The sequence below is a fragment of the Dasypus novemcinctus genome (genome assembly GCF_030445035.2).
Source record: "Dasypus novemcinctus isolate mDasNov1 chromosome 8 unlocalized genomic scaffold, mDasNov1.1.hap2 SUPER_8_unloc_2, whole genome shotgun sequence".
NCBI lineage: Eukaryota > Metazoa > Chordata > Mammalia > Cingulata > Dasypodidae > Dasypus > Dasypus novemcinctus.
Genome location: NW_026688124.1, coordinates 1,753,089 through 1,825,177, shown reverse-complemented (window position 1 = coordinate 1,825,177; position 72,089 = coordinate 1,753,089). Strand labels below are relative to the sequence as shown.

The following is a 72,089-nucleotide window of genomic DNA, read 5'->3' as shown; positions in this document are numbered from 1 at the left end:
ATCTCTGCCTTCTTTCAGCTCCACTGCTTTCAGCAAGGCGTCCTTTCTCCTGGGTTCTATTGTTCTTAGCTTCTTGCTCTCATGGCTTTCTCTCAGCTTCTGTGGGTTCCTCTCAGTCTCTGTGGTCTTTTCCTCTGTATATTCATTCTATTTATAAAGAGCTCCAGTAAGAGAATTAAGACCCACCCTGGGCTATCCCAGGATCACCCTGGAATAGTCTAATCAAATGGCTCTTAACTGAATCTAATCTAATCAAATGTTCATGATCATTTCACATCCACAGGAATACCAATTTAAGTACTTAATTTTCTGGGGTCCACGAAGGTCTCAAACTACCATACACCCTGCCTGAGGTCATTGGTCTGAGGAAACAAAAAATGCAGTCCACCTCCATTCTGCAAACTTTGAACTTCACAAGGTAAGTACCCAAATCAGAAACAATACTCTAGAAAAGGAGGAGGAGGATAAATTAGTAGGGAAAGAACTTATTATACAATTGTTGATCACGGTATATAGAGAAGGAACACTTTTCTTGTAGCAGAACAATTTTACATTATACATTTTCCATTGTATTTTATAAACATGTTTTAATCCAAGGTCAAGCATTACTAATTCAAATAGCATTAAGTATGAAGAAAAGAAAGTGAGCACATAACAGTAGAAATTAGGGTAACATATAAATGCTAGGAATTGTAACTCTTTGATTAGAGGAAATAGATAATAAATTCCCAGATCATTATATATTGCAATTGAAAATATTTACTTTCAACGATTTGACATAAAAGTGCCATTAAAGTCCTAGGATTATGGATAATAGATACATGTCAAATATTTTACTAGTTTTGAAAAATTGGTTAGGCAATTATTATATTTAATGTAAAATAAATTGTATTGTTGTATTTATACTATTCCAAATAAGTCTTGTAAGGAATGGTATAAAACTTTATATAAATAATTCATTTTATCATTTTTCAGATTTTTGTATTTTTATCTATGAAACTTACATAGGTGACAGTTTCTTAAATTTTTTGTTAAGATGCATGTTTTATTTGATGTTTCAACTTCAATATTGCATTGTTTAAATTTAATTGTACTTTTTGCCTTGATATTTCACTTTTAGAGTATTTTAAATTATTGTACAGGACAGCATTTTGCAACTATTTGGAAAACAAATACCTTTTAAAAATGATACATTGTGTGTCAACATAGTAAAGATAAAGTTTTAGTTTTCAATATTTTGTGATAGCACTCGCCTCATTTGTCTTTTTTAAAAGATTTTTTACTGAGATAAAGTTCACATAGCATACCATAAAATTCAACTATTTTAGTATATAATTCAGGGATTTCTACACTGCATTCCCAATGTTGAGCAAACATCAGCATGATCTAGTTCCAGAACATTTTTCTCCCCCCAAAAAGAAATGCCACAATTTTTGTCTATGGAGTTCCTTATTCCACACAGTTCATATAAGTGGAATCATAGAATATGTGGCTTTTTGTATCTATTTTTTCAAGTTTTATTCCTTTTTCAAAAGTAGTACATTGTTCCTATTTATTGCTGATAACATTTCATTGTATGGATATACCATATTTTGTTTATCCATTCTTTAGTTGATGGACATTTTGTTTCCACTTTTGCATATTGTGAAAAAAGCTGGTATGAGCATTAGTGTATGAGTTTTTCTTTGAACACCTGTTTTCAGTTCTCTTGTGTATATACTTAGACTTGGAATTAATTGGTCATGGTGTATAATTCTTTTAATATGCTATTGGGTTCACTTTCCTAGCATTTTGTTGAGATTTTTATATGTATATTCATTCATGGTATTGGCCTGTAGTATAGTTTTCTTTCCTTGTGCTGTCTTTGCTGGGCTTTGGTATTGGTGATTTGGTCTTACAGAATGAATTAGAAATTATTCCCTTCTCCTCTATTTCATGGCAAGATATTGAGGATTGGTGTTTTTATACATTTTATGTAATACACAAGTGAAGCCATCTGGTCCTGGATTTTTTTTATGTTGGCTTTCTTTTTATTACTGATTCAATCTTTTTATTCACTCATTTAAATCTTCTTGAGTCAGTTTTTGGTAGTTTTTTATGTTTCTAGGGATTTCTCCATTTCCTTTGGTTATCTAATTTGTTAGTGTACAATCATTCATAGTATTCTTATAATCCTTTTTATTTCTCAAAAGTTAGTAATAATGTCCCCATTTCATTACTCATTATCATGGGCCTCTTTTATATTAAATTATATTGGTGATTAAAGGATTTGTGGTTGTTAGACCAAAATTCTTCCAGGTTAACAAAAAAAGGGAAATTATAGTATAAGTTGAAACATACCATAAGCTACAAGTTTAACACAAGAGACCACTAGTGAAAGAGATTGAGGAAGAAAAATAGAGTTAAGATGAATGAAAGCTCTATGCCGGGTTTTTTCCTCAACCTCAGTACTACTGACATTTGGGCAGGATATTTTTTGTGTTGTGGGGAAGCTGTACTGCAAGATACTTAGCAGCATTCCTGGTCTCTACCCACTTCATGCAAATAGCACAGCATCCCTCCCATTTTCCAAAAACCTGACAATATTTACCAACAATGCCAGATATCCTATGGGAGCAACATTGGCCCTAGATGAGGGCCAAAGATAAATCTCCTGGATTTGCAGGTCACATATGGCCTCTGTAACAAATTCTTTTTTTTTTTTAAACCCCTTAAAAATATAAAAACCACTTTTAGCTCTTCAAACATAAACACATCTTGGGCCACAGTTTGCCCACCTCTGATCAAAATGAAGGAAAGGTATCTCAACAGAAGACACATCCTAGAAAGTGCAACCATTTCCTAGAAATGGAAACCCATAGGTAAAAGTAATCTTTTTTTTTTTAATAGTGGTACCAGGGTTTGAACCCAGGACCTCGTACCTGGAAAGCAGGGGCTCAACCACTAAGCTGTATCTGCTCGGGATGAGAGTTGGTTTTTACATTTGTTTGTTTGTAGGAGGTACAGGCAATTGAACCTGGGACCTTGTACGTGGGAAGCATGCATTCATCCACTTGAGCTACATCTGCTCCTATCATTTAAAAAATAAACTTTACAGAAATTTTAGAATTGTTTCAGATTTACAGAAAAGCTGTAAATATAGTACTGAGAGTTCTTGTACATGTCTCATTGAATTTCCTCTGTTATTAACATTTTAATTTACTTTCATACAATTTGTCACAGATAAGAAACAAACAATGGCACATTATAATAAAGTAAACTCTAAGCTTTATTCAGATTTCAATAGTTTCCCCCTCTAATGTTTTCTGTTCCAGGATCCTCTTAAGGAGACCACTTTACATTTAGTTACCATGTAAACAGTTTCTTCAACTTTCCTTGTTTTTGATGATCTTGACAGAATTGGAGAGAACTGTTTGGGTATTTCATAAAATTTCCCTCGAATTGGATTAATCTGATGTATTTCCCATGGCTAAGGGATGTGAGTTTTGGGAGGTAGACCACAGAGTTGAAGTCCCATTCTCATGACATCCTGTCTGGAGTACACGATGTTAACATGGCTTAATTTATCACTGATGATGACAATCTTGATTACCTCATTGAGGTAGGGTTTACCAGATTATTTTCACTACAAAGTTACTATTTTCTCCCTCCTTTCCCATAGTGACCTCCTTGGAAGCAAGTCACTAAGTGAAGCTTTATGCTCCAGTGATCTGAATATTAAGTTTCAATTTCTAGAATGAAGGTACCTACATAAATTATTTGGAATTCTTCTGTTAGGGAGATTTTCCCATTTCTGGTATTTATTAATTCATTTATGTATATCAGTATCAATATTTATTTTATACTTTGGGTTATAATACAAGACTTCATTTTTTATTTTGTTCCTCAAATTGCTCAAATTTAAGCTTTGGCCAATGAATGCTCATTCAGGGGATCCCTAGATTTCTTTGACATGTTGTCATCCTTTGGTTTTATGAACATTTCTTATATAGGTAGCAAGTCTCATGAAGATGGAAGGAGCTGAATACAGGTTCCACTTATATGCATTGTTCTAAGAACTGAGGTGGCTAGGCCACTGTAAAGAGATGTAGCTTCAGGGACATTTTATAAGAGACATGTAAGAGGAAAGTTATATGTGACAGTTTGAAATTATTTTATGAACCCTAAAAAAAGAAAGATGATGTTTGTGGGTTGGTTCACTCCTGTGGGTGTGGGACCATTTTTCATTTAGACTTTCTGAGTGAGGTGTGACTCAGGTTGAGTCTCCACCTTCTTGCTGGGTCCAGTAAAAAATGGAGACATCCTGGAAGAGAGAGCCCTGCCATATTTGATGCTGCCGTATGAAAGAAAGGAGAGGCTCAAGGATATAAGCCATTTGCCTGAACGCTTGCTGCTGAAATTGGGGGGAAAAGTAGAGGTGCCAAGCCTGAGAGAAGAGACCTTTTAAGAGAGAAACCCTATGCCCGGTTGCCCACAGCTGATCTCCGGGAGATAGTACAGCCTGGAGGGGTAGGCAGAGACCAGGCTGAAATCACCTGCCATCTTGCTTCAACATGGCAGCTGACTTGGGTGAGAAAGCATGAATATCTCTCCCTCTCTCTCTGTCTGTTGAGGGATGAAACGGGGTCCCTGTTATGGGACGAGCGGGGTCCCTGTTGCGGGGACGAGTGGGGTCCTGTTGTGGGACGAGAGGGGTCCCTGGCGTGGGGAAGAAAGCCTCGTACAGCCGCTGAGGCTTCCCTCGGCTTCCCTCGGGGGCTCCGAAGGCGTGGAGGGTGCACGACCCAGGAAGGAGTCGAGGAGACAGGCTGATGGCACAAGTCTGGTTTATTCCGGAAGGGTACACACTTTTATAGGGCTTAGGGTGGCATAGAGGGTCTGATTGGCTTAAGCTAAAGGCGACTTGTGGTTGGTTGCCATAAGCAGTTACGGGGGCAGATATCAGGTTAGCTCTGCTATCTATAGGGACGGGGATTGGTTGGGGACTGCATGGAGAGATTTGATAGGTGCAGGCGGGTACTGCTTCCTGATAGGTGGTTGTAAGCAGTTGCTAGGCAGAGGGCAGGCGGAGAGGTTAGGAATTGGGGAGGGGAAAGGGGAAGTGAAAGCCGACCAGATGTTAGGCTAGGCGGGAGATAGTGGGAGGCGCCCGTTATTGATGTATCTTGCCCGGGTAGGCTGAGGGCGCTTCGCCCGTACCAGGCTGAGGGCGTGGTCGCCCGTTCCAGCCACCCTGAACTGCGGCTTCAGGCTGTGCACACGCCTGTTGCCTGGTCGGTTTAGCAACGGTGGCTCGCACTCCCACAGTCTGTCTTTCTCTTCATCCCCAGTAAGAGGATTAAGACCCATCCTGAAAGAGGTGGGTCACACCTTAACTGAAGTAACCTCCTCAAAAGGTCCTACTTACAATGGATCCACACCCACAGGAAGGGGCTAACTTTAGGAACATGATTTCTGGGTTACATACAGTTTCAAAACACTCCAGCAGCAGAGAAATTGATATCCTGGATATTAAGCAAGGAGAAACAAGTTACTACAGTAATATTAAAAGATAAGAAAGGGCCAGTTGAACAAGGTGGTGGTCTGAAATGCTCCAGGATTCTGTTCTTCCACCAGATTTTTGATTGACTATCAAAAACTGGCATAACCACCTCTCTCAGAACTTTGGAAAACAATTAAAGGGTTGCAGCAAATGAGCAAGTACAAAATCTATTAAAAGGCAATGTAAAAATGGTAGGAACAGCTCTTGGTACCCTTACAGAGCCCTCAACAAACCCTCCGGGCTCAGTTTAGAGACAGCCTGCTTTTTTAAGATGCATTTCTGGCCCAGTCCCAGAAAAAGCAGAGTAACCCATTTTAGCATAATGGAGTGCATGTATGACTGCCAATCTATCTTGAGGCAGCCTACAGGTGGAACCAGGACACTTATTTCTGACTCACCTTCACCAAAACATGCTTAGCATGAAGAAGCAGATTGCAGACAACTAAATCAGTGTAGAACAAATCAAACTGAAATAACCTAGGGCAAAAGATTTCCATCTTTAACATAAAATAGAGCACCCAGATGGGGAGGGGCATTCAGATCCCCATAAATGGGGGATCTCCTAAGGCCATGAGTGGATGCCCCGGAAAGATACATGCTCAGAAAAGACTGGAGAAGACCTAGTGCTTTCACCTTGGGTTAATCTTCAGTTTCACTGTTATAAAGACTAAGCTCTGATGGAGAGTACCAACTAACAGTGTGAATCAGCAAAGACTCTGAAATATGTATTTTGTTGACTTATTAGCTCCTGGCACCCAAGGAAATCTCTGTTGTATCACAAACAACAAACTTAAGGAACAGAAGCTCAGTGATTAATTCTAGAGTTAACACATTAAAATATTAAAATGTAGGGTGTGCACCAAAGGATTAGGAGACAAACAAATAGAAAATGATGATCCATCCAAAGGAATAAGATAAATCATCAGAACCATCCATACTTTGACATGCAGGGCAAAGACTTTTAAAAAGTTATCTTAAATATACTCAAGGAATTAAAGAAAAACATGGAAAAAGAACTAAAGTATTTCAGGAAAATAATACATGAACAAAATGAGAATCTCAGTAAAGAGACAGAAATTATAAAAAGGTAAGGAACAAATACTGGAGTTAAAGACCACAATAACTGAAATAAAAAGTCCTTAGCGAAGGGAACAGATACGGCTCAAAGTGGTTGAGCATCTGCTTCCCACAAGCAGTTGAGCACCTGCTTCCCAGTATGTTTGGTTCCCCGGTGCCTCCAAAAAAAACAAAAACAACACACAAACAGATGAAGAAACCAACGCAGGGGAACCAATGTGGTTCAGTAGTTCAGTACCAGGTTCCCACATATGAGGTCCCAGTTTCAATCCCCAGCTCTGGAACCTCAAAATTAAAAAAAAAAGTCCTTAGAGAGATTCAACAGCAGACTGGAGCTGGCAGAGGAAGGAATCCATGAAATCAAATATAAGACAATCATTTGGGGTGAGGAGCAGAATGGAAAAATGAAGAAAAGTGAACAGAGCCTAAGAGACCTGGGAGATACCATCAACTGTACTACTATATGCAATCAGGGAGTCACAGAGGGGAAAAAAGAGAGGCAGAGAATTTTCCAAAGTCTGCATCCAAGAACCCCAATGAATCTCAAATAGGATAAACTTAAACAGATCCATGCCCAGACACATAAGGAGAGAATACTGAAAGCTGCAAGAGAGAAGCACTAGGTCATATACAGTGAGCCCTAGTAGACAGGGGTAGAAGAAAATAGTTTGTGTATTCAACTGAATTTATTTGGTTAAATTAAATGAGATTGTTATAGATTCAGGTTGTTAATTTAAACTCCATGATAATGAAAAAAAATGTATCTGAAAAATATAAATAAACGGAAATGAAAAGAGACTCAAATTGGTTAACTACACAGAACTTAAATTCAAAGACACAAACTGGTATAAGGTGAAAGGATGGAAAAATATTCCATGCAAATTGTATCCAAAAGAGAGATGGTATAGCTATACTAATATCAGATAAAATGGACATTACGTCAAACACTGCTATAAGGGACAAAGAAGGAAACTGTATACTGAGAGGGGGTTCAATTTAAGAAGACATAATAATTATAAACATATATACACCTAAGTTCAGAACCCCAATATATGAAGTAAATATTGACAGATATGAAGGAAGAACTAGGTGGTTCTACATTAATAGTAGGAGATTTCAACATACCACTTCAAATATTGGATATAGTATCTAGACTGAAGATAAATATGGAAAGGGAAGACTTGAACAAAAGTATAAAACAACTAGACCTAACAGACAAATAGAGAATACACACACTGGCAGAAAACACATTTTTCTTCATAAATCATATGTTAGGTCATAAAACCAAGTTTCATAAGTTTAAAAATATTGAAATTATATAATTATAATCTCCAAGCCAATGGAATAAAGCTATAAATAAAAAGCAGTAAAAACTGGAAAATACACATATATGGAAATTAAACAATACCCTTGAAGACAACCAATAGGTCAAAGAAGAAATCACAGGGGAAATTAGGAAATATTTTGATGCAAATTAAGATGGAAACACTGTATACCAAAATGTATGGGATGCAGCAAAGGCAGTGCTGAAAGGGAAACATATAGGTCTAAATGCTTACCTTAAAAAAAAAAAAAAGTCCTCAAATTGATAACCTAAACTCACAGATGTAGAAAGTAGAAAAAGAAGAGCAAATTAAAATTCAAACTGAGAAACAGAAGGGAATTAAAAATTATTAGAGCTGAGAGAAACAAAATAGAGAATAGAAATGAAATAGAGAGCATCAACAAAAACAAAAGTTGGTTCTTTGAAAGGATCAATAAAATCAACAAATCTGTAGCTAGATTACAAAGAAAAAGAAAAGACAACTAAATCAGAAATGAAGGGGAGACAATACTACAGAACTTAAAGAAATAAAAAAGGATTGTACAGAAAAAGAGCTAAAGGATATTAGGAAAACAATATCAGAATCTTAGTAAAGACAAAAAATTTTAAAAAGGAACCAAACAGAAATGTTGGCGCTGAAGGCTACGAAAACTAGCCAAGAAGATTTCAAGAGGTGATTGGAGCTAGCAGAAAAAAGAATCAGTGAGCTCAAAGATGAGACCCTTCAAATGAGTCAGGCAGAGGAGCAGAAAGGAAAAAGAATTATAAAAAGTGAAAATAGCCTAAGACACCATCAAGCATACAAATATTTCATTATAGATGTCCCAGAAGGAGTAGGAGAGAAATAGGCAGAAGGAATATTCAAAGAAATAATGGCAGAGAGTGTCCCAAATTTATCATAAGATGTGCATATGCACATTCAAGAAACAAAATAAAATGAAGAAAAAGAAACCATGCCATTTATTTATTTATTTTTTTAAGATTTATTTTTATTTATTTAATTCCCCTCCCCTCCCCCGGTTGTCTGTTTTCTGTGTCTTTTTGCTGCGTCTTATTTCTTTGTCCACTTCTGTTGTCTTCAGCAGCACGGGAAGTGTGGGCGGTGCCATTCCTGGGCAGGCTGCACTTTCCTTCGCGCTGGGCGGCTCTCCTTACGGGTGCACTCCTTGCCTGTGGGGCTCCCCTACGCAGGGACACCCCTGTGTGGCTCAGCACTCCTTGCGCGCATCAGCACTGCACATGGGCCAGCTCCACACGGGTCAAGGAGGCCAGGGGTTGAGGGCGGGAGCTGGCGGGCCTCACTGCAGATAAGACCGACGCGAGTGATGCTCACGGAGACTGGCTGATGGCGCAGGTCTGCTTTATTGCGGAAGTACACACATTTTATAGGGCACAGGGTGACGTGTAAGCCGTTCATTGGCTCAACTAATAGAAGCCTCTGATTGGTTACCATAAGCAGTTGCTAGGGAAAGGTTTGAATTAGGGGGACGGTTTTTAATGGGCGGCTAGCAGGGTTGGTGAGCTGCGGAGAAGGGCAGAAGAAGGCTTGAGGGGAGGCGTTGGCCACCTCAAACCCTGACACCTTTCAAGGGAGACGTTTTTTCATCTCATACCTTGGACTCTGCCAAACTCGTCAGCCACACCTGTGCTTGCCGGGTAGTAAATGGTCCCTCAGTTTCCCCTCTTTTCTTATTTAAGGCAATGGTTGCAGCGGCTATAAGTTTTTGGTCACGCTTCACTATCGCTAAGGATTGGTAAACATGTTTAGCTATTAATACTACAATAAGGATTATGATGAAAAAGGAACCATAAACGATAAGGGAAGACGGAGACAACAATGAACTTATTTTGGATATGATGTTGTTCAATAGGTTGGATGATATGGTTGGGATATGGATATTTTCCAAGGTGTTGAGGTGATTTTGAATATTCGTGGTAAGGTTCCAAAATGAAGTATTATAAGAACTGACAATCCAGGATCGCAAGTTATATCTGGTATAATTCTTCACAGGAACAGGCGTGATGCAGAGAGAAGTAAAAGAATAGCGTCCATCACAAATTGTGCTGGAGACTTGCCATAGGGCGGTAACTTCTTCGGATAGGAGGTCGATTTGTTGTTGGAGGTTTAGAATGGCTTGATGGGTTATAGAGTTCAGTTGTTGTTGCTCCTTGACAAGGACAGAGATGGTGTTAGTGATGTTTTGTAGGGTTTCTACGGTGACCGCGTTTTGCGTAAGCACGAGGGCAGCTGCGGTAGCGCCTGCCATGCTGAGAATGAAAATGCTGATTATGGCTGTGGTGATTCCAAAATCTCGTTTGGTGCGCGTCAAACCGGATTCCTGTGAGGAATACTGGTGATAGACGGGGGCAACCCAAGAAGAAACGTTCATAGGGACCCATAGAAGTGTAGGCTGCTGTATAATGAAGGCGTAGGGATGCTCGGCTGTCCAGCAGTTGGAGATGTTGCAATGAGATGAATTATCACCTGTAAAGTTAACTGAGGGGCATGTAAAAAAGGCAAAAGGAGGTTTGACACAGGGAAAGCTGGGACTCCCAGGGAGGGAATGAGAGATATTGAGGTTGGTTATATTATGATTTGTGTTATTATATGTAAATGTGCCATTTGAAAGGGTGCAGTTGGGAAAGCAGAGGAAGGCTCGCAGATCCAGACAGGAGTAGTTGCCACAAAACTGGAGGGCAGCAAAAATGGTACGGGGCACTGGACTAGCGTGGGTATCAAGGATTGTGTCAGAGGGAGTAGGGTCTTTGTACGGATGGAAAGCAGGAGACACCCAGAGGTAACCGGTGGAGTGGGTGGCAGTTAGACATGTGTGCCAAGTGAATTCTGATTCTAGGTTTGTGGAAAAGTTGCCGAGATGGTCACAGAGTGCCAGGTCAGGTTTTTGAAACCTTATGGGCTGAGTATTATTAATAGCGGGGGTTGGCCAAGTGCCATTAAGTAAAAAGAAGGTGTTTTGTAGGACATTAAAGTCTCCCATAGACATGTTACAGAAAAGGATGGTGTTATTGTAAGGGTGGATGGAGGCATTATAGTTTGGATGGTAGGAGTACCCGATTGTCTGATTACCAAAGTTTATGGGACTCCTTTGTTGATGCAGGAGAAGTAACACATCAGAGGGGGGCCTCAACTGGCCGAGGGTGATATTAAAGCGTACAGAATGAACCTTGGTTTCAGGATCACAGGGCAAGGATAGATTGCATGATGTTATAAATGGTTTCGGGAAGTTAGGGCTTTCAGGGGTTAGAAATAGGAATCCGGGAGGGTGGCGAACTGCACCCCAGACTATTTCTGCATTGCCGGGGGTTAGCAGAGATAGGAGAAGAATGAGCAGGGCGTGTAGCATCGTAGGAGGAGAGTGATTTTGTCGAGCTTGCCAGTAAAGGGAGTGGAGCTCTGTCAGGAGCCGGTCATCGGACGGTGTTCTCGGCATCATGTTGGTGCTGAGTCGCCTCATCTGGTAGATCACTGTGCGCAGGCGACGTCTCTCGCGGCGCGATGACCGGCGTGCCGGTGTAGGGCTTGGTGTTTCTGCCCGGGACCCAGATAGGTTGCGCTGCATCATCTGGAAAAACACAAGCAATTCCTCTCCCTTGGGTTAACAGGGGACTAGGGCCTTTCCAATTATTATCTTGGGGATCCTTCCAGTGCACTAACGGTACAGGTGTGGGTATTATTGATGGACCCCAGTGTTTGTGTAAAGGGGACAGTCCATTTTTGTCAAAGGTTAAAAGGTTAAGTTGTATTAATGCCATGGTAACTAGCTCGCCAGGGCTTGCCTGAGGGTATAGGGAGTGCTCCTTTTCAATTAACTGTTTGAGCTGGTGATGCGTTTTTTCAATGATTGCTTGCCCTTGGATTATAGGGTATGCCAAAGTGATGGGTTATATTATACAGATGCAGGAATTGATGGAAGGATTCGCTGCAAAATGCAGGCCCATTATCTGTTTTTAGGTCCCAGGGCACACCCATAAAGAGGATGGCTTGTCGTAGGGCTTTTATGCAGTGTTTTGCCTTTTCTCCCGCGAGAGCGGTGGCATAAGTGAGACTGGAGTAAGTATCCTTGATGACATGGACGTATTTGAGCCTCCCAAAGGAAGGGATGTGGGTGACATCCATTTGCCACCGTGCATTAGGTTTTAACCCTCTAGGGTTCACGCCTTGGGGTTGTAGGGGTCCTAATGGCAAAAAAGGGGCACAGGTGCTGCAAGAGCGGACGAGATGCTTACAGATTTCTGCAGGTAGTTCTGGTAGCAGGTGTTGTAGCGACGCTGCTGAAAAGTGGAACCGCGTATGCAGGTTTTTTGCTTGGGTAACTAAGTCATTGGAGAGGACATTTATTAGCATGGTAGAGACTAGGGCATCGGCCATGGCATTTCCTGCAGCCAGCGGTCCGGGAAGGTTAGTGTGACTACGGATATGGGAGATATACCAAGGGTGTTCTCTATGTTGGAGTGTATTCCGTAGGGCTTCTAGGGCTTGATCAAGTGGAGACTCACTGGGCAGGAAAACACTAAATGCAATGACTTTACAGAGTTGAAAGGCATCTTGACTATCTGTGAAAATGTTGATAGCTTCTCTGGAATAGGTTTGTAAAGCTGCTATTATAGCTAAGATTTCCCCTCTTTGTACTGCGTTGAGCAGAGGAAAACGTTGTTGATCTGGTGTTTCTTGGTTTTGTGTGTAGGAAATAAATCCAAAGGCACTTTTGGAGGCATTGGTAAATACCATTCGAGCCTGAGGGATAGGTGTACTTGACGGGAAAGCATGCCCTGGATAATGGAAGGTTAATGTGCTGAGTGCTTGTAATAATTTGCTGGAAGGATAATGATTATCAAAGGTGCCTGTGAACGTGGAAAGAAGCGTTAGCAAGCCAATGTTGTTTTCCAATAGTGTAGTTATATGGTTTGTGGTAAGTGGCCAGATAATTACTGCTGGGTCGGTATTGTAAGTGTGTCTGCAGAGGAGGAGGAGATCATGAGCCAGCATTATAAATGCATTAACTAGTGGTGTAATCTTTGGAAGTCTGGACTTGGACAGATGGGTCCACAGAAGCGGACTGTCCTGCCATAACACTCCCATTGGCATTTTGGGTGTATTCAGTATCAATGCTAGTATGGGTTGTTGGGGGTCGTACCTTTGATGAGAGGCTTTCTCTAGAGCATTTGATACGTGTTCAATGGCTTGTTTGGCTTGGGTGGTGAGTTTGATTATGTTGTTAGGATAATCTGGGCTATTGGTGGGTTGCCTTAGCAATGTGAAGAGAGGCGCTAATTGAGTGGCAGAAATAGGTATACTTGACCTTAACCAGTTTATGTTTCCACATAGTTGTTGTAGCTGTGTTAACGTAACCTTATCAGAGATATGAAGTTTTGGTGAGATAGGTTTGATGTGATTAGAAATGTAGTAGCCGAGAAAAGAGTAAGGTGCGACCTTTTGTACCTTTTCTTGTTTTATGCTTAGTCCTATGATTGTGAGATTGTCTTGTAATTGTTTGAATCCTTGGCATAGTTGGCTCTCGTCTTTATGAGCTATGAGTATGTCATCCATATAGTAGATAATGAAGAATTGCTTTCTCAAAGGTTGTACTGCGGCATTTACATAATTTTGGCATATAGTGGGGCTATTTTTCATGCCTTGCGGGAGGACCTTCCATTGATATCTAGGATTGGCCCCTTGATTATTGGGAATGGGTACTGTGAAAGCAAACTTGTGTTTGTCTTTGGAATGCAGAGGGATGGAGAAGAAACAATCTTTGATGTCTATTATGAGGATATGATAGTCACGTGGGATGGCTGAGGGGTGGGGTAATCCCGGTTGTGGGGAACCCATAGGCAATATATGTTTGTTGATTTCTCTTAGGTCATGAAGGAGTCTGTATGTGTTTTGGTCCCTTTTATGGATGACGAAGACAGGAGCATTATATGGGCTTGTGGAGGGTTCTATATGTCCTTTTTGTAGTTGTTCTTGGACTAATAATTGTAAGGCATGTAGTTTACGGGACGTAAGTGGCCATTGCTCTACCCAGATAGGGTCCTCTGTGTCCCATAGCAGAGGAGTGGGTTGTGGTTTAACCACCGGAGCAATGGCCTGCATTATTGGGGGTGATCAGTAGATATTGTTGCTTAAGTTTGTTCTAATATGTTTCAGCCCCATAGTATAGTAGGAAGGGCTGGTATGAAGAGGGGTAAGAAAAGCCCTTTATGCCCTTCTTCATCTTCCCATGGAATAAGTTTTTTTGCTTGGCGAGATGGTGCTTCTCCAGTAGCCCCTTGTATTGGAGGTCCGGATACGGTCTCCCAAAGGTGTTCATAACAGGCAGGGAAGCATGAAACTTTTGCTCCTGAGTCTTCGGTTCCGTGGAACCATTGATTTCCAACTTTAAGGGCTAGCAAGGGTTTATTCTGCCGTATGGGAATAGTCCACATTATGGTTTTGGGCCCTTGGGCCTGGGGACCCCTTGGTCGTGGGGCTGGGGCTTGCCCCCTGTGGAGTTTAAAGGCTTGCCGTTTTTATCTGTTTTGGATCTACAATCCTTTGCCCAATGGTATCCCCTCTGGCACTTGGGGCATGGAGTGGGTGGTTTAGGTTTGCCAGTAATTCCCTTTCTTGGGCATTCTTTTGCAAAATGTCCTGATTCCTTGCAGTTAAAGCAAGTTCCCGTGTTATTTAGTACTAAAGCCTGCGCTAGGGTGTTTGCTAATGTGGTGGCTAATACTTGTGTACTTTGATCTAAATCTCTACATTGCAGGATCCATTCATGTATATCTGCTGATCGAATGGAGCTAATGGCCTGCTTGCATATGGTGTTAGCCCCTTCTAGAATAAGCTCATGAGCCAGGGCTTCTTGGGCCTGTGGATTGTCTACCTTGCGGGCACAGGCTTCCTGTACTCATGATACAAAGGCTGGAAAGTCTTCATTTTTCCCCTGTAGTAATTTTGTAAAGTTGTCAACCTTTATTGCTGAGCAGTTTTTAAAAGCCTTTAAGGCGCAACCCTTTACCTGGTCAAAGTATGCTGGAGGTGCTTGTGTATAAACAGCCGGATTACTATAAAGTCCGGTGCCTAAGAAGCACTCAAGGTTCAACAGAATTCCTCTCTGTCGGTTACTCTCCGCTTGTTGCTCACATTGGTCTTGAAAGTGAGCCTTCCAGTTAACATATTGCCCTGGATTTAGTATAGCTCGGGCTAGCTGGTTCCAATCTAGGGGAGTGTTGAGGTTGATGGCCATGTTGTCTAGTAATTGCTGGGCATATGGACTATTAAGTCCATCCTCCTTAACGGCCTGTCGGAGTCGCTTGATGTCTCCCTGGTCACGGGGGTACCAGGGGAGAGGCCGTTGCGGAGTACGATTTATGTTCACTGGATATATAGGCATAGTATTTTCTATTAAGGGAGGCCATAATGTTTCATTTGGATATGTAAGGGAGGTTTCGTTTCTCCATACATTTTGAGTGCTATCTCTGGCCTGACACATTGCTTGGAAATAGGTTTCCGTTTCAGGGTGTGCTGGCCAGCGATTAGAAGGCTGCCCGTAGAGAGCTAATAAAGGGCTAGCCTGTGGCGGAGGAGGAATGTTCTGTTTATCGGCCGGGGAGGTGGCTCCGAAACACCAAGATGGGGAAGGGGGAGTGGCCGCACCCTCAGAACCAGGAAATTTTGGATACAACGACTTCCTCTTTTCTGGCAGAGAAGAAGGCGGGAGTACGCCATCTTGGCTTGACTTCCTCTTTTCTGGCGGAGAAGAAGGCGGAGGTACGCCATCTTGTCTATGTTCTCTCTCCGCCCTGGAGGACGGGGGGTTATCTAGTTTTTCCCCTTGTTTTGTATCCTTTTTTCCGCCTTTTGAATTAACATTAATGAATTTGGGTTCTGGGGATTGTTCTAAGAGGTTGTTTAACTGGAGGACTAGTGAAGCACTCTCCGCAGTGGCAGCTTCGTCCTCATCTGAGGAATGATCCTGTTTGTCTACTGGGTAGGTACCAAGAGGCGGTGTAGCCCCCAGAAGACAGGATCTGATCGTAATTAGGGTAGGGATTAATCCTGGGGGGAAAGCCCTTTTTTCATGTTCCATGGAGGATGTGACTCGGTCAATCAACATACGGAATGTATCCGGGTCCCACAGGCTGGCGGTATTGAGCCACGGATTAAAGGGAAGTAATAGATCCCAATATTTCTGTAGTTGGCAGATAGAAACCTTACATTGGTGGCAATCTAAAAGCGCGGCAAGTGCCCGTACCTGCGGGGCTTGGCATTTAGAAAGTGCGGAGCCCATGATGGGGGCGGGGGGTCTTACCTGAGGTTTGCCGAGGGTCCCTGTTCGGGCGCCACTTGAGGGCGGGAGCTGGCGGGCCTCGCTGCAGATAAGACCGACGCGAGTGATGCTCACGGAGACTGGCTGATGGCGCAGGTCTGCTTTATTGCGGAAGTACACACATTTTATAGGGCACAGGGTGACGTGTAAGCCGTTCATTGGCTCAACTAATAGAAGCCTCTGATTGGTTACCATAAGCAGTTGCTAGGGAAAGGTTTGAATTAGGGGGACGGTTTTTAATGGGCGGCTAGCAGGGTTGGTGAGCTGCGGAGATGGGCAGAAGAAGGCTTGAGGGGAGGTGTTGGCCACCTCGAACCCTGACACCTTTCAAGGGAGACGTTTTTTCATCTCATACCTTGGACTCTGCCAAACTCGTCAGCCACACCTGTGCTTGCCGGGTAGTAAATGGTCCCTCACGGGGTTTATCAAATGAAAAGGTTAGAAGAAAGTTCTGAGACTTGCAAGAGAAAAGCACCATGTTATGTACAAGGGAGTCCCAGTTACACTGAATGCTAATTTCTCATCAGAAACCATGGGGGCAAATAAGACAGTGGGTTGAACCAAGTCCCATCCATCAGCCATATGGGATCAATGCCCCTTCTCAAGAGGTGGAGTAGGCATCACAATCCCAGAGTCCTCAGGATAGGGGAATAAAATATGGACTAGAGAGGACTTACTGGTATTCTACTATAGAATTATTGTGACTCTAAAATGGAAAAAAATATATCATTGATGTGGAGACAGTGGCCACTGGAATTGCTGAAGGCAGGGAGAGGGAAAAAGAGGTGTCCTTTGGGGGCATTTTTGGGACTTGCAGTTATTCTGTTATTGCAGGGACAGATACAGACCATTATATATCCTGCCATAACCTACAGAACTGAGTGGGAGAAAGTATAAACTACAATGTAAACTATAATCCATGCTGTGTAGGAGTGCTCCAAAATGTAGTCATCAAATGCAATGAATGTCCTATACTAATGAAAGAAGTTGTTGATGTGGGAAAAGTGGGGGGTGTGGGGAGTGGGGCATATGAGAATCTCCTATATATTTTTCTTAATGTAACATTTGTGTGATCTATGTATCTTTTAAAAATAAATAAAATATATATTTTTAAAAAGACAGTGGGTCGAAATATTTAAAATGCTAAAAGAAAACAACTACTAACCAACAATTTTATATCCAGTGAGCATTTCTTTCAAAAATGAGGAAAGAGTAAGACATTCCCAGACAAACAAAACCTGATGGAGTTCATCACTACTACACCTGCCCTATAATGCTAAAGGGAGTTCTTCAGATTGAAAGGAAAGGACACTAGACAGTGGTTCAAAGTGGCATAAAGATATAAAGACCTGCTTTAAAGGTAACTATTTGGTTAATTTTAAGTACCAGTATTATTGTAGTATATTGTTTGGTATGTAACTCTACTTTTTACTTCTGACACATGCTAAAATGCAAATGCATAAAAATTAGGGATAAATCTATGGTTTTGGATATATAATGTATCAAGATGTACATGATAACAAAGTACAAAAAATAAGGTGAGGGACAGAGGAGTATAGAAGTATATGTGTGTGCAATTAAAGTTAAGTTGGTATCAAATCAAATATGCTTGCTAAGAATTTAGGATGTGAAATTTTAACCTCTTGGATACACCAAAAAATATATAAAAAATATAACCAGATAGAAAAGAAGTCACTCAATATAGAGTAACATAAAAAAAACAAATAATTATAAAGTAGGCATTAACAGAAAAATTGGGAAACGGACTTGGCCCAGTGGTTAGGGCGTCCGTCTACCACATGGGAAGTCCGCGGTTCAAACCCCGGGCCTCCTTGACCCGTGTGGAGCTGGCCCATGCGCAGTGCTGATGCCCTCAGGGAGTGCCACGCCACGCAGGGGTGTCCCCCGCGTAGGAGAGCTCCACTCGCAAGGAGTGCGCCCGTAAGGAGAGCTGCCCAGCGTGAAAGAAAGTGCAGCCTGCCCAGGAATGGTGCCGCCCACACTTCCCATGCCGCTGACGACAACAGAAGTGGACAAAGAAACAAGACGCAGCAAAAAGACACAGAAAACAGACAACCGGGGGACGGGGGGAATTAAATAAATAAATAAATCTTAAAAAAAAAAAAACAGAAAAATTGAATTAGAAAAGGTATTAAGATATACAAAAGCTAAAATGGAAAACGGCAGAAGAAAGTCCTGTTAGAGTAATGGATTAACCACTTCAGGCAAAAGGAAGAATGGTAGAATGGTAGAATGGATATAAAAGCATCACCCAACTATATGCTGTCTGCAATAGACTCACCTTAAATTCAAAGATACAATTAGGTTGAAAGTGAAAGGATGAAAAAATATATCATGGCAGTAGTTGACAAGAGAAAGCTGGGTAGCTCTACTAATATCAGATAAAATAGACTTTAAGACAAAAAGAGTTAAGAGAGACAAAGTACTGATAAAGGGAACATTCAACAAGAAGAGGTACCAATTATAAATATATATGAACCTATCATCAGAGCCTCAAAATAAATGAAGTAAATACTGACAGATTTGAAGGGAGAAATTGATGGTTCTACATTAATAAGAGACTTTAATATACTACTTACAAAACTTGAATAGTACTCTAAACCAAACAGAACTCACAAACATATATAGAACACTTCATGAAAAAAAAAAGCAAAATACACATTCTACTTAAGTGCACATGGATCATTGTCCAGCATAGACCATAGGTCAGGTCACAAAAAAAGTCTCAATAAATGAAATAATATTGATGTCATACAATGTATATTCTCTGACCTCAAAAGAATATAGCTAGAAATCAATGACAGAGAGGAAATGGAAAATTCACAAATATGTCAAAATTAACTAATGTACTCTTTAAACAACTAATGGGTTAAAGAGGAAATCACAGGTGAAATTAGGAAATATCCTGAAGAGAATGAAAATGAAAATATACCATATCAACCCTTATGGGATGAGGCAAAGACAGTACTCAGATGGAAATTTAAAGCTCTAAATGCTTACATTGAAAAAGAAGACTTCAAATCAGAGACTTAATCTCAAATCTGGAAGAACTAAAATAATCAGAGTAAACTAAACCCAAGGTGAGCAGAAAGAAGGAAATAAGGATTAGAGTGGAGATAAATAAGATAGAAAACAACAAAACAATTGAGGGAATCAACTAAATCAAAAGACGTGGCATTAAAAAGATCAATAAAATCCACAAATCTTTAGCTAGACTGACAAAGAAAAGCACAAATAGAATACATATAGCAAAAATCAGAAATGAAAAGGGGGGGGATTAATACTGACTCTGATGAAATAAAAAGGACTAGAAGAGGATACTCTGAACAATATATGCCAATAAATTAGATAATCTAGATGAAATGGACAAATTCTTAGAAACATACACAACCTGCATTGACTCAAAAACTAGAATATCTCAACAAACACATTACTGGTAAAGGGATTGGATCAGTCATCAAAAAGATCCTACCAAAGCAAATCCCAGGACTAGATGGCTTAACAGATGAATTCCACCAATATCATAAAACCTAATTCCAATTCTGCTCAAAATTTTCCAAAAAAGTGAAGAGAAGGGAATACTCCATAATTCATTCTACGAGGCTCACATCAACCTCATAACAAAGATACCACTAGAAAAGAAAACTACAGACTGATATCTTTTATGAATATAGATGCAAAAATCCTCAACAAAAATCCAACAGCATATTAAAAGAATTATACACCATAATTAAGTGGGATTTATCCCAGGTATGCAAGGATGGTTCAAAATAATAAAATCAGTTAATGTAATATACCATATTAATAGGATGAAGGGGAAAAAAATCACGATCATCTCAATCGATGCAGAAAAGGCATTTAAAATGCAGTACCCCTACTTGATAAAAACATTTAGGAAACTGAGAATAGAAGGAAACTTCCTCAACACAATAAAGGGCATATATGGAAAGTCCATAGGTAACATCCTACCTTAATGGTGAATGACTAAAAGCTTTCCCTCTAAGATCAGGAATGAGACAAGGATGCCCACTGTCATCACTGTTATTCAAAATTGTACATGAAGTACTTGCCAGAACAATTAGGCAAGAAAAGGAAATAAAAGGCACACAATTAGAAAGGAAGTAGTACAACTTTCCTTATTTGCAAATGATATCCTGTATACAGAAAATCCTGAAAAGTCCCCCAACAAAGTTCCTAGAGTTAATAAACGTACCCTATGCTAAAGTGGCAAGGTACAAGATTAAAACCCCAAATTCAGCAATGGTTATATAAACAAGAAATGAACAATGGGAAGAAGAAATCAAGAAAAAATTCCATTCACAATTGCAAATAAAAAATTCAAATATCTAGGCATAAATCCAACCAAGAATGTAAAGGACTTGTTCACAGAAAACTACAAAACATTTTTAAAGGAAATTAAGGAATACATAAATAAATGGAAGGACATTTCAGGTTCATGGATTGAATGACTAAATATTAAGATGTCAGTCCTACTCAAAGCAATTTATAGATTCAATACAGTACCAATAAAAATTCCAACAACCTACTTTGCAGCAATGGAAAAGGTAAACATCAAATTTAAATGGAAGAGTAAAGAGCCCCATATAGCTAAAGTCATCTTGCAAAAGAAGAATGAAGTTGGATGACTCATACATTCCAATCTTAAAGCTTATTGCAAAGTCACAGTAATCAAAACAGCTTTGAACTGGCACAAGGACAGATATACAGACCAATAGAACTGAGAGCTCAGGAAAAAAGTTCACATTTTTGGTCACCTGATTTTCAACAAGGCATCAAAGACCACTCAATTGGGAAAAAATAGTCTTCAACAAATGGTATTGGAATAACCGGATCTCTATTTGCAAAAAAAAAAGCAGGAGCCCTACTTCACACCTTATACAAAATATCAACCTAAAATGGATCCAAGGCCAAATATAAGAGCCAAAACTATCAAACTTTTAGAAGAAAATGTCGGGAAGCATGTTCAGGACCTTTTGTCAGGCAATGGTTTCTTGGACTTTACACCCAAAAGCATAACCAACAAAAGAAGAAATAAATAAATGGGACTTAATTAAAATTAAATACATTTGTGCCTCAAAAACTTTTTTAATCTGAAAGAATATTGGTCAAATAACCACAACAATCCCTTTTTAGCACCAATATAACTTAATAGTAAAGAAGAAATTGAGACAAGTTTTATCACACAAATTTTAAAGGTCATAGGTCTTTTCACCTTTATTATATTCACAATGTATTCTTGTAATAGTCTTATAATGCCCTTTAAGATGATTGTTTTTCAAATAGTTTCAAAACCTTGTCCCACAATAATCTAAAATATGCATCAATTATATCAAGGCAAGATAAAGAGTAGAATTAAATTTAAACACTTCAATATTGAAAATAAAGTATGCTTGTTTAACAAAACCTTAGGGATCTAAAATGATAACCTGAAAATGGTAAGACAAACCCCATAACTGTGTATAACATCCATCACAGAACTTTTTTAGGCATAGCAGAGATTCAAAAATATAATTTACTTTTACATTAAATATAATAAGTGCATGACCAATATTTTCAAAACAAACTGGTAAAATATCTCACATATATCAATCATCCATAATCCTATGACTTTAATGGTACTTTCATCAGTTTGCTGAAAGCGAATATTTTCAACTGCAAAATAAAACCCTTCTGTTAATTATCTATGGACAATCAAAGTGCCATTATTCCTATTGATATCTTATACCTGTAACCCAACTTCTACTGTTTTGTGTTCATTTTCTTCTTTTTTGGTATTTAGTCTTATCTGAGTCAGTAATATCTCACTTTTGAATTAAAGCATGTTTACAAAATATAATTGTGACTATGTAAGATAAAATTATCCTACTACACAGGAAAATAGTCTTTCTCTCTATATATCCTGATCAACCACAATATAATTGGTTCCCTCACTACTAATTTTCTCCACCTCTTTTTCTAGAGTATGGTTTGTTTCTGAGTTTTGTGAAGGTCAAAGTTTGCAGAAAGGAGGAGACTTTCAGCTTTTGGTTTCCTCAGGCCAGTGTCCTCGGGTCTTCTGTTGTCTTTGGGAGTTCTAGGGAATGAGGGTGCGATCACGTCTCCATACCCAGTGCTCTGGATCATAAGCTTGGATCTGGAAAGAAAAATGTCCAACAGCTAAGAACCCTTCAGAATGATACAGTCTTTCCAATCTTTGTGTTTTTTTGTTTTTTTTTTAAAAAGATTTATTTATTTCTCTCCCCTTCCCCCCACCCCAGTTGTCTGCTGTGTCCATTCGCTGTGTTCTTCTGTGACCGCTTCTATCCTATCAGCGGCACTGAGAATCTGTGTTTCTTTTTGTTGCATCATCTTGTTGTGTCAGCTCTCCGTGTGTGCAGCGCCATTCTTGGGCAGGCTGCACTTTATTTTGTGCTGGGCGGCTCTCCTTACGGGGCGCACTCCTTGCACATGGGGCTCCCCTACACAGGGGACACCCCTGCGTGGCACGGCACTCCTTGCATGCATCAGCACTGCGTGTGAGCCAGCTCCACACGGGTCAAGGAGGCCCAGGGTTTGAACCCTGGACCCCCCATATGGTAGGCAGATGCCCTATCCACTGGGCCAAGTCCACTTCCCCCAATCTTTGTTAAGCTCTAATCCCTTCTAGTCCTCAGATCGATCTTTAATTTTCCATATTCAACCACTTTTCAAAATCCATACCTCCTCACACTCTTCTCGGAAAACCCAAGTGTTCCAGTGCATGGAACGAATGAACTGGAACCGTAGCTTGTGGAACATAGGACGCTGGATGTGGTTCTTCCCATAGAGGAAGGAAAATATGGCTTGTTTCGTGGCCTGGTTGTCCTCCTCCATGTCATTAGCTAGATAGCTAGGGAGAAAACTCAGGTTAACTTCCAGAAGCAGAACCAGAAGGAACTCTGTTTAAGGTTATTTCCTTTCTACCGAGATGAGCACATGACCTTACAACAGCTTTATTCAATTGTCAAAACAATTGTCAAACTTGATTCTAGACAGAAACATTCAGAATGACCCTTGTCATAATTTGATGACAAGGGTCACACTGGGAAACTTGAGGCTATAATCTGCGAGGCAGTGCACATCATAATTTTCCATCACCATCCTCTTAACCACTTCACTTGTACTTGTATGTGCAAATAACTGTATCCTCACATTGTAAGAATCTCAGGGACAAGAACTGACTCTTTGTTTTTGCATCATCCATCTCCCATCAAGTACCTAATAGAGTACCTTGGTTACATCGCGATGATGAGCATTTCTTAATTCCCTCCTTTATGCTTTTTTTTCCCATTCCCTCATAGTTCCTGGGACTCTGGACCATTTAATAATTGATAGAATGAATGAATGAATGAATGAATGAAAATTTATAGACTCTAGCTTATGCAAATGCTTGTAAAATAAAAAGTGTTAAGTCCTTTATAGGCCACAGTGATTTTATAACAAAACCCTGCCTTTAAGTGCTGTTTAGACTAATGGAGTTGGATAAGAGGAATGGAAAAAATAGCAAGTGAGTTTAACTCAAAATAGTTTATTTTACTAGGATTTCATCTAGAAATAAATGTTACTGAGTTACAGAAGATCAGACCTCATATGATTGTGAAATTGAGGGAAAGCATCATATAAGAGTTGTTGTATAAAATGAATTTACTGATAAAATATCTTTAGTCAGGTTAGGTATGACTGAAAGACTTCAAGACAGCATATATAACTGAAGAGGAATAATTGCAGTTCATATGGAAATAAGAATAATTCCCTTAAAACAATTAAAAATAAATACCAGGAGAGAAAACAAACAAGGTTCATAGAGATAGTAGACAGTGCTGAATTCAAACTGGAAATTCTGGATTTTTGAAGAAGGGATTGGGAGCCAATCAATTTTATGAGGTTTTATCTGTGTCTGACTTGTATTTTAGACTGGGGTGGGAGATGTTAAAATAATGAATATGAATGCAAGTGTTTTGCAGAAGTTTGGTGTGATATAAGGAGGACCTGAAATGGGGACCATGAAATCTAGAAGAGGAAGCAGAGTAAGATTTGCACTGACATGGGGATCAGAAGTGACGATGGTTTCAAGACTATTTGCTTGGGGCATGGTGAAAACAATTCTTCCTTTTTCTCCCGTTAGAAGAGTTTTATGCTTTCTTTTGTTTTGATTTGCTTTTTTAAGTTTTTTGACTGACATTAAGTTTTGTTTTTCCTGGGCATTATAAAGTAAAAGCAATTCCAGACCATAAACCCCATACCCAAATACACCCTAAAACACAGAGTTTTATAAAAACAATTGTTTTTTATAAAAAGATAAAAAGTGAGAGGCCCCCTTTTAGCACTCTTATTCACCCTGGGATTTGAAGGTTGAGTGATGGGATTAGGGAGAATACTCACAGAGCCAAGAAGAAATGAATTCGTTGGTACTGCCAAGAGAAGAGGCCAGCCCGGCTAAAATAAGCAATTACCATGGCCAGGAGATACTAATGGGGAGATAAAAAGCAATAAAAAAGTGGTTACATCTTGGAAGAGGAAAACCATTGGAATGAGGAAGAGGAGGCTGGAGGCACAGGATAACAGCTTGGAGAGGAGACTACTCTGTGGAGTAGGGTAATCACTGCAAGGCCATGAGGGCAATAGAAGTAACTAACAGGATAGGTTTCAAACTATAGAAGACTTGAGAGGGGAAGTGCAGGATCCTGTAAAGATGACAAGATGTGGCCCTTTGACAGAGTGTGCTCAGAATGGTTGATTCTAGAGCTAAAAGGTATCTCAGGGAAGCGGATGTGACTCAAGTGACAGAGCCTCCGCCTACCACATGGGAGGACCTGGGTTTGATCCCTGGGGCCAGCTGGTGAGGAAGAGGAAGAGGAAGAGAAAGTGTGCCCTTGCAGTGAGCCAGAGCCTGCACGAGAGCCTGTGTGGGGAGCCAGCGCCCACATGAGTGCCCCCATGGTGAGCATAAGTGCCTGCGCAGTGATCCAGTGCTGCGTGAGTGCCCCCATGGTGAGCATAAGTGCCTGCGCAGTGATCCAGTGCTGCGTGAGTGCCCCCATGGTGAGCATAAGTGCCTGCGCAGTGATCCAGTGCTGCGTGAGTGCCCCCATGGTGAGCATAAGTGCCTGCGCAGTGATCCAGTGCTGCGTGAGTGCCCCCATGGTGAGCATAAGTGCCTGCGCAGTGATCCAGTGCTGCGTGAGTGCCCCCATGGTGAGCATAAGTGCCTGCGCAGTGATCCAGTGCTGCGTGAGTGCCCCCATGGTGCGCATAAGTGCCTGCGCAGTGATCCAGTGCTGCGTGAGTGCCCCCATGGTGAGCATAAGTGCCTGCGCAGTGATCCAGTGCTGCGTGAGTGCCCCCATGGTGAGCATAAGTGCCTGCGCAGTGATCCAGTGCTGCGTGAGTGCCCCCATGGTGAGCATAAGTGCCTGCGCAGTGATCCAGTGCTGCGTGAGTGCCCCCATGGTGAGCATAAGTGCCTGCGCAGTGATCCAGTGCTGCGTGAGTGCCCCCATGGTGAGCATAAGTGCCTGCGCAGTGATCCAGTGCTGCGTGAGTGCCCACATGGTGAGCCAGTGCCCGCACAAGCGAGTCACACAGCAAGATGATGACACAGCAGAAGAGAGGCAAGGGGAGAGGCAAGGTGAAACACAGCAGAAACCAGGAACTGAGGTGGCGCAGCTGACAGGGAGCCTCTCTCCCCATCAGGAGTCTCCAAGATGGAATCCTGGTGAATCCTAGAGGAGAGAAAATGAGAAGAGAAGACAACCCAGACAGCAAAAACAGCAGGGCGGGAGGAGGGGAAGGGGGGAAAATAAAGACATCTTTAAAAAAAAAAAAAAGGTGTCTCAAAGGGCTGAGAGGAATGAGGGTGTCAATCACCAGACGCTAGTGCTTAAAAGCCCCAAAGACCGTCCTGAGGTGGGAGAACCCAGCCCCACTGTGAGGAAGCAGCAGGACCCTGAACAGAAGTGGCACCAGATCCTGAAGGAGCCAGGAGGCCTCGGAAGCACCAGGCACAAGATGATCAGGGAGGGAGAACGCCAGGGGCCGGTTTTGAAAAGTCAGACCACACAGAGGGAGGCAATAGAAGGGTTTGGTGAAGAAAGTTACCTTGTCAGATACCCTCAGATTTTTGTCCCAGGCCAGGAATCTCTGAATGACAGGATCCTCTGTGAAAAGAGGGCACATGTTAGGTGGAGGACAGGAACAGCGTTGCCCTGCAGAAATGCACAAAATGAATATCCAGGGTTTTGACCAATTGTTAGTGGAAGAGCAAGGAGAGAGAAAATTCACTGTGCAACAGAGAGTGAATCCCATTTTGTGGGTCATGTGTGCTGTGATTATGTGTTGGGTTGTCCTCTCATAGAATATAAGAATTACAAAGGCTTTAAAATGCATAATGACTGCTCTGCTCACCACACAAGAATGTACCGTTTTAAAGGAGAAAATGTAAATCTGCCTTCCTTTTCTCATTAGGTATTGATATCACTGGAGTGGGTGTAAGGTCCCGTTTGTAGAGAAAAAGAAATCAATTCAGAAATATAAGAAAGAGAGAGTGTATATATTTCTCCAGTTAACTCTCATCCTGTATCCTTTTCTGAGTGTCCCTAACAAATGATTAATATGTTGTCTCTGCTTGCACATTCCTTGCAACGGAGAGCTCACTACCTAAAACGAACTCGCCTTCCTTAGAGGCCACGTAGAGTTATTGTCAATTTCTTCGTTTTAGAAAGGAGAATATCTTAGGGCCATCCCTGGGCCTCTTCTTACCAAGCAGCCTGTTGAAGACCTCGTGATGCTCGGGTTCCACAGCTGAGGTCCGCTGTCTCTTCCCCTGCACTGCGAAGAGACCCGCCACGTCCTCCGCGACCCAGCTGTCCTGAGGTTCTGGGGCTACCTCTTTCATGAACACTACTGTCCAGTCCCTCTTCTGAGGACTGGAGTCTGTCCAGGAAACTGTACAGAAACAAGATTACAACACAGAGCCTTTCCCCAAGGCTTCAGTCACTCATCACACAACTGGGCTCTCCCCTACTTCCACCTACCTTGCCGACTTCGGCCCTTGCCCTGCTCTTCCTCTTTTTTCTATGTTGAATCTGTTCCAATTATTCTGAAATTATTATATCTCCATAGTACTCAAAACTCTGTCATTATAGTTAATTTCTACCATTAGAGAAAAATAAAGCCTTTGATGATTCCCTTCTTCTGAGTCCCCCTTCCTGGCTCTCTTTCGCTGATTACCTACCTTCCTCGTCACCCTGACTCTCATCCACTGGGCGTCCTCTTCTCCAGTCTTTCACCTCTTCTTCCCAGAGGCCTGGTCTTCCCACTCTCCCCTCTTAGATCCTGACTCAGGAACTCCTCCCTCACACCCATGCTGCCTCCTTTACACTAGTCGAACCACCTGAACGTGGGCATGCCTCGGTTTCCTCACCTGAAGATGCCGGGCTTTCTTCCTTCATCGTCACCTCCCCTGGACACTGTGAGGAGCGGCGCTGGGAGCTCTTGTTCACAGACGTGGCTAACAGAAGACACTCAGCCATGACTTTTCCCCACTGCTTGTCCCCTCCCACCACGACCAGCCTCGTTCACGCTGAAGTCACTCTGGCTTTGTGTTACGGTGTGCCCACGCCTGTTACGACAGTTCCAGTTTGGGGGTGATAAGGAGTGAGAAAGAGTTCTCAGGAGAAACTGTTGCCCACATCTGCTGCCAGTGAGTTTGAATCTTCCAATCAGGAGCCCTGGAATCCTCTGATGTCATCACTCATTCCAACTGGGCCAACAGGTCAGTTTGAAGGAAAACACGTGCAACTGACAGCATGATGGTTTTTCTACTGCTGGAAATTAGTGTTAAATAGTATCTCAGGTACTGACTCAACCTCTTCTCAACCTCCATCACTATCCTCAGTTATTCAGGATAAGTTTTTGCCCTTTGACCCAATGAAAGTGGTAGTCTTTCCATTCAAAATATGAATATAAAGGATACTTATTCTTTCCTTTCCATTCCCATTTCAGAACTCTTTTATGAGGGAGAAGGGTATTAATAAGTAGATTTAGGATAATGAGAAATTATAAGACTTTAAAGGGTGAGACTGATATATGAAAAGACTCCAGGTATTTTAACTTATTGCATTACAGTAATTAGTACAAACACTTATTTTGAAAAGCTATTCTACTCATCATTTACTGATAATGTACTATATGCAGGGACCGTCCTGGTGAGAAAAACTATACCTAACCACTAATCTCCTGCAACGTAGAGTTTAAGACATATTTGAGGATTAAGCAAAAGTCCCTTTTAGAATCTGCACATGTACTCAAACAAGCATCATATAGTGTATATAAAATTTTAGGGAGTCTATGGATCCTCCAAATCCTGTCCCTCAATTCCAATTTAGTAACTTGGAACACATACTCCTGAATAAATATAGTTTTTGACCCAGAAATTCCAGGACCTTTGATATGTACTTCAAATATAGTATCATCTGTATGAAAACCTTAAAGGAAGAATTGAGGCAGATTATGAATGTTCTCTGTAAGGCTGGAGAGAGTGCCATGAGAATACAAGTGAAAAATAATATAATCATCTGAGATTCTATCATAGTTTCCAGGGAAGCTTTGAGCAAACCTCTCAACTGATGCCTCTTTTTAACAATCCTAAATTCATAATGCTTATTAAAAGGTATCTAAGTCCATATTTCTGATCCATTATTTGGACTTTGAAAGGATGCACATCTGTCATTTCTTGTAATGCCAATATTTTATTTTGTATTTTCAGAAGTATATATTTCTAATGAACACCAATCAAACATGAAGAAAGGGAATTATATCTAAGATACACTGATCAAGTTTATGCTTTTTTTATAATCACCAGCTTACGGAGTTGGATGAGGCCTCACATACCTTACATCTAAGCAAAATCTGGCTTCTTTCACACAGTCCAAATTGGTTCCGCTTCTACTATGATACTTCCAGCTGAGAGGAAATGCCCTGATTCATGAAGAAGAATGTCACTTTTGCAGAAGTCTGCTGGTCAGGAAGTGCTGCCTATCGTGAGTTCAAATCTGTTCTTTCAATTTTAGTTTAATAATAAGTATTAGTATCCCCATAGAATAAAATTGAAAGTAAGTTCTGTAAGAAAAACAACAACAACAAAAAACAAATCTGTTCTTTCAGATTCTTTTCAGATTCAACCTAGAACTGATAAGGATTAGACCTTCAGCATTTCAGAGAGTGCCGTGCCCTTACCTTTTACTTCTTTACTCAGATTTCCTTCTGGATTTAGAATACTTTCTTCAAAATTCTTAATAAATGACTCACCCACTAATCCATTATTTGGTCATGATAACAGACAGGAGGTAAACTATAATTTTTGTTTCTGCTAAACAACAGTAGGCTCTTGAACCCCTACTCATTCCCCACTCAGTCAATAATAATCAAAGAACAATGGACTAATTGAAAATGTATAGGTCCCATGCACATCTCAGCCATGTAGGAACATTGTATGGGGTCTCATTTTATTACAGTTCCCTTACAGCAAAGCGAGCAGGAGCAATGCCCTCTCTGTCTGCTTTCGTACATACGGGTATACAGTCAGTGATTTTCAGGTTCAGGGTAGTGTGCTAGCACGGGGAGTAATGCGAAGATGAAATAAACAGGATACTTATCCTCATATAATACTAGATTAATTGTTTACCATACGGTAAGTGTTTGACATAAGTGTTTGACATGGATTAACGTGCTTCAATTCTTCAGTTCTTCTCTAAGATTGGTGCTACTGTAACCCCACTTTCAAGAGAAAACAATCACAAGAAAATGTGGTTAAGAAACTTGATTAAGGTCACATAGCTAGGAAACAGATGAGCTAGGATTTTGACATAAGCAGTCACATTTAAAAATATTTGCTATAATGATTCTTTCATTACATTCCCTATATTTTTGATGTAACATTTATGTAATCTAAAGCTTATTTAAAAATTAAAAATTAAAAAAAAAAATGGAACCCACAGTCCTGTGTCTTTATGACAGGGAAGGTTAAAACAAGGAACAGAGTAAAAGAGTTTTGCATAAAAAGTCGTTTGCTTTTCTATGCACCAATAATGAGCAATTGGAATTTGACTGAAAACATTATTCCATTTACAATTCAAAGAGAGAAAGAAAAAAAAGGGAGAAGGGAAAGAAGAAAGGGAGGGAGGGGAGAAATTCTCAGTTATGAAACCAACAAAATATGTACAAATCAGTGTGCAGAAAACCATGAAACACTATTTAAATAAATCAAAGAAAATCTAAATCAAGGGAGATGTATTACTTGCTCATGATTAAAAGCCACAATATTGTTAGGATGTCAATTCTTCCTACTCAATTTATAGATTCCATACAATCCCAATAAAAATCTCAGCAAGCTGTTTTCCAGATACAGACAAACTGTTTTTACATGATGACAAGCCTCCACAATTGGAAGAACAAAGTTGAAGAACTCATATTTACTATTTCCAAGATATAAATCTACAATAATTGAGAGGGCATGGTATTGGAGAAAGAGTAGATACAAAGATAAAATGAAATGGAATACAGGGCCCACAAAAAGACCCATGCAAATATAGCAAAAGTATGTCAGTGAAAGGAGCAAATGAAATTCAATGGAGAAAAAATGTTTTCAACAAATGATGATGGCACCAATGTATGACCATATGAAAAAGAATGAACAAAGACTCAAACTTTATACCTTACGCATAAATTCATTCAATAGCTCAGCCTTAAGTGTAAAATGCAAAGTTATAAAAATTCTAGGAAAAAATATGGAGTAAATTCTATGTGAACTCAGATTTGGTGGTTAGTTTTATATACAACATCAAAAGCATGATACATGAAAGAAAAAACTTGGATGTTATTAAATTAAAAATATCCACTCTGTGAAAGTCACTGTTAAAAATGAAAATACAAACTGCAGACTGGAAGAAAATATTTCCAAAACACATATTCATAGAAAAAATTATATTCAAAGTATACAAAGAATTAGTAAACAATAAGAAAACAAACTCCTCAATTAAAAAATGAGTAAATATCAGAACAGATTATTCCCCAAAGAAGATATATAGGTAGAAAATAAGCATGCAAAAACATGCTTAACATCACTTGTCATTAAAAGGAAAAAGCAAATTAAACAGCAATGAGATGCCCTATACAGCTACCAAAATAGTTGAAATAGAAAACCTGACAATATCAATTCCTGGCCGGGATGCAGAACAACAGGAACTCTCATTCTTTGATGCTGGGAAAGCACAATGGTGCCGTGGCTTTGGAAGACAGTTTGGCAGATTCTTACAAAGTTAAACATAGTCTCATCATGTGATGCAATAATTGGGTTCCTACTTGAAATGAGTTGTAAGCATATGTCCACACAAAAACCTGCAGACAAATATTTATCACAGTTTTATTCATAATTTCCCAAAACTGGAAGCAGCCAAGATATACTTAGGTAGGTGGATCGATACACAAATTGTGCTACTTCCCTACAATGGTGTATTAGTTGGCCATAAAAAAAGACGATCTATCAAATCACAAAAAGACACAGGCACATGGCTGCAGGCACATGGGGTGGAGACAAAGGGGGGCAGGCATGGCCTGCTGGTAAGAGATTTGGAAACACACAAGGTAAGATATGGGATGCCAGCTAAATTAGTACTTGGAGGGAAAGTTATAGCCTTATAATGAGTATGTTAGAATAGAAGAAAGAGTGAAAATCAATCTTGGTTTCCTTCAAGATTTATAAAAAAAATCAAACTGAAAGGATACAGAAGGAAGAGAATAATAAATATAAAAGCATAAATCAATGAAACAGAAAAAATATAACAAATCAATAAGGTTAAGAGTTGTTTTTAAAAATTAATGAAATTGATAAACCAGGAGCAAAACTAGGAAAAAGAAACAGAGAAGAAACACAAATTACCGATATCAGAAATCAAAGTGGAAGCTTTCTCTACGGAGCCTGCAGTCATTAACAAGCCCATTAAGAGGCTTTTATGGATGCGATTCTCCTGCACAGAGTTGTAGGCACTCTAGGTTCCCTGGTGTCGTGGTTGACCATTAGCCCCCTCTCGATATAAAGGTGGAGTGAACATCACCATCCCAAGGTCCACGGGATGGAGGAATAAAATATGGATTAGAGTGGAATTACTGATATTCTACTATAGAACTATTGTGACTAGTAATGGAAGAAACTGTAGCATTGATGTGGAGAAACTGGCCATGGTAGTTGCTGAGGGCAGGAAAAGGGAAGAAGAGATGTGATGTGTGGGCATTTTCAGGACTTGGAGTTGTCCTAAATGATACTGCAGGGTCAGATGCTGGACATCTTATATTGTGCCATAAGCTACTGAAGGTACTGGGGCAGAATGTATACTACAATGTAAACTATAATCCATAAATGTAAACTGTAATCTATTCAGTGCAGCAGTGCTCCAAAATGTATTCGCCGGATGCAATGAATGTGCCACAATGATGAAAGAAGTTGATGATGTGGGAGTGGAGTGGGGTGTGGGGTATATAGGAACCTCTTATATTTTAAATTGAACATTTTTTGTGATCTATGTATCTTCAAAAAAAAACAGAAATTTTTTAATTAAAAAAAAAGAGACTTTTATGTATTACTTACGACTAAAAATTTAAGAATGGACATCAAAACAGACCAAGTTTTAAAACCAAACTTATCCAAACGAATACAAAAATAACATAAATGGAAAACTCCTATATCTGTTATATAAACTGAATCAATTATTTAAAAATCACACCAAGCAACCAACAAAAAAATCTCCACAAGGAAAACCCCAGTCCAAGATATATGAAAGATATATGAAATATTACATATTCCAAACATTTAAGGAAGGAAAAAGACACCAACATTTCCCAAATGATGTAACAATTCAACCAGAATATTGTTAGGAGAAAAACAAAACAAAACCATAAACCATATCTTCTATAAACAGATATTAAGTATTCTAGAGAAAATACAAGTATATGAATTTAGCCATATATGAAAAGATAATACATTAATATCAAGTGAAAAAAAAACTGGAAAATTCTGAGGATGATTTAACATTCAACATAAATTATGTAAATCATCCCATTAGAAAAAATAAAGAGAAAATCATATGATCATGCAGAATAAATGTAAAGAAGCATTTAATAAAATTCAACATCTATTCCCCAAAATATTCTTAGCAAAGTAGTAAAAGTAGGCAACTTCTTTAATCTGATTAAGGATATCTTAAATGAACCTTTAGCACATATACTGAATACAGGAGTACTGAAAGCTTTCCCCCTCAAATCAGAATTAGGCAAAAATGACTGCTATCATATCTTCTATTCAATTTTATAGAGAGTAGTAAAGAAAAAGAAATAAAATGCGTAAGAATTAACTAGAAAGAAATAGCACTGTCGTTATTGGTGTATGACAGTATAACATGAATGGGAAACCCACCATGATCTACAAATTACTAACATTTATAAGTGACTTTGGCAAGGTCACTGAATACAGGCTCAATATATACAGTCAGTTGTAATATAGTATACATCAAGAGAGAAATAGAAAATAAAAGGCCAACCACCATTGTAGGGGAAAACACCTATAATGGATATGAAACAATACAGGATCAATTTTTAGATTATCTTTAAAAAACCTTCCAATCTAAAAGAAATACATAAAAGACCCACCAGACAAATGAGCAGAGAATATGAAGAAAAAGAAAGGCTTAGCAGCCAAGAAATGTCTGGAAAACTCTAACTCACTTGACGTAAGAAAGGGCAAGCTCCAGGTGAAAAGACCCACGAGAGACCCAAGAGGGAGACCTCCTAGGAGAAAAGGACCAGCCTGGAAGGGACAGCCCCTCCCTGCTGCAGAAGAGCCCAGGGACTTCCTGGACCGAGCCTCTTCCCTCACGTGACGGCCCACGTGACTCCCCGCACCCAGGGACGCTGATTGGCCAAGCCTTCTCTCCTTTCCCGTCTGCGCCGGGAGTCCACCGTGACCCTGTGGTGTCCTGGATTGGCGGACTCCTGCTCCTTTCCAGCGCAGATGCTCGAGGCATCCCTCTTTTCGGTCACTTTCTCCATCCAGGGCCACAACCCAAGGATCCCCCTGGCCTCCTACGCCTCATGCGTGTGGAGAGAGATGATTTCTTTGTCAAGTTCTAGATCTTAGGGGCAAAGCATTCGGTTTTTCACTACGATTATTATTATTTATTTATACATACCATTTATTTCAGTTTACGTGTGTTCCCATTTGTTCTTGGTATACCCAGATAAACACTGATGATTGGATGTTGAATTTTGTTCTTTTTCTCCGTCTATTTTTTGGTTGTTATTGGTTATTTTTCTCTTTTATTTTAATTCTTAGTTTTTAAAAATTCTTTTATCTTTTCTGCATCTATTGAGATAGCCAAATTGATTTTCTTCATTGTTAGTATGGTGAATTATATTCATTTTTAAAATATTGAATTGGAGTCCAACATCAGGATGATCCCTGTATTTTTCACTTGTTATGTTATACTTTATATATATTACTGGAATCAATTTGCTAATGCTATTAACAGTAAAATCATTATATTATATGTATTATTTATAATATAAATATAACAAACTTTTAATTTGGCAATAATTGTACACTTATATGCTGTTGCAGGAAATAATACAGAGAACCCATGCTCCCTTTATCGAGTGTACTATGGTACAAGACTCAACCAGAAAATTGCCCATCAACATGAGTACTAGTTAGAGCTAAAAGAATTGCCTACTTGTAAAATTGAAAGCCTGGACTATGGTAGCAACTGTGGAGCTGCGTGGTTAGAAGAAAAATGACTAGGTAATGTAAGTGTACTGGTGAAAGCTGTGAAGTGAAGGGAGATGGGAAATAGGAAACAACAAATAGGGGAAAGTGTAAATGAAAACAACAACAACAACAACAAAGTTGATTCTAATGTACTGAGCTCAGGAGAATAGAATGATGGTGATGTCAAGGAATATTACTTATCAGAGGGATTCCTGAAATAAATCTATCTGACTTACATGCACATTGAATATAATACTCTCTGCTACTTATCCTGTTCTTTCGTTTTCCGGCTATGCCAGCTCTCCCTAAATAGGTGAACCTAAGAGAGAACTTCATGAATGAATCTTTCAAAAATTAATTAAAATTTTTTTCAGGTGTATTTAAGTAGGCTTACATGCAATCATCTTCCTATGTTTTATATAAATAAATATATATGCAAATAAGAGCTATATACACATTTTTCATAATAAATATTTAATCTCACATGCAAAAAAAAGAAAATTGCCCTTGATGAAGCTGGTTACACAGGTTATGCTCCATCATCACAAGGTCTCATATGTTGCCCTTTTATAGCCACAAGCACTTCCTTCCAGCTTTATCCTCACATTAGACTCTGGCAACCACTAGCTTATTATCTATTCTCCATTTCTATAACTTTTACTATTTGAAGAATGTCATATAAATGGAATCATACAGTATGTAATTTGGGATTGACTTTTTCACAGACATAACTATTGAGATTCACTTACATGTATCGATAATCCCTCCTACTTTATTGCTGAGTAGTATCCCATGGTAAGGAGAAATCAAAGTTTTTTAAACATTCACATTTTGACTTCAATATCTGGATTGTATATGTCAAAGATCAAAGACCTAATCTGGGGGAATAAAAACAATTAGAGACCTGAAAAATGTCAACGAAGAGATGGGTATAACTTCCATCTTGGTGTCCTCACTGAAAACAAGGGGTATGGGACCCCAGACTCTCTCACACCATGTTGGTTGGAAAGCAAATTTGCAAGACATTTTGCAAGGCAATCTGACTGTAAGCATCAAAAATAAAAATTGCATTGTCAACAGTGATTTTGTTATATAGTTAGGTACCTCCAAGGCAAAAAAATTAGTTCATATACACAAAAACACGTATAATAATTATTCAATGTTAAATGGTTTGTATTGGGGTGGAAGAGGAAATCAGTGCATGCATCAACTGGGAACATTTGAATAACTTACAGCAATCCATTGTATGAAATATTATGTGGTGATTAAATATAATGGGACTTCTGGGTAAGATGGTGGAGTAGGGAACTCCAGGACTCAGTCCTTCCACCAATACAACTATTAAACAGGCAAGAACTGTCTGAAACAACTATTTTGAAACTCCAGAAGCTAGAAGAACACTGGGCAGCATTTTTGGGAAGAGCAGGAGGTAGAGGCTAATAAGTTACAGAAAAGAACTAATGGCACCCATCCCCCCACACTTTTAAATATTTAATTAGCAAATGAAAATTCATAAGAGACCTCTATGCAAATAGTTTAAACATAAGAGCATATATAAAACTCAGTAACCCTAGAGTCTCAGAAATTGGAGCAGATGAGCTTTTGGTGCTCTTTAAAATCCTTCTCCCTTCTCCCTCAGTGTTCTAACTTAGCCTAACTCACCATCTATAATGATAAAATTTTCCAAATCCTACCGATCCTGGGTCTTGCAAAGAGGTCAGTCTTATACAAATTTATAAGCCTGGATACTCAAACCTTTGTCAATTAATTTACAGAATTGCTGGTGAAATTCATGCAGAAATCATAGTAGACAAAACTATTTGAGAAGAAAACTGAGAAAAAAGAAATCTTATGCTAAAATTGGAGGTAAATAAGTCCTGAAACCCTCTAAGCACCAAGATTCAGGGCACTAGTACTTTGTGATTACTAAAAATAAAACCTAAACATTGGAAAAGAAAGCAAAGTGCTTTACATACCTAATTACAAATAATTTAACAAAACTGTAGAGACAAAATATCTTCACAGATTCTATATAAAATTAAATCATATGAAATGCATTGGTTTTTTTTTGGGGGGGGGCAGTGCACTATTTGTACTGCCAATAATCTTTGTTAAAAGACTGTATGTTACTGTTTCAAAAATGCATTGACAGAGGACTCCAGGAAGGTGGTATCAAAGTAGGATGGGAGGGCTCAACTCTCTCACAAAAATAACAGAGGAAGGGAAAACGCTGTCTGAGGGAGCTGCTTTGGGGGTCTGCAGACCAGAAGAATGCTGTACATTGTTCCAGAAAGAGAGGATCAGAGAGATAAGGAGGCTGAAAAGAAAACCATGAGTGACTAACCCCTGAGTCTGGGAATAGCACCCATCCTTCACCATCAAAGCTAACAGCCAGGGTAAAAGCCATGACTCACTGTGGCCAACTGAGAACAGAATGCACATTTTCCTCCTTGAGAGGAGAAAGGATGCCACAGAGGGTAGAAAGTGGTTTCTTGTCGTTGAGTTTTACCAGCAGAGTCATTTTAAATCTCAATTCTGGCCATACCAGAATCACCAACAAGTGAAGGTTGAAAGATCTACCTCCAGGAAAAGGATAGCCAAAGAGCACCATCTGCTGGCAGGCTGGAAAACTGTAATAAGTAAAAAAGCTTTTTGGAGTCTCTCATAACCATGCACTCTTTTATCTAGTCTGCAGCCCATTAGTGGGTCCCTGGGCCTGTTTTGATAACTTAAGCTGGGCAATATTAAAGATTTAGAATGAGTTGAACCAAAAATCAAAGAAGAGCCATGAATACAACCCCAGGTATTGGTTCTTTTGAGGGATAAAGAGACCCACGGGTTCTATGGTCATGGCAGAAGGGGTTCACTGCCATGACAGATGGCCCTTCTTTGGAGCTGGTGTTTCTGCGTGATGGAAATGGACTCAGAGGGGATCTCTTTTCACAAGACTTGCATGCTACTTTATTGGAATTGTAGTCGGTGCTGGGTTTAAGATATATGTAGGGGATTTGAATCTCTGGACTGATAATATGACACCCAGGCCCAGAGCCTCAACAGACTTCAGCTCCTACACTTTGACTTATTGGACTTACTCCACTCAGCTAACATGGAGATGAAGAAGGTCAACCACCACAACATGGAGCCTAGAGTGTCTACAACTAGAAGCGGGAAGAGTGCATCCAGTACCCATGTGCAATCTAAGCCCTCATTTGACATAGGTGTGCAATGGACACAACCAATCCAATGTCCACAGAGAAAATGTGGAATGGGTGTGGGAACGGTAGCCATGGGGGCTGCTGGGTGTGGGGAACAGGAGGAAGAGATGAGATGTGGAGGCGTTTTCGGGACGTGGAGTTGTCCTGGATAGTGCTTCACGGACAATTACGGGACACTGTAGATCCCCCCAGGGCCCACTGGATGGAACGTGAGAGAGTCTGGGCTATGATGTGGACCATTGACTATGGGGTGCAGTGATGCTCAGAGATGAACTTACTAGGTGCAATGGATGTATCACGATGATGGGAGAGAGTGTTGCTGTGGGGGGAGTGGGGGGCGGGGGCGGTGGGGTTGAATGGGACCTCATATATTTTTTTTTTAATGTAATTTAAAAAAAATAATAAATAAATATTAAAAAAAAAAAGAAGAGCCATGAAACAAAACCACTAGATGAGAGAGAGAAATTGACCAACAGAGTAATTTTATCAACACAGTCAGATGCCTAGACGTCAGCAAAAAAATTACAAGCCATACTAAGAAACAGGAAGATAAGTTGCAGCCAAAGGATCAAATTAAAAATCCTGATGAGAAATAGGATTTAAGACAATTAGTTAATGATAATGACACAAAGCTCCTAAACTATTCAAGGAGTTGAATGAAAATATGGCTAAAGAGATAAAGGATATTAAGACACTGGGTGAACATAAAGAACAAACTGAAGTCTGAAAAGAAAAGTAAAAGAGCTTTTGGGAATGAAACACTCAATAGATGAGATTAAAAATACATTAGTGACATAAACAGGAGATTTGAATTGGTAGAGGACAGAATTAGTGAATTAGAGGTCAAAGTATCTGTATTAGTCTGACAAAGGGGTGCTTATGCAAGGTACCAGAAATCTGTTGGCTTTTATAAAGGATACATATTTGGGGTAAAAACTTACAGTTTCAAGGCCCTAAAGAGTCCAACTCAAAGTTGCTTTCTCACTAAAATCAGTTACCATGTGCTACCTCTCTGTGAAGGTTCAGCCTTCTTCTCTGGTCTTCCTCTCTCTCTCAGCTACAGGCTGGCAGAGGGCTTGTCTCTCAGAGTTTCCTCTCTCTTCTGGCATAGGGCTCAATTCTTTCTAGGTTTTCCATATCAGTCTCAGCTGTTTTGTTCTCTTCCCAAGGTCAGCTACAAATTATCAGGGGAATGGTTCATCTCTCCCCAGGGTCCCAAGATAAAAATTGACAGAGCTCTCTCCCTACCTGTGTCTTCTTGAGTGACTGTTTGTATCAGTCCCAGAAAGGAGGCAGAGACCCGACCTGAATTATGCCTTACTGACATCAACCAATAAGAAGCCCTAAATTGATTTTATCAGGTAAACTTAATCAGTGGACAATGGTTACACTGATATAATCTTGTAGACAATGGTTTACAAATATAATCTTTCTATTTTGGGATTAAGAAATAATCTCAAACTGTAACAGCATCAGAACTTGAAAAGTCAGGAAAACAGAAAGAGAAAAGAATTTTGAAAAAATGGAACAGGCTCTCAGAGAATTAAAGGAAATATAAAATGCACGATCATATGGGTTATAGGTGACTTAGAAAGAGAAGAAATGGAAAAGGGGAAAGAATAATATTTGAGGAATTAACTTCCTCAACTGAAAACTTCCTGACCCTTATGAAAGATGTGTCAATATCCAAGGACAATGCATCACAAACAGAATAAATCCAAATAGACCTACCCCAACACACCTACTACTCAGAATGACAAATGACTGGCATAGAGCATTCTGAGGCAACAAGAGAAAAGCCATGTGTGATTGTTTCAACTCGGCCAGGTAATTGTGCCCAGTTGTTTGGTTAAGCAAGCACTGGGCTAAATGTAATACAAGGGCATTTATGGACTTCAGTCACCATTGACTTTACTGCAGAGGTAAATCATAGATAGCTGATTACAATGACATTAATCAGGGAGATTGCCATCAGCAATGAGCGATGCTTTATCCAATGGGCATATGTCTGTGTGGGTTTGTACCTGACTCCCGGTACCAAATTCTGTATTAGTCAGTGAAAGGGCTGCTGATGCAATATACCAGAAACTGGTTGGTTTTTATAATGGGTATTTATTTGGAGTAAGAGCTTACAGATACCAGGCCATAAAGCACAAGTTACTTCCCTCATCAAAGTCTGTTTTCACGTGTTGGAGCAAGATGGCTGTTGATGTCTGTGAGGGTTCAGGCTTCCTGGGTTCCTCCCTTCCAGGGTCTTGTTTCTCTCTGGGTTCAGGGTTCCTCTCTTCCCAGGGCTTGCTTCTTCCTGGGCTCAGGATTTCTCTCTTCCTGGGACTTGCTTCTGTTTCCTCTGTGACCTTACTTCCTGGGGCTCCAGCTTAAGGTTTCAGCATCAAACTCCAACATCAAAACTCTAACATCAAAACCCCCCAACTCTGTCCTTTACCATGTGTTGAGTTCCTACTGGCACAAGAGCTTTACATAATTACATAATTAAGTAAACTTATGAATCCAATATAATCTAATATGCCCAGAAGGAAAGATCAGTTTATGAACATAATCCAATATATCTTTTTGGAATTCATCAATAATATCAAACTGCTACACCATGCATCACACAAAGGGAAGCTCAATAAGGCTAAGTGCCAACCCATTATCAGAAACCATGGAGGCAAGAAGGCAGTGGTATTATATACTTAAGGTACTGAAAAAGAGAACTGCCAGTCAAGAATTCTTTTTTAAATTTTTAAAATTTTTAAAAATTTTATTTGTCTCCCTTCCCCTGTACCAGTTGTCTGCTTTCTCTGTTCATTTGCTATGTGTTCTGTGTCCACTTGTATTCTTGTCAGTGGCACTGGGAATCTGTGTCTCTTTTTGTTGCATCGTCTTGCTGTGTCAGCTCTCCGTATGTGCAGTGCCACTCCTGGGCAGGCTGCACTTTTTCATGTGGGGCAGCTCTCCTTACGGGGCATATTCCTTGCATGTGGGGTTCCCCTACATGGGGTACACCCCTGCATGGCCCAGCACTCCTTGCATGCATCAGCACTGCACATGGGCCAGTTCACCACATGGATCAGGAGGCCCTGGGTTTGAACCCTGGACCTCCCATGTGGTAGGTGGACACTCTATCAGTTGAGCCAAATCCACTTCTTAAGAATTCTTTCTTTTAAATAATAAACTTTATTCTTTTTTTTCTTATTTCTCCCCTCTTCTCCCCACCATTGTCCGGGACCTTCTGGAGTGGGAGAGAGGTGATCATTCTCTTGCTCCACCTCAGCTCCCTAGTTTGCTGCATCTCATACTGTCTCTTCTCTATATCTCTTTTTTGTTGTGTCATCTTGCTGTGTCAGCTCTCCATGTTGGTGGCACCACTCCTGGGCTGTCTGCTCTCCTGCATGGGGCTACACTACTTGCATGGGACCACTCCTTGTGAGGGGGAGACCACTTCTTGCATGGGGGTACCCCTGTGTGAGGCAACACTTCTTGTGCACTGCAGCACTCCACGTGGGCCAGCTCACTACATGGGCCAAGAGAACCTGGGTATCAAACCCTGGACCTCCTAAATGGTAGGTGGAAACTTTATCCATTGAGTCATATCCACTTCCCTAAACTTTATTCTTAAAGATGTCTTAGATTACAGAAAAGTTATGTCAAAAGTATAAGGATACCCATATACTCCACTCCCTTTCCCTTCCCTCCTACATTTTCCCTATTAATAACATCTTACGGTAGTGTGGCACATTTATTACAATTGATGCATAAATATTGAAGCATACTACTAAACAATTCAGTAGTTTACCATATGGTTTACACTTAACACCATACAGATTTATAGGTTTTGAAAAAATTTATAATGGCCTCTATCCAACATTGCCATATCATGGAGAACAGAAGCCAAGAATTCTTTATATGGCAAACTATCCTTCAAAAAGGAGGGCAAGTATAAGTCTTCACAGACAAACAAAAGCTGAGAGAGTTTGTTAACAAAAGACCAGATTTATAAGAGATACTAAAGAGAGTTCTGCAGCCTGAAAGGAAAAACCTAGGGCTAAGAGACTTGGAGAAGATTATAGAAATGAAGGTTATTAGCAAAGGTAAATTAAAGGGTAAAAAGATAGAAAAGAATAAGATATGACAATGAAAAGTCAAAGGATAAAATAGATGAAACAACAAATATCTTTACAGCAGTAACATTGAATGTTAATGGATTAATTCCCCAGTCAAGACATGAGCTGACAGAATGGATAAAAAAATATGAGCCATCTATATATGCTTTCCACAAGATACTCACCTAGGTGATAGAACACAATCAGGCTAAAAGTTAAAGGCTGAAAAAAAGATATTCCAGGCAAATAGTACCATAAAAAATCTGGGATAGCAATACTAATACAGAAAAAAATAAATTTTAGATGCAAAACTGTTATAAAAGATGGTCATTATATATTAATAAAAGGTAAAATTCACCAAGAAGTATTATTTATCATAAATATTTATGCTCTTAACATGTGTGCTCCAAAATACATGACACACACTGGGAAAACTGAAGGGAAAAGTAGATATATCTGAAATAATAGTTGGAGACTTCAATACACCACTCTCAGAACTGGATAGAACATCTGGACAGTGAATAAATAAGGAAACAGCTTGAATAATATGATAAATCAACTTGACATCAAAGACATTAATAAAGCACTACACCTCAAAATAGCAGGAAATACATTCTTCTCAAGTGCCCATGAAGCCTTCTCCAGGGTAGACCATATGTTGGGTCACGAGATAAGTCTTTTTTTTTTTTTAGATTTATTTTATTTATTTCTCTCCCCTTTCCCCCCACCCCAGTTGTCTGTTCTCTGTGTCCATTTGTGGCATGTTCTTTTTTTTTGTCCGCTTCTATTGTTGTCAGTAGCACGGGAATCTTTGTTTCTTTGTTGTTGTGTCATCTTGCTGTGTCTACTCTCCGTGTGTGTGGCACCATTCCTGGGCAGGCTGCACTTTCTTTCACGCTGGGTGGCTCTCCTTATAGGGTGCACTCCTTATGCATGGGGCTCCCCTACATGGGGGGCACCCCTGCGTGGCACGGCACTCCTTGCGCACGTCAGCACTGCGCATGGTCCAGCTCCACACGGGTCAAGGAGGCCCGGGGTTTGAACAGTGGACCTCCCATGTGGTAGACGAATGCCCTATCCACTGGGCCAAGTCCACTTCCCACAAGATAAGTCTTAATAAATTTTAAAAGATTGAAGTTTTACATGTCACTTTCTCTGGTCATACTGGAATGAAGCTGGAAATCAATAACAGACAGAAAACAAGGAAAATTAACAAATGTAAGGAGACTAAACAACAAACTCCTAAATTATCAGTGGGCCAAAGAAGAAATAGCAAGAGAAATAAAGTAAATACATTGAGACAAATGAAAATGAGAACACAACATATCAAAAACTATGGGACATTGCAAAGGCATTGCTAAGGTATAAATTTATGTTCCTTAATGCTTACATTAAAAAAGAAGAAAGACTTAAATCTAAGACTTAACTGCATACCTGGAGGAACTAGAAGAAGAACAGCCAACTAATCACAAACCAAGATGAAGGATAGAAATACAAATGATTAGAGCAGAAATAAATGAAATTGAGAACAACAACAACAACAACAAAACAATAGAATAAGCAAAAAAAAAGTTGGTTCTTTGAAAAGATCTATAAAATTGACAAACACTTAGCTAGACTGACAAAAAAGAGAGAAGACGAAGATAAAATAAGAAATGAGAGAGGGGACATTATCTTTGACCCTGCAGAAATAAAAGAGATCATAAAAGAATACCATGAGCAACAGTATGGCAACAAACTAGACAATGTAGATGTATTAGCCAAAGGTGTGTTGATACAAAGTACCAGAAAAATGTTGATTTTTATAAAGGGTATTTAGTTAGGGTAAAAGTTAACAGTTACAAGGTCCTAAAAAGTCAAACTCAAAGTGTCATAAGAGGTTTTCTCTCACCCAAAGTCTGTTGCCTCATGTTGATGCAAGATGGCACATGATATCTGTAAGGATTTAGCTTCCCTCTTCCTCTTAAGACTCCATGTGCCCAGGTTCTTCTGATCTCAGCTGCAGGCTGGAGGGTTCATTTCTCTCTGGGCCATCTCAACTGAACTGTACTCTTCACAAAGTCATTTCTAAACTGTCAGGTGAATGGCTCATTTCTCCCCAGAGCTCCAGTGTCAAAACCAATTTCTCTTCTCTGCCAAGTCTTTTTCTGTGTATCTACTTCTTGATACACAGTCTGTCTTCTTGAATGAGTGTCAACTTATATAGTCCACTAAGGGGGCAGGGACTCAACACTGCATGCTATCATGATGTGGTCGAATCAAAGCCCTAATCTTTTTTTTTTTTTTAAGATAGTGAAAATATACTTTACTTTTTAATACAATAGCTGCCAGCAATATACTGGTATATGAGTTCCAAGAGAGAAGAAAATAAAAGCATTCTAATTAAAGCTTCCATTTGCCCTTTCAAGCAGTTCTAAAGAAAATACTCAAATTCTGTTAACATTATGGGCTGGGGAATGGAACATTTTTTCCATGATAAAAAATATAATTATGGTGTCCCCAATCTTGATAATTTGTAAAGGTTAGAATAAAAAGGCCCCTATAGTGTATCAATAATGAATGCCTCCCTCTTTTTGAATCAAATACTGATTATAACCAGTGTAAGAAATTAATAAACTTAATGAAATGTACATGAAAAAATACATTTTTCTTTCCTCTCTTTTTAACTCTGTAGATATTTTTTAACTGAATTTTTTTTAAATGCACAGAAACAAAAGCTATCTACATACAACTCGAGAGATTTAAAACCCAGCAGAGGTACAATAGTAACGCCTAAATTCTAGAGTGGATCAACATTGTGTAAGAATAAATGTCAGAAATCTCTTAATCTCTTATACAGATTGCTTAAGGGTTTAGAGATAAATTGTGAAGACCAAAGTTACTGTGAAATAATGTCTCATTTGAATCTTATCACAAAAGTTAATACTAGTAAAAGGTTACAGAACTGTATAGAAAAGTTGCATCTACATTTTTTAAAAAAGATAACTGAAATAGTAGAGACCTTTCCACCTGTTGAATATAAAACTTACTCAAAATTCCATGGAAATTAGTGAGACTTCCAATTCAAACTCTTATCTCCTCACTGAATTGGATTAAGGGGGAAATTATTGAGTAGTTGAGAATATCAGCTGATTTCCATTATGTCAACCAAACACTACCTGAAATCACCATAAAAACCTTTATGTCCCAAATCTCCCAAGATTTTTAAGCTATGATCTTTCCATGAAGATATGAGATGAAAGCATAAGAATCATCTTTCTTCTTAGCTTCTATCCATTTGCCAACTCAATTTCATCTGACTAACTTCCTGGACTTTAAAAGACAATGAGAAGAATAAATATCCAAGGTGAAAATACTTCACAACTAAGTTACAGAATGTGTTTTTCAACAGTTTATTTTGAGGAATATAGCACTTTCCTCTATTAGCCCTTCACTTGGTACCACTTATCCACCATACAGGAAAAAGAACAGGTACCCCTTCGTTCAAATCTTTTTTATACTTTAAAATTATCCGGCAAGGTTTAACATTGCCTAAATGCTAAGTTGTTACTATTTAAAAAGGAGAGGAAAGTGAGTATTCCTGCCTCTGTACTGGTATAGATGTAAACACCTTTACCCACAGAAGCAACTGAAATATAAATCGTCAACAGATAATCTGTGGGAAGTGCCTGATAGTGCTCTTTCTGGAACCAGATAAATGATCATCCAGTATCTAATTACAAAAAGATGTGTACCAAAACTTGTGATCAGCAATAAGTTCTAAGAAAGGAAAGACAAAGGAGTATTCTGAGCCCAGTGGATATACTGTGGAGCTTTTCCTATCATCTTTGTATACCAACCTAATTAATGATATGTGAAAAATGGAGTGTGCTTATAAAAGTCTGGCTCCTTCCTAAGGACAGGGCTTACTAAATGGGTGCATATGAAAGGAAGTGAAACATTGCCATTGTAAAGCAATAAGCTTAAATTTTTCAAAAACAACCTATGAGAAATAGCACTTCTTAAACAATATTTTGGAAAAATTATAAAATATTACCAAAAATGTATTATAATCACAACCAGAGTCTTTGGAATAGTATTTAGAAAGTTCATTTTAAAAACACAAATGAAAAAGTAAATAGCAAACTTTCATTTTATTTTCACCAAGTTCATCCTCCCCGTTACAGCAAATATTTCCTGGTTTAGGATTTCAATTTAAAAAACAAAATTCATGCAGTGTGCTATTTCTCAACAAGGCTGTAGAAAAACTTAACTCATGGAAGTGCACTGATTGATATTAGGCAAAAATGAAATAAATACACACTCACCATAACTATAATTTAGTCCAAAAGGAGTAAACAATCCTCTACCCAAAGTCTAACATTAAATGGGAGCAGAATGGGAAAGTTGGTAATCTGTGTGTTTTATCTTCACTTTTAATATAGGATGGATAATTCATTCTTTACAAAAATTGTCTAATTAAATGTGCTTTAGAAACAAAATTTTACTTAATATTTTGACAAATCCACCCCACATACCTTTAGGCTAATTTCTGCAAGTGTTAATTTTGACATTACTAATCACTATATTACTACGGCTAACTCAACTAAATATTAGTTCATGTAGTGTTCCTCAAAAGATCTACAAATAACAAAGGTCTATGTTTACCCAAAAAAGGAGCATTTTAAAATAAAAACAAAATGGAAGAAAGCAATATTGTTCCAAATAAATGGCACTGGGAAAATTACATGTAACAAATAACTGATTTAGATAGATTATCAGGTGTCCACTGGTTTCTCTCATCAAGATAAAATGCCTGAGGAAGATCTTGAGAATACCATCCCCTCTGTCTAAATTTTCAGCTTCTATATAATATCAGATATTATAACTGGTATAAAGGTTAAATGCCTTTAGACAAAAATAAAAATCTATCTACAAAGCATAAGAGCAAAATCCGTAGTGAATCTTCATAAAAGGCTCTCTTCTCTGGTGGTAATACTCTTTAGTACATATCCAGGATAGGCTAAATTGAAACAGAATATTTCTGATACAGTAGCAATTCTTTCATATACTTTTACTAAATATTACAAAATTCCAAAAATACATAAATATTCCTTGTACCATGAGTTATGCACCAGTTTGGGGCAGACTGATGAAGTCATGGTTACCATTTTAACAGTTAAACATTACACCTCAAAAGTTCTGCCATCTATGCGCAGTGTATGGTGAGGGGTCTAGAGAGATGACAAGCTACCTCTAATCTGAAAAGTTTGTGATGGAATGGCTCCAAATGAGAGGTGAGAGGAATTTGGGTAGGGGAGATAAGCAGGGGAAGAGAAATTAAAAATAATACTGCTTAGGAGTGTATATTTTAAGATAGCTACTATACCTTGTCCATCCTTTATCCTAATCTTGAATAACTGCATGTTCATGCAAAATAAAATTTCTACTTTATAGGAAGAGGAGCAATCTGTTAGGAAAAGCATATTCTGTTAGGGGAAGATATGAAGACATCTCTCTCGTAAGGGCCATTTTACTTGGTGAGTCTTTTGGCTACATCACTATATGCTATTTCAACCTCGTTATCACTGGGACATGTATTGGTGAACGCATCCCTGCTATAAGCATTACTATCTCCAGATGCCGGTCATTTCTTTTGGGATATCAGTTGCGATACTTTTTGGCCACCACCTTGACAATGTGCAGTTTGGGCAGCAGGTTGCAATCAGCTAATGTCATTTCATTGCCATCCAGAAATGTACGTGTAGAAAATTTAATGTCCTCCATACTATTCTCATCAATTTCATCAGGGAGGGGAGAATTCAGATATTCGTCCAGTTTCTGAAGTATTTTCAAGAGACCCCTCTCCAGTGCTTCATTAGCCTCTGGCTTTGAATTCTTTATAAATGCAGAGAATTTGGCAAAGATGTCCATTCTAGCAGTATTTGATTCCGGATGTTTTGGTGAAAGCTTGGGAGGGCATAAGACTTCAAGAAATTCTTCAGTCTTATCTACATCCCTTTCGACTTCATTGTTGAAAGTCATGGATGGTGGGTGGGTCCCGGGAGCCAAGTTCTGCAGGTCTGCAGGCTTCCTTTCCAGGTCAACAGTCGTCACACTAAACACCACTCCTTTTAGCCAAAGAATCCTGAAGAGCCTCTGGGCGAAGGGGCGGTTTCCTGTGCTTTCACCGTCACTGCCGGGCTTGAGAGGAGCTCGATGGCGGGCTCTCTGTCCTCCTTCAGCCGGTTCAGTGGCGTCGCCGACGCCGTGGCCGGCTGCGCTCCGGGACGGCTGCAGCTGCTGCCCCGGGGTCCTGGCCGCGCTCCCGCCGCGGGCGCTGCCCTCGAGCGACCCGGCTGGAACTCACAGCGGCCTCGCTGGGCAGCACCGCCCCACGCCCCGCGCGACCCGGAGGCGCTGCCGTCCAAGCCCCAAAGCCCTAATCTTAACATGAAGTCAAGTCTTTGAATTTAATACAATCAAAGGAACAGACCAATTACAAACATAGTCAGAGGAACAGACCAGTTTACAAACATAATCAAATATCTTTTTTTTTTGGAATTCATAAATAATATCAAACTGCCACACCCTACTCTCTGAATTCCAAAGACATTAGATGTCTGCCAGGGCCTTTGGCCTATTCTCCAGGTTGGGAGGAACCCGTTAGCCAGGATTTCCCAACATGGGTGTGGCATCAGCTCCTCACCGGGTACCTCAGTAGCAAGCTCTTTCAGGGTGATGGCGGTGAAGTTGGGGGCTGGCTAGGCTACTACCGCCTACTTCTGCATCACCAGACCATTGCCCTCACTGGTCATGGCCCTGGAACTGGGCTACTGTGTGTGGGTGTCTTCTGGCCGCAGAGTATCCCCTATGAGAGCCTTGGGCCTCTGGGCCCTTCACTCAGTACATGGTGCACCACCATCACACCTCCTGCGCAGTGGGTTTTGACTTGCCTGCTGATTCACGTGGCAGAGTCCTTGTAAGCCGTGGTATTGTGCAGGACTGAAGGTATCACGAATGTTCAGGCTCAGCTCCTCTGGTTCTCAGAGACGTTCTTCTTTGGAATAGCATCTCTCTCCATCTTGGCTGCTTACTGGCCAAAGCACTAAAAACAAACTTAAAGAAGATATCCAAAAGCTTTCTCTACACTTTGACATTCAATCCCATCTTTTGTGGTAGATGCTCTGTTTACTTGATGATTTTCTATCCTTCAGGGCTCCTTAAGACTCTCTAGTTTTCATTATTCTTTTTTATTCCCCAGTTGAGCCTGAGTAGGCCGGTTGTCTCTAATGAGAGAGCTAAGAAAAGATTTTAGCTTTTTAGTTCTTCTGACTAATCTACTTGGCAGAGGGCTTCCAGCTACCTTTTTGAGGTCCTTTACCATATTGCTGCTCTCCCCATCACTTGGGTTAAAAACCTAGCAATTGCTTTGGACTTAGCCCCCTTCTGTCCACAGGACCAAGTTCTCGCATCCCTGCAGGGCAGCCTTCCCATTCCCGCTGAAGCCCTCTTGTCAAGGCCCTCCTCACTGCCTGGATCATGGCAGCAGTCCTCTCATTTCAGCCTTCTCTGTACTTCACTACGTCACAAAATTAATCTTTCTGAAATTATACTAAAAAGCAAGTCACTTCCTTGACTTCAAACCTGCAGGTGCTCCTCACCTATAAAATAATGTCCAGATGCTTTAATCTGGTGGTGGCACTATCTTAATTTTCAACTTTATCACTCCCACTATATCCAAGCAAAACTCTGCTTTGTAGCTAATCTGGGCTACCTGCTGGCCCTCAACCATAAACTGAATTTTCCTGTTGACATACCTTTACTCCTGCCTTCTGATTAGAATGCCTTGCCTCCACCATCTTGGCTCTCTTTTCCCAAAAAGTTTTCTCAACTTTTTAGACCAAAATAGAACAGCCCTTCCACAAACATCAGTACCACACATATGTTTATTAAGCACCTGAGACATAAGATCTTACCCTCTCATACTTCTATCTCTCAAACTACAGAGAAAGATAAGACAAGCAAATGCCTGTTACAGGACAGACTGAGACGTTAGCACAAAGGACATGCTGAGAACAAGAGGAGAGGACTGGGGAATGCTGTTTTTGACCCTTCCTGTCAGAAGTGATCCTTTCCTCCCCACGGCCCGTGGGACACAATGTTCTGTAGTGTGCTGGGATCTGATGTCCCCTGCTAGATTGCTCCAGTGTGTCAGGACCACATTTCAGACAGCTTTATATTTCTCTCAGCACCTGTACCCCTGGCTTGCCCACAGGTGCTCTGTCAGTGTTTATTGAACAAACAAGGGAAGCAGATTTCCCTTTACATTTGTTCAGTATCATTGCAATTTTTATATGAAAACTGCAGAACCCATTCAATGTACCCTCATCTCAAAGAAAAGCCCACGATAACCCTTGACTGGCAGTACCCTGGTGGGAAACCTGTATTTTTTCCCCACACATTCCTCTTCTCTGTCACATTCTCTAGGCTCTAAGAATCTGCACCCCCACTCCCACCCCCCACCCAGTTCTGATTTATTCAAACACACACATCCTTGCTTTATAGATTCTAACCATGGGTTATCCTGCAAGTCACTACCTCTCTTATTCACCTGGTTATACCTTGTTACTACTGACTCATAGTAATTACTTCTACTGACAAGGGAAGGGGTTACTGATTCTGATAGGATGACTCACCCCTAGGAGCCATTGGGGCTCCTTTCCTGAAGGACCACCTGCTCATTCTCTGGAAACTAGCCCTCATTCCCTTTCCATGGTATAATGAGGCAGGTTATTTTTATTAAAGATTTGTGAGAAGCTGTCATACCCCCTCTCTCCCAAAAAGGTCCCAAGTGAAAATACAAACCTGAAAGATTATGAGCTATGAATTCTTTTTATAAGAGATAAATTCACACAAATAAATCTCAGTGTTCCCTCTGCTTCTCTTGTGACTAAGGGGTTGCTTTTTCATAAATAAAAGGATTTTGAACATAGAGTTACACATGGAGATGCAACCCAGAATTTTTAAGACCATGGTCCTTTCCAAGGAGAAATCATAATGACTAATATTCACAGTGCCAGGAACTGGAGAGCAGGTTATTGAGTGAAATGGAGTAACTTGAATAAAATAAAACAAACAAAAAAGACATTACAATATTTTAAAAAACCTATTTCAGTAGCAATGCTAAATACAAAATCACATCACAATCAGTTTATGAAAATACAGTTTGTCTTGGGGTGAAGTCCCCTCTGGCTGTAGACCTGTGAAACTTACAACACAATTTATCTGCTTCTAATATACAAAGGGACAGACAAAGGAAAAACATTTGAATTACCACGAGGAGAATTTTGGAGGGAAACATGTCACTGGTCCCCTACAGTTCCAAAAACCTGTGGGCCATATGTCATTAGATTTCAAAGTCTGAGAATCATTCTTAAGATGATGGTTTCTCTTCCCTGGGGCCTCATGAGGGTCCACCCTTTCCATGGGCTTGCCCAATGGCCATTTTCTTGGTTCCACCCTCATCAAGCATCTGGGTCTCCACCAAGCTCCAGAACTTACCCTCCAAGAATGTTGGGGTGATGGTCACACTTCACCCAATATTTAGGGTAGAGTCTCAAACCCCTTAGTTCAGTGAGGTGGAGACAACATTTTCCCTAATCTCTGGCATACAGGCCCAAACCTCCCAGAGCAATGAGTTGGTGACCTGCTCTTCCTGAATCCATGGGGGACAGTCCCACCCCTCAGACTGATGGGTGTTGACCTTACTCTCCCAACCCATGAGGAGTGTGCTCCACCCTCTGTGTAGCTGGGGCAGCCAAACTCTCCTTAAACAGTGGGATGGAACATCCACCCTCTTCATATGCCAGGCAAACTCTTCTTGGCGCAAGGAGATATATTAATTCAAGACCTCAGCTTTCATGGTTTTCCTTTTAAAGCTTTTTTCCTTCCATCTCTCTCCATGTCCCTTCTAGTCCAGGATAACAGTGGATTTTTTTTATACAGATCTCTCAAAAAATGTGTTGACTTAGCATGCAGGAATCAGACAGTAGGACTTTCCACAAGTCTTTCCTGGATAACTGCATTTTCAATCCTGTTTTACAAGTTCCAAGTTTAGTTAATTCCTCAAATGGGGCACTATGGTCTGAGGGCTTGATTTACAGAAGCTTGGACTTTCCAGAATCAGTTTCTGTTTACTTTGTGCCCAATTCAGTTCTCAGGTTATTTCTCTTGTCTATAATTCAATATATGCTGCAAGGAGAAGCCAAGCCACATTCTCCAAGTATCTTTGGAAAGCTCTTCAGCTAAATATATAGGCTTGCAATTTTCAAATTTTGCCTTCCATATAACATTGGAAGTCAGTCTTGCTAAGTTTTCTGCAGCTTTAAAACACACATCACCTTTCCTCCAATTTCCAATAACTGTATCATCATTTCCTTCTAAGGCCTCATCAAAAGTCTCTTTAGCGTCCATATTTCTACCAACAGCCTCTTCAAGCAATCTAGACCTTTTCTATCAAGCATCTCACAATTCCTCCAAAAAATACCCCTTTCCCAATTATGAAAACATTCCAGCATTTTGGTAATTGCAAAAGCATTATTCCATTTCTCAGTACCAAATTCTGCATTAGTCAGCCAAAATGGGTGCTGATGCAAAGTACTGGAAATCTGTTGGCTTTTATAAAAAGTACTTATTTAAGGGAGAAGCTTACAGTTACAGGGCCCTAAAGAGCCAAACTCAAAGTTACTTTCTTACCCCAAGTCTGTTGCCATGTTTTGAAGCAAGATGGCAGGCAACCTCTGTGAGAGTTCAGCCTTCCCCTTCCTCTCACAGTTCCATGGGTGCAGCTTATTCTGATCTCAGTTGTAGGCTGGAGGACTTGTTTCTTTCCAGGTTCAGCTGCTCTGTTCTCTTCACAAGGTCACCTGTAAACTATCAGGTGAATGGATCATCTCCTCTGCTGTGTCTTTTCCTGTGTATTTACTTCTTTGTCTTCTTGAGTGATTTCCCATTTGTATAGTCCACCAAGGGGGCACATGCCCTGCATGCCCTAATGATGTGGTCAGATCAATGCCCTAATCTTAACATAATCAAGTAAATGTAAAAACCTTTGGATTTAATGCAATCAAAAGGTATCACAGCTGGAGGAATGGACCAGTTTACAAACATAATCAAATATATTTTTGGAATTCATAAATAATATCAAACTGTCACACTAGATATAAAGGACAGATTCCTAGAAAGCTTCAAACAACCTACACTGACCCTAGAGAAAATAGATCTCAACAAAACAAATCACAAGTAAAGAGATATCAAACCCTGCCCAAAACAAAAATTCCAGGACCAGATGACTTCACAGGTGAATTTTACCAATCATTCAGAGAAGATCTAATACCAATCTTGCTCAAGCTTTTCCAAAAATTGAACAGATGGAAACTATACCAAACTCATCTTATGAAGCCAACATCACCCTAACCTCAAAACCAGATAAAGATACTATATAAAAAAGAAAATTACAGACCAATGTCTCTAATGAGTATTGATGGAAAAATCCTCAACAACATACTGGCAAATCAAATCCAAAAGCACATTAAAGGAATTATACACCATAATTAAGTGGATTTTATCCCAGGTATGCAAAGGTAGTTCAACACAAGAAAATCAATTAGTGTAATAAACCACATTAATAGAGTGAAGATGAAAATTCACATGACCCTGTGGATTGATACAGAAAAGGCATTTGACAAAATACAACATCCTATCTTAATTTAAAAAAAAAAACACTGTGAAAGATGGGAATAGAATTAAACTTTCTCAAAATGGTAAAGGGCATATATGAAAAAACCACAGGTACCATTATACTCAGTGCTGAGACACTGAAAGCTCTCCTGCTGAGCTTGGAAACAAGACAAGAATGCACACTGTGATTATTCAATATTGTGCTGTAAGTTCTAGCTAGAAAAATTAGGCAAGAAATAGAAATAAAATGCACCCAAATAGGAAAGGAAGAAGTAAAACTTTTGTGGTTCCCTGATGATATGATCCTGTATCTAGAAATCCTGAAAAGTCCACAGTGAAGGTACTAGAACTAATAGGTGAGTTCAGCAAAGTGGTGTGATACAAGATTAATACACAAAAATCAATAGTGTTTCTATACACTATTAATGAGCAATCTGAAGAAGTCAGGGAAAAAATTCATTTACAATAGCAACTAAAAAATCAAATACCTATGAATAGATTTAACCAAGGACATAAAGGACCCGTATTCAGAAAACTACAAAATATTACTAAAAGAAACCAAAGGAGAACTAAATAAATGGAAGGATATTCCATGTTCATGGATTTGAAGAATAAAGATCATTAAGATGTCAAGTCTACCCAAACAGTTTGACAGATTCAGTGCAATCCCAATCAAAATCCAAACAACCCCTTTTGCAGAAGTGGAAAAGCCAATTTTAAAATTTACTTGGAAAGGTAAGGGGTCCAGAATAGTCAAAAATATTGTTAAAAAGAAGAATGAAGTTGGAGGACTCAATTCCTGACTTTAAACCATTTTACAGTGGTAAAAAACAGTATGGCACGGACATAAAGATAGACATATTGACCAATGGAACCAAACTGAGAATTCAGAATAGACCCTCACATCTACAGTCAAGTGGCTTTTTTAAAATCTTTTTTTTAAAGATACATGGATCGCACAAAATGTTTCATATAAAAATATGAGAGGTTCCCATATACCTCACTCCCCACAACCCCCACTCTTCCCACATCGACAACTTCTTTCATTAGTGTGGTATATTCATTTTATTTGATGAGTACATTTTGGAGCATTGCTACACAGCATGGATTATACTTTATGTTGTAGTTTATACTCTTTCCCAGTCCATTCAGTGTGTTATGGCAGAGTATATAGTGTCCTCCATCTGTCCCTACAATATCATTGAGGACAACACCAAGTCCTAAAAATGCCCCAATATCATACCTCTTTTTTCCTCTCCCTGCCTTCATCAACTCCCATGGCCACTGTCTTCACATCAATGATACAATTTCATTATATCAATTTATATATTTATAATTTCATTTCATCAATATTACTAGAACCACAATATTTCTATAGTGGAATACCAGTAAGTCCACTCTAATCCATATTTTATTCCTCCTTCCTGACGACCCTGGGATGGTGATGTCCATTCCACCTCTAAATCAAGAGGGGGCTTAGATCCCACAAGGCTGATGGATGGAATTCTCCTGCTTGCAGTTATAGACTCTCTTGGTTCCCTGGTGTGGTGGTTGACCATCCTTACCTCCCAGTTAGCTGACCTGGGTAAGTCCAACAAACCGGGGAGTGGATGTTGCGACTGCTGAGGCTCATTTCAATATTTGTATATCAAGTGGCTTTTGTCAAGGCTTTCAGACCCACCCATCTGGGTCAGAACAGTCTCTTCAACAAACGGTGTTGGGACAGCTGGATACCCATAGCTAAAAGAATGAAGGAGGGCCCCTATCTCACACTTGATTCAAAAATTACTTCAAAATGGATCAAAGACCTAAGTGTAAAAGCTAGAACCATAAAACTCCTTGAAGAAACTGTAGGGAAACATCTTCAAGATCTTGTATTAGGTTGTAGCATCTTAACCCTTATACCCAAAGCATGAGAAATGAAATAAAAAATAGACAATTGGTACCTCCTCCAAATTAAACACTTTTATGCTTTTAATTACTGTTAAGAAGGTGAAAATTCATCCTAGTCATTGGAGAAAAATTTCAGAAACCACGTATCTGATAAGGGTTTATTCTCCATGTTATATAAAGAGAGCATACAAATTATGATAAAAAGACAAGCAACCCAATTAAAGAAGGAGTAAAAGATGTGAACAGAATTTTTTCCATAGAAGAAATACAAATGGCCAAAAAGCACATGAAAATATATGTAACATCACTAGCTATTAGGAAAATGCAGGTCAAAACTACGATGAGATATTTCATGCCTTACAAAATGGCCATTATTAAAAAGGTAGAAAACTACAAGTGCTGGAGGAGATGTGGAGGAATGGGAACACCCCTTCACTGTTAGTGGGAATATAAAATTGTGCGACCTCTCGCGAGGACAGTTTGGAAGTTCGTCAGGAAACTAAATATAGAACTGCCATAAGATTTGACAATTTCACTGCTAAGAATATATTCAGAAGAAGTGAAAGCAAGGGTGTGGGCAGACATTTGCATAGCAAAGTTCATAGTGGCATTATGAACAGTTGCTAAAAGATAGAAATAACCAAGTGTCCATCAACCTATGAATGGATAAACAAAATTTGGTATATGCATAAAATGGAATATTATTAAGCTGTAAGAAGAAAATAACTTGGGATACATTGGACATCATGGATGAACCTTGAGGATATTGTACTGAGTGAAATAAGCCAGTCACAAAAGGACAAATGTTGTATGGTCTCATTTATATGAACTGAATATGATGAGTAAACTCATGGAATTAAACTCTAAAGTATTGGTTACTAGGAGATAGAATTTGGTTTAAGAAAGGTGAGTTGTTGCTGTATGTGTGTAGCCTGTTTAATAAAATATTGTAATATGGTGAAATGGTTAAAGGTAGAAACACATAGAGAGCATAGTCAACATTGCTGATCTATAAATGTGACTGTGGCTGAAAGGGGTCATCTAGGGAGGTTAATGTTGATTTAAAGAAAGCTAGAGGATAATCTAGGGACTGTATAACATGGTATTTTCAGTGATAGATGATGAGTGTGGTTAATAATACAAATACAAGAATGGCTTTCTATTACAAGGTGTTATGAATATGAAGATACATGGAAAAAAAGAACTAATGTAACATACAGACTATAGGAAATGGTAATATTCTGATATTTTTACAGCAATGGGAAAGAAGGTACTATATCAATGCTAAGGCTAAATAACAGGGGGTATAAAGGGATATAGGACTTTTCCTTTTGTAGTAATGCAAATGTTCTGAAGTGGACTGAACCAATGACACCACAACTCTGTGATGAAATGAAAGCCACTGAGTGTACTCTTTGGATGGATTGTACAAGGCAGGGAACCACATAATACAGCAAACCCCATGATGAATGACAGACTGTGGTTAACAGTACAAATATGGGAACATTTTCTTATGAACTATAAAAAAGATGCAATACTAGTACATGGGTTAATAATAGGATGGTTTGTGAGAAAAATACATCAAATATAAGCTATGGACTATAGATAGCAGTAATATTATGACAATGTTTTTTCATCATTTGTAACAAATGTGTCATAATAATGTAAGGTGTTGGTGGTGGGGTGATGTATGGGAATCCTGTTTGTGTGATTGATTTGTTAACTTACAACTTCTAAAATAACATTTTTAAAAAAATCTACAAAAATGTCCATTGACCTCAATGTTTTAATGAGCATTAACTGAAGTGTTTTAAGCATTTGGAGAAATCTGCTTGTGCAAAATGTGCTTTTAGAGATTCACTGTATTATTTTAAAAGAATAAGAAATATTAGAACAAATTCCAAGCCAGGAATAACAACATTTATAGTCTCTATTCTGTTCCTATGTCAAATCTAGTTGGACTTGAAGAGCCACATTAATAGAATTAGTGCTGTTAAAGTTTAGTAACAGTTGAACTGGACAACTGTACTGAAAGAAAAAAAACGTATGCTTTAGTAAGCCTGCAATTAAATCATTACTTAGCCCTAATAGCAACCAGCACCTCCCCACTTCCTCTAGAAAACTGTTCAGAATGTGTCTTGTAAATGTGTCATAATATATCTCACTGAAATACTGATAAAATGGTAAACTGAATAAATGAATATTTACAGATTTACTGATCAAATGAGCTAGTGGTACATATAAGTACTTAAAATAAAAATATTTTGTTTGCACTGAACCTAATTGAATCATTATCCTGAAAGTTTGATTTTTTTAAAGATTTATTTTATTTTTTAATTTCTCCCCCCATCCCAATTGTCTGTTCTCTGTGTCTATTTGCTGCGTGTTCTTCTTTGTTCACTTCTGTTGTTGTCAGTGGCACGGGAATCTGTGTTTCTTTTTGTGTGTGTGTGTCATCTTGTGTCAGCTCTCCGTGTGTGCGGTGCCATTCTTGGGCAGGCTGCACTTTTTTTAGCGCTGGGCGGCTCTCCTTAGGGGGCACACTCCTTGCGTGTGGGGCTCCCCTACGCAGGGGACACCCCTGCATGGCACGGCACTCCTTGCCTGCATCAGCACTGCGCATGGGTCACCTCCACACAGGTCAAGTTTGATTTTTGATGGTAATAGTTATAAGATGTTTGAAGACAGATACCAAAATTATTTTGGTAACTTAAGTATGTGAGATATACAGGATGTATTTTTTTTTAAGATTTTTAATTTTTTATTTATTTTTCTCCCCTTCCCTGCCCCCCTGTTGTCTGCTCTCTGTGTCCATTCACTGTGTGTTCTTCTGTGTCTGCTTGTGTCAGCAGCACCAGGAATATGTGTCTCATTTTGTTGCCTCATCTTGCTACATCAGCTCCCCGTGTGTGAGACACCATTCCTGAGCAGGTTGCACTTTTTTCGTGCTGGGCAGCTCTCCTTATGGGGCACACTCCTTGTGTGTGGGGCTTCCCTACACGGGGGACATGCCTACATGGCACTGCACTCCTTGCACACTTCAGCACTGTGCATGGGTCAGCTCATCACATGGGTCAGGAGGCCCTGGGTTTGAACCTTGGACTTCCCATGTGGTAGGTGGATACCCTATCTGTTGGGCAAATCTACTTCCCAGGATGTATTTTTTATTAAGGAGAAAGAAAGTAATTTTTTCCTAATATAAAATGATTGGTTATCAAGAAAGAGAAAAATGTAGGACAAAACCTGAATCAATATAAAAAGTGCAAATTATTCATAGAAAAGGAAATTATGAACAAAGTTAGGTAAGATTTGATGCATCTATCTATAAACTTTTTAAGAATCTTTGTATCAAATAATATACTGTTTTTATTCTCTGTTAAAGTAACCAAGTTTCTAAATTCATTAGGCTATTTTAATAAAAGGTTGTAAAGAGGTTTTTTCCCCTGAATAATCAGTGTAAAAAGCAGAACGCTTGTGTTTTCTCAAAATAGCTTCTTGTACTTTATGTTAACTTTATCATGCTCTTGGTTGTTTAAGAATAACAAGTCATCTCACCTTTAAAAGAACATAATTTTTAAACCTAACAACTTTTGACATTTTGCTTTCTCAAAGTCAAACCCTAAACAATATCTTTTTATGTTCTTATCTTTTTCACTTTTTAAAATTGAAGTTTATCACTCATACATGAACATCCATAAACAGTAAGTGTATAGTATAATTTGTGGACTTACAAAACAGACATGCATATCATGGTGCAGGGCTCCCATATATTACCCTACCACCAACACCTTGAATTGTTGTGAAACATTTGTTACAAACTAAGAAAGAACATCTTCAAAATGTTACTACTAACTAAAGCCAATATCTTACTTTTGATGTGTTTTTTCCCCCAACCCACCTGGTTACTGACATCCTGTATTAGTATTACATACTTGTTATTGTTCATGAGAGTATGTTCTCATACTTGTTCAGTTAACCACAGTAAATCATCCACACAGAAATAATTGTGCTGTACAGTCTCAAGCTTTGTGCAATCCATTCAGATTGTACATTCAGTTTCTCTCATATTCTTCTGAGGTGAAAAAATCATCATTTTTCAAATTACTGCATAAGATTTTTTCTTTCACCTTTGTAAAAAGTAAGGGCTAGACATTGTTAAGTTCATTTGATATAAGTTGCATAGGAAGTGTTTAGAAAATGTTATAAAAATTGAAATGAATTTTCTAAACTGTTAATTAAATGTGTGTGGATAAAATGTCCATATAAATATTTAAAGAGTGTATAAAATTCCTGGAGACTTGACAATGTTTTCACCGTCCATGTTATGTCCTGATATTGATATCATAATATTAAACAACAGTATAATTTTGTTAGACATGGTTTTAGATGTTATTTTGAAATGTTATATGTCACAGAAACAACCAATTTCCTTCTCAGTTACATTGTTTTACTCTAATTCTTCTCTGAAAATGCTTATGGTCAAGATTCATCTTCAACAAAAAAGAATTTGAAAAGAAAAAACAAGGAAAGTCTATAAATTATATTCTACCTGTTAAATAACATAACCCTAGTGAAAATGTAAAGGGGAAACAAGAAAAACTTCTGCTATGTCTGTGGTATATAAACTAAATATGTTAATTGTTAAATGTTTTTATTTCTGAAAATAGTTTCATTTAGAAAATGCACATAAAGAAATTAGAGCCTAGATTGTAGGGTCTTGCAGCAATCACAGCTGTTTCTGAGCTTTAATTGTTATTTCTAAATTCTAAGATACATAGCTTTCTGTATATAACGTAGTATCTCCCTGAAACTTTGGGTATCTGTGTGACACCGAGACTCAGAGCTGAAGTTCTTCAGCTCAGGAGGTGCTGAAGAAGCTGCATTAATTCTAAAAAGAGGACTCTATGTAGCCAATGCTGAAGAAGCCGAAAAAGAAATCAGACTTCAATTAAAAATGTGAATGGGGATTATCAGTAAATTCTAAAGTATATCGAAATACAGAGTAAAGGGTGATATTGTCTGTATTTTGACACTTTTTTTTTAAAAGATTTATTTATTTATTTTTCTCCTATTCCCCACCCCCACCCCGGTTGTCTGTTCTCTGTGTCTATTTGCTGCGTCTTCTTTGTCCGCTTCTGTTGTTGTCAGCGTCACGGGAATCTGTGTTTCTTTTTGTTGCGTCATCTGGTTGTGTCAGCTCTCTGTGTGTGCGGCACAATTCCTGGGCAGGCTGCTCTTTCTTTTGTGCTGGGCAGCTCTCCTTACAGGGCGCACTCCTTGCACGTGGGGCTCCCCTACATAGGGGACACTCCTGCGTGGCAGGGCACTGTACTGCGCATGGGCCAGCTGCACACGGGTCAAGGAGGCCCGGGGTTTGAACCACGGACCTCCCGTGTGGTAGACAGATGCCCTAACCACTGGGCCAAGTCCATTGCCTATTTTGACACTTTAATTTCTGAGTGAAATCAAAAAGGAGGGGAAATTTATTTTGTTCAAAAAAAAATTAAACATCATCTGATTTAACCTGTCTAATCAGTTTATAAGAATAACCTAACTCAGCTTTATTTTAGAACTTAAACTAAAGAATTAGATTTTAGTATTCTGTACAAGTTAATGTAATACCTTAATGCATTGCAAAATGTTTTGGGCATAAAATAAAAAGATATTTGTAAAGTAGCTTAAGGGACTAGGAAGGAAAGTCATAGAAATATAAACTCCCTCCTCCCACTCCCAGGTGGGAAGTTTATTCTCTCAAGCAATAGAAGCTCATAGTTTACTGAAACTGTAATAAAAAAACTTTACAAGGTTTATAAGCCTAATTTCTATAATGATACAACTAAGCCTAATTATAATTAAGGCCCAAGACTCACCCTGCAAATATACTCACTACCTTCCCCTTTGTGGGAAATGACTCCAAGGGACAAGCCTTCTTGGCAATGTGGAACATGACTCACAGGGATGAGCCTCCCTGGCACCATGGATCCAGCCAACATTATTTATTCATTCAATAGCTATCCAGCACAGATTCCACAAATGCCTCTCCATCTTTTCTCTTCTCAGACTCATGTTCTTTCATAACACAACTACCAACAACACAGGATAGACCACATATTGGGTCACAAAACAAGACTGAACTAAATTTTAAAAGACTGACTATATACAAAATATCTTCTCCGACCACAATGGAATGAAGTTGGAAATCAATAACTGAGAGAGAACTGGAAAATCCACAAATATATGATGTGAAATAATACATACTTAATCAATGTATTGAAGAAGAAATCACAATGGAAATCAATAAATATCATGAGATGAATCAAAATGACAAACCAGGCGGCGGAGTTGGCCCAGTGGTTAAGGCATCTGTCTACCACATGGGAGGTCCACAGTTCATACCCCGGGCCTCCTTGACCCGTGTGCAGCTGGCCCATGTGCAGTGTTGATGCACGCAAGGAGTGCCCTGCCACACAGTGTCCCTGTGTAGGGGAGCCCCACGTGCAAGGAGTGTGCCCCATAAGGAGAGCCACCCAGCAAAAAAGAAATTGCAGCCTGCCTAAGAATGGCACTGCCCACACGGACAAATGACACAACAAGATGATGCAGCAAAAAGAAACACAGATTCCCGTGCCGCTAACAACAACAGAAATGGACAAAAGAGGATGCAGCAAATAGACACAGAGAACAGACAACTGGGGTGGGGGTGGGGGAGAGAAATAAATAAATAAATAAATCTTTTTAAAAAAATGACAAACCATTTTATCATTATAGGATGCAGTGAAGGTAGTGCTCAGGCAGAAATGTATAGCCTTAAACACTTACATATGAATAGAAGAAAAGGCTCAAATCAATGATCTAACAGCATACTTAGAAGAACTAGAAAAAGAATAGCAAAATAAATCAAAAGCAAACAGGAAGAAAGAAATATTAGAGCAGAAATAACTGAAATATAGATTAAAAAACAATAGATTTAACAAAACCAAAGTTTGGTTCTTTGAAAAGTTTAGTAAAATTTACAAAGCTTTAGCTAAATTGAGAAAGATAAGAGAGGGTGCAAATAAAATCAGAAATGAGAGTAGTAACATTACTACTGAACCCACAGAAATAAAAAGGACCCTCAGAGGATATTATGAATTTGTATGCCAATAAGTTATACAACCTAGATGACAGGGACCAATTCCTAGAAACACACTAGGTACACTGACTCTAGAAGGAATAAAACACCTCAACAGACCAATTACAACTAAAAAGATTGAATCAGTCATCAAAAACTTCCCAATAAATAAATGTCCAGGACTAGATATCTTCAGAGGTGGATTCTACCAAACATTTCAAGAATAATTAATCCTCCTCAAATTCACACATACAAAAAAAATTGAAAAGGAAAGAACACTATCTAATTCATTCAAATGAGGCCAACGTGACCTTCAATGAAGGTCAGATAAAGATAGTATAAAAAAAGAAAATTACTAACAAGTTTTTCTTATGAATATTAGCAGCAAGACAAATGTTAGTAGAATATAAACAAATAGATTCCAAGAGCACATTAAAAGAATTATACATCATGAATAAGTGGTATATATTCCTGGTATGCAAATATGGTTCAAGATAAGAAATCAGTTACTACAGTGAATGTTTACACAGTTCTTTGGGCAAAGGGGGAAGGAACATTCCAGCAAGACACCATCTATTAGGGAATGTTTATCTCCAGGTACTCCTGAGAAAGAATTAAGCCCATATTTATCATTCTGTCCCAGCAGCCAGAATAACATATCTACTCCTAAGCACAGGGTAACCCTCAATCACATTGTCAGCTGGTAAATAGTAGTCATGGTAAGTCAATGTCTTCTGCCTTCATAAACACTAAAACTCCCAGTAGGAACCTGGAGAGGGAAGAGTCTACGCAGGGGTACCAGACTCTATCCAAGCAACTTCTTGCCTGAACCCTGAATCACACAGTCACAGAATAGAGTCAAAACAGTGTAGCCAAAGAAAGAAAATCAGAAGTGAGACTTGAGCAGACTTTGGAAGTCATGGAGAGAGAAATGAAGCAGAGAATATAGAGGGTCATACATCTAGATTGGAAGAGGAAGCTACACAGCAAGTGCCTTTCTCTGCACTATTTACCCTTGGATAAAGGGCAGTCAGTCCTCATGTGCAAAAATGGAATGCAAACATATGATCCTCAAATCAAAAAGCAAATGCATAGTTACTATTAGTAAAATATTCACACACTGTCTCCTTAATTAAATTCAAACTGTTAAAAGAGGGGTAATTTCATAACTTTGATGACTGACATAGAGTTATGTTGAATTTAGTCTCTATAATGGGGTTTACTTTTTCCCCTTAATGGCATGGCAATGACCTGGTAATTGTGAAATGTATATGTTTATATTTTAAAAATAATTGTAGAATTTGCAGATCTTGTATAAAAATTGCAGTAACAGTATAAAGAACTCCTGATCCTCTCAGATTCCCCAATGATTATTGTTCCACTACATTTCCCCCTTAACACAAAATACTCCAATATATGTTTCCTCAAAACAGGATCATTCCCCTAGAACCACATAAACACAAATTAGGAAACAACATAATTTCCATATGAGTCAATCTATGGATCCTCTTCTAATTTTACCAATTATTCATACAGTGGCAAAAAGTTTCTTTCTGAGTGAATTTCTACAGATTTCTCAATGCACACTCAAAAATTATTTTCTTATTTTAAAGAAATGGAATTTTATGGGGCTATATCCTAAGAATGTCAGTATCTGATTTTTTTCATTGATCTTGTATCATGCAACTTTTCTGAATAGCTTTGTTGCAGATTTTTCAAGACTTTCTGAATTTAGTATTATGCCATCTGCAAATAATGAAAATTTCATTTCTTCCTTTCTAATTTGATTGCCTTTAATTTCTTTTTTTCACCTAATTGTGCTAGGTAGAACTTCTAGTACCATGTAAAATAACAGTGGTGTCTTTGGACATCCTTGTCTTGTTCTAGATCTTAGAGGGAAATCTTTCAGTTTTTCACCATTGAGTATGATGTTATTAATAGCTATGTGTTTTTGTATTTGCTCTTTATCATGTTGAGGAACTGTCCCTCTATTTCTATTTTCCTAAGTGTTTTTCTCAAGAAAGATCATTTAATTTCTTTCAAATACCCTTTCTGTATCGAGATGATCATGTGTTTTTCCCTTCCTTTTTTATGTGGTGTGTTACATTAGTTGTTTCTTTTTTTTTTTTAGAGTAACTATGGACCAACACAGATATATTGTTTTGTAGTTATTATCATGACAGATTAAATAAAAAAATACAACTCTATGTGGTCTACACAACACATACTTTCCCTTCAAAAACACAATCAGATCTAAAGTAAAAGGATAGAAAAAGATATATAACACAAACGGCAATTATCAGAAATCTGGCAAGGCTTAAAAATTAGACAAAATAGACTTAAAGGAAAAATGTTACTAGAAGTAAGGATGGACATTTTATAATGATACCAAGGTCAATCAATCAGGTATATATAATAATTACAACCATATAAGCAAAAACTAACAGAAAGAAAGGGTAAAATAGGCAATTAAACAATAATCATTATTGTTGAAGACCTCAATATCTCATTTTCAGTCACAGAACAAGAGAGAAGATCACAAGAGGGCTTTAACAACATTATAAACCAACTAGATCTCAACTCAATGATAACAAAGCAGAAAATCTAATGAATATAGGAAATGTTCTCGAGGATAGACCATATGCTTAGCACATAAAACAAACCTCAATAAATTTATTTTTTAAACAAATCAAGTTTATTGATACATGTTAATAAAGCATACAATTCATCCAAATTATACAATGAATGGTATTTCGTATAATCACATTGTTGTGTGTTCATCACTATAATCACTATTAGAGCATTTTAATTATTTCAATAATAATAAACCTAAAACAGACAAACAAATGAACAAGAAAATTCATCATCTATCTGTTTCTGCTTCACCAACTGTACATAACTGCTATTTTTTGCTACTCTATCCAAAGTGTGTAATCAATGGCTTTACTGTAACCACAATGCTGTACATTCATCATCTAAAAAATTTTAGAACAATTTCTTTTTTTACACTTTTAAAATTATAGTTAATAGATGACAAAGAATGTTACATTAAAAAGCATTAAAAAAGCAAAAAACATAAGAGGTTCCCATATTCCCCAATCCCCACCACCCAACCCATCATTTTTGTAAATTGTATTTTTTTGAAGATATGTACATCACACAAAAAAATGTTACATTAAAAAATATAAGAGGTTCCCATATATCCCCTACCCGCCCCCCACTCCTCCCACACCAACAACCTCATCTATTATTGTGGCATGCTTATCGCACTCAGTGAACACATTTTGGAGCACTGCTGCACCACATAGATAATAGTTTAACCTGTAGTTCACACTCTCCCCCAGTACAAGCAGTAGGTTATGGTACAGTATATAAAGTCCTGAATCTGACCCTGCAGTATCATTTAGGACAACTCAAAGTCCCAAAAATGCCCCCACATCACATCTCTTCTTCCCTCTCCCTGCCCTCAGCAACTACTGTGGTAACTTTCTCCACCTCAATGCTACAATTTCTTCTATTACTAGGAATAATAGTTTTATTGTATAATATCAGTAAGTCCACTCTAATCCATATTTTATTCCCCCATCCTGTGGACCCTGGGATGGTGATGTCCACTCCACCTCTAGATCAAGAGGGGGCTCAGATTCCACATGGATGATGAATGCAATTCAATAAGTTTAAAAGAATAAATAAAGTACGTTCTCTGACCACAGCATAGTGAAAGCAGTAGTCAATTTTTAAACATAGGAAAATTTCATATATGCAGCAATAAAACACTCATAAAAAGTTAGTAGTCCAAATGAGAAGTCAAAAGGCTGATAAGAAAATGCTTTGAGAATTTTGAAAATGAAGACAGTTTCCAAAATTATGGATGCATCTCAAGTATTATTTAGAGGGAAATTTTTAACTATAAATGCCAATACCAAGAAAGAATAAAGCTCTCAAATTAATAAATTCATATTCTGCCTTATGTCATTGGAAAAAGTAGAAGAAACTAAACCTAATGCAAAGAATCAAGGAAAGGACCAATTTTTTAAGCAGAAATTAATGAAATAGATAACAGAAAATCAGTAAAACCATTAGCTTCTTATTTGAAAGGATCAAGAAAATTGACAATCACTGAGCTAGAGTAAAAAAAAAAAAGAGTGAAATTGATACAATTAAGAATGAAAAAGGACTACTTTCTGAGTGGGATGGTGCCCTGTTCATGAATGGCTCAATGAAGCAATGAGATCCTAAATTATATGAACATTTTTGTTTTAACATTTTTAGTGACCATAAAGGAACCTTCCTGAAGGCAGCTGCTGATAGCTCTGGAAACAAGAAAGACAGATGAACGTGCCATTGAACTTTGAATTCTCTGTCCTCTGTCATTTCCAAGAGTTGTGGGTGAGCACCTATTGGGTATGAGCTCCACTCTTTTTGTCTTTGAGTTTTCTGATCTCACTAGCTTTTTATTTATTTTATTTTATTATTATTTTTTTAATTAAAATTATTTATTTTTACGATTTACATTCAAAAAATACAAGGTCCCAATCAACCCCACTGCCCCCACCCCCCACTCCCCCCACAGCAACACTCTCTCCCATCATCGTGAGACATCCATTGCACCCAGTAAGTACATCTCTGAACATCACTGCACCCCATAGTCAATGGTCCACATCGTAGCCCACACTCTCCCATGTTCCATCCAATGTCCACAGAGAAAATGTGGAATGGGTGTGGGAAGGGTAGCCATGGTGGCTGCTGGGTTTGGGGAATGGGAGGAAGAGATGAGATGTGGAGGCGTTTTCGTGATCTCACTAGCTTTTAACACAAAGGTTAACAGGTCAGTTTCTATTGACAAGAAGGCTCAAATTCTTAGCCCGAGTCTCCAGCCTTTTGGTGCAATCCACAATTTCATTTTTGCTAATGCTGGTTGCTTTGTCTTTTTTTTTTTTCCTTTCTATCTGGTTGCATCAACTGGTTGCATAATGTCTTTTAAGTGCATTGCTTCAGTGGGTGGGGCCCTGTGCCTCTCCATGCCACATGGCGGCCTTCGCCTCTTCAAGCAGGTCTGGGATGCCTTTTTTCTTTTTTCACTAGGAGGTCCTGGGGGTGGAACCTGGGTCCTCCCCTCCATATGGTAAACAGGAGCTCGATTGCTTGAGCCACAGCTGCTACCTGGTTTCTTTGTCTTATGTACAAGGTAAAAAGTACTATGTCTTGGTTAGAGGGTCAATCTGATTTTTGAGATGGCTCAATGTTGAGTCTGAGTCTCTAACCTTTGGTGCAGTCTGCAGTTTCAATTTGCTACTGCTAGTTTCTTTGTCCTGTGCACAAGATGGCAGAGTGAGAAGCTTCAGGGCTCTATCCTCCCACAGAAGTTTTGAACAACCAGGAAGAACTGGCAGAAACATCTTTCTCAAAGCTCCAGAAAACAGTTAAAGGACTTCAGTAATAGGACAATTGCCATATGAAGTAAAAGACCACTTAAAAGCAATAGAATCTCCTGGCTCCCTTGCTGGCCCTTTCCCAGCCCCTCACCAGCTTTGCAGGTAGCTGGTTGAGTTCCAATACAGATCCCTAGTCCTGGTCCCAAAGGGAGCAGAATAACCATTATGCATATACTGATAGCATGTATGTCTGCTTCAGTCTTTCTGGTGGTGGCCTGAGGGACTGGTTATCTCAGAACTTGTCCTGCATATATAGGCAACTTCCAAAACTCTTATAGAATGCTATGGAAGAGCAATCAAGTCATGATGTCTGGGAAATATAGTGCAGTTCTTGGGGCCATGAGGAAATGGTTTCCTAGGGAAGATGAGGAATTTGGAACAGTAAATGGGGGTCCATGTGCAGAAAAGATCAGGAAGGCCCCTAAACTCTATTTAAAGCTACTCTCAGATCGACTGTATGGATAAGCTCTGAAGAACAGCATTTGTACAGGTCAACCTGCAAAGACTGGGAAAGGTGTTTTTTTTTTTTCATTCTCCTTCTACTTATTCTATGGTTAATTCCTTGCAATCAAGGAAAGCTCTTTCATAACACAGGCTGGATTCAAACTTAACGAACAGCAACCTCAAAGTCTAAGTCTAAATTCTAATAATAATACATTGAAATATCAAAATGTCCAGATTTCGACAAAAGATTAAAAACATATAAAGAAACAGAGAGTGATCATTCAGAAAAAGGAGACAATTAACATGTTAGAAACCATCAATGAGGAGTCCCAGACTTGGGGCATACCGAAGACTTTTTAAAAGTGGTCCTAAATATCTTCAAAGAGATAAAGGAAAACATGAACAAAGGACTAAAGTAAATCAGGAAAACAATCACGGAACACAAAGAGAAATTATGAAAAAAAACAGAGCTGAAGACCACAGTAACAGATATTTAAAATTCTTTACAAGGGTTCAACAGCAGATTCAAGCTGGCAGAAGAAATTTAGTGAACTTGAAGAAAAGACAACTAAAATCATCCTCTCTAGGAGGAGCGGAAGGAAGGAAGGAAGAATGAAGAAAAGTGAGCAGAGCCTGGGAAACCATAAATATACCAACATAAGCCTGTGGGAGTCCCAGAAGGAGAAAAGAGAAAATGACAGAGAATATTGAAAGAAATTTTGACTGAAAACTCCCCAAACTTAGCAAAAGACATAAATATACACATCAAAGATGCACAACAACCCCAAACAGGGTAAACCCGAATAGGCCCATGTTATGACATGTTATAATCAAAATGCCACATACAAGGGAACCTCAATAATATTGTCAATTTCTTATCATAAACCATATAGGCAAGAATGTAGTGGAAGGACACATTTAAAGTGCTGAAAGTTGCTAATGTGCTGGAGGTGCAGTTAATGTTGGGGTTTAAGATATATTTAGGGGATTTGAATCTCTGGACTGACAATGTGATAGCCAGATCCTGAGCCTCAACAGACTCCAGCACCTACAATCTGATTTATTGGACTTACCACACTCAGCTAAGATGGAGGTGAAGAAGGACAACCACCACACCATGGAGCCTAGAGTGATTACAACTGAAAATGGGAGGATTGCATCCAGCATCCAGGTGGAATCTGAGCCTCCTCTTGACATAAAGGTGCAATGGACACAACCAATCCAGTGTCCACATAGAAGAGGTGGCATTGGATTGGGAAAAGTGGACATAATGGACAAAGGGTATGGGGAAAGGCAGGAAGAGATGAGAGGTGGAGGCGTCTTCGGGACATGGAGCTGCCCTGGATGGTGCTTCAGAGGTAATCACCGGACATTGTAAATCCTCACAGGGCCTACATGATGGAATAGAGGAGAGTATGGGCCATGATGTAAACCAATGTATATGAGGTGCAGAGGTGCCCAAAGATGTACTTACCAAATCCAATGGATGTGTCATGATGATGGGAACGAGTGTTGTTGGGGGGGGGGGAGAGGGGGGGTGGGGGGGTGGGGTTGAATGGGACCTCACATATATATTTTTAATGTAATATTATTACAAAGTCAATAAAAAATAAAATTAAAAAAAAATAAAAAAAAATAAAGTGCTGAAAGCAAAAATTGCCCATCAAACATTCTATATCTAGCAGAATTATCTTTCAGAAATGAGGGAGGGATTAAAACATTCCCTGATAAACAAAATTGGAGGACTTTGTCACCACTATACTCCAACAGATGCTAGAGAGTTCTGCAGGTTGAATATAAAGACAAAAGACTATAGATTGAAGCAACAGGAAGAAATAAAGATCTTGAGTAAGGGTAACAGCAGGGGTAAATATATTTCAGTACCATTGTATTGTTGATGTGCAACTCCACTTTTTATTTCCTAAAAGATCTAAAAGGCAAATGCGTAAATGTAATGAGAAAACTAGTTTTGGACTCATACTGTATAAACATGTAATTTGTGATAAAAACTACATAAAGGTAGGGGGACAGAGGGAACATTGTTTGTACAAACTATTGAAGTTAAGTTGGTATCAAAGCAAACAAGATTACTAGAGATTTAGAATGTTAAATTTAAGCCCCATGGTAACTATAAAGAAAATACTGGAGAATAAGCAAACTCTGAGAGACAGAACTCCAAATATAGGGTACCAGTGATGGGGTCAGGGGCAACAGGGTTTATGTTTGGGTAAATTTTAAGTAATGGAAGGTGGTAAGGGTATGGTAACATAGTGACTGTGATTAACCTCACTGGATGGTATACTTAGGAGTGGTTTAGATGGAAAGTTTATATTGTATATATGTTCCCGTATGTCTTAGTTTGCCACAGGCTGCCAATGGAAAATACCGGAAATGGGTTAACTTTTACCAGATGGATTTATTAAGGTAGAAGCTTACAGTTCTAAGACTGAAAATGTCCAAATCAAGGAAACATCAAGAGATACCATCTCACCAAATTGTAGCTGTGGGCACATGGTGGAGTTACCTAAAGATGCTTTCTCTCTGAGCTCAACTGTGGGCAGTCAAGCATATGGCTCATCTCTCCCTTCTCCTCATTGCTTAAACTTCAGCTGTTCCACTGATTTCAGCCTCTGGTCTTTCTCTCAGCCTCTCAGGGGTTCTCTGTCTTTCTGCACCTGCAGGTGATCCTGGAGTCTTCTCTCACATGGCAGTGTAAAAAGATAACTCTCTTTTTTCTGTGTCTCTCTACATGTTTCTCCCATTTATTTGGGACTCCAGAAAGAAGGCTGAGACCCACCCTGGGTTCATACTTCACTGAAATAATGCCAATTGAATGCAATCCATTTAAAGGGTCCCACACCCACAGGAATGAATTAAAGAACAAGCTCTTTTCTGGGATTCACAAAAAGCTTCAAACTGTTACACCATGATAAAGAAAAAAAAAGATGAACTAAAGAGACAATGATAATTAAAAATAATTCTTTTAAATTAAAATCTCTATCTGCTAAGATCAG

General features: G+C 39.0%; 1 protein-coding gene and 1 pseudogene across 1 annotated transcript; both read right to left on the bottom strand.

Annotated features, from left to right (window-relative positions):
* Window positions 1-21,525: 21,525 nt before the first annotated feature.
* LOC101425559 (speedy protein E4-like) lies at window positions 21,526-27,867 on the bottom strand. Its single transcript, XM_004481819.3, has 6 exons — window positions 27,759-27,867; window positions 27,095-27,280; window positions 26,435-26,493; window positions 24,719-24,804; window positions 23,018-23,186; window positions 21,526-22,451 (listed from the first exon to the last, which is right to left on the bottom strand). Exons 1-6 carry the CDS (start codon window positions 27,865-27,867, stop codon window positions 22,392-22,394), a joined length of 669 nt encoding a protein of 222 aa, XP_004481876.1. The 3' UTR covers window positions 21,526-22,391.
* Window positions 27,868-47,560: 19,693 nt separating this feature from the next.
* Window positions 47,561-48,905, bottom strand: LOC101425110 (chloride intracellular channel protein 4 pseudogene; annotated as a pseudogene).
* Window positions 48,906-72,089: the final 23,184 nt, after the last annotated feature.

Bases quoted from the DNA above. Each gene is read 5' to 3' on its own strand.
- LOC101425559 (XM_004481819.3), bottom strand. From the start codon at position 27,867: ATGGCTGAGTGTCTTCTGTTAGCCACGTCTGTGAACAAGAGCTCCCAG. The intron at 24,805-26,434 runs GTAACTTTCTTC...TCTCCCCATTAG, and splicing joins ATCTGAGGGTATCTGACAAG to TATCTCCTGGCCATGGTAAT. The intron at 23,187-24,718 runs GTGAGTATTCTC...TTTTCTCCCTAG, and splicing joins ATTCATTTCTTCTTGGCTCT to CTATCTAGCTAATGACATGG.